The sequence below is a fragment of the Meriones unguiculatus genome, chromosome 10, assembly GCF_030254825.1.
Source record: "Meriones unguiculatus strain TT.TT164.6M chromosome 10, Bangor_MerUng_6.1, whole genome shotgun sequence".
Taxonomy (NCBI): Eukaryota; Metazoa; Chordata; class Mammalia; order Rodentia; family Muridae; genus Meriones; species Meriones unguiculatus.
Window position 1 is genome coordinate 63,791,986 of NC_083358.1, and position 71,835 is coordinate 63,863,820.

Sequence of the window (71,835 nt, forward strand, 5' to 3'; positions counted from 1 at the left end):
ATTCTGTAATGACAGAGTGCCCTTTTCTGATGCCACCTGAGAGATGCTACCAATGACATCAGGAACAGAGTTTACGAGGGGACAAAGTTAGCAAGGAACCATGTTCTGGAAGATAAGAGGCTTTCCCCTGCAGCCTCCTTGCCTTGTCTAGAGCCAAGAGGGTTTTGGAGTATCTTTCATATGGCATTCTATCTCAGATGCAGGCGAGAGGTGCCAAGGTACATCTCTAGTCTTGAGGACTGCCAGATCTAGAGCAGGGGATGTGACAATTGTATCTGTGTTGGGAGGTCATTGATCCTCCTTAATCTGTAAATCTTAGAAAACTCCCACGAGGCTCACTTGAAGGTCTATGTGGTTTTCCCTTCTTACAACCAGTCTCCATTTTATATTTTCCTGCACACTTCCTTTTAATCTTGGCCACTTCCATAGCCTGGAGATAGGGAATGCACAGGGCAAAGATCAATGCATTTCAGCTATGTTACTGTGAGTCATTAAGATGGGCAGGATGTGTGGAGAAAACAGGACAAAGTGACAAAGTCACAGTCATCACTGGAAAAGAAGAGAAAGAAGAAAACTTTTAACTCAGAGTGGAACAGCAATTATGTGTTGGGAATTTGGCAGTTTTTCAGAATTTGCTGGCATGGAGCTGTCTTGAACAGTGGTTCTCAGCCTTCTTAATATTGTGCCCCTTTAATCCAGTTCATCATGCAATGTTGACCCCCAACCATAAAATTATTTTGGTGCTACTTCATAACTGTAATTTTACTACTGTTATGAATCATAATGTAAATAACGGACGTGAGACCCTATGAAAGAGTCAGTTGACCCCAGAGGGGTCACGACCCACAGGTTGAGAACTGCTAGTCTAGAGTATTCTGGGCTACTAGGTGGTGCAGAAACCTTCAGGGGCAAAGCAGAATATTACGTACCTTCTAAGAGTCCTTTGTGCTTGAGGGAAGGCCTACTTCAGCTACATACTCCTGCCGTAGCAGGCTCCTCGCTGTACTCCTCATAGTGCTATAAAAGAAATGACAAATACTGTGTTGTGACTCTTTGGGACTCTGCAGTCCTCACTTCCCCCTAAACATTCAGAAGGTCCCTTAAGTTAGAACTGTAGGAAATTGCTGAGCATTTTGCCCTGATTTGATCCTGTAATTGTCGCTTCCCTAATGGGAAGTTAGTAGGGTTCTTTATGCAGCAAGCAGGGGCCTCAACCTGAGTGCCTTAGTGTAAGTACCTGGTGCTGAGTGTTTGGACGGCTGAGGACACCCGGTTTCCCTCCCTGATCACGTCTCTAATAGTGTATCCAGTTCATCGAGTGAGGCTCTGGGTCCCAGCCTCACACTTAAACATAATGTGCTATCTCATGATCTGTGCTGCTCCAAATGGCAGGATACATTAAAAACAGATATATTGTATAGTTTATGGAAGTGATTTTTTTTTTTAAATAGAATACGGATCAAAGATCTCTTTAAACTAAATATTTGAAGGTTGCACATCGAAAGCCTTTTGTGCTGCTGTTGATTCAGTTTCAGGTTGGTTTCGGTTTCACAGCTCTTTGATCCAGTCACTGCAAAGGTTACTGGGATTTCCAATAACTTATCAGCCAGGGAAATCCAGAAAGCCTCACAGCATTGCAGGAGGGGATAACAGAGAAGCGAAGGAGCCTTTCCACCCACACTGAGCCGTCAAGAGCTGGTGAGAGACAGACTCATTTCTCTTCTCGGTGTTCTTTCCATCTCTGAAGAGCTCTGGGGTCATATGCTGGGCAGGCATCAGACAGCATTTATGAGCAGGATTAACTAATTTCTTAAAACCTACAGGGCCTGGGAAAGGCTGCTCCTGAGAATAAGTTGGAGCAAGGCAACAGATGACTCCTGTGTGACATTATCGGGGCAGCTAGTCTCTAAGGTCCACTACCAGGCTTGCTTTGAGTTAGGGACCAGCAGATGTATGTCTTAACCAGGCGTGAGAAACAGATTGGGACTCTCTGTCTTTTTCTGTGATCACCCTGTCTCTGCTGATGGCACAGTTAAGTGACCACGGGGCCGAGTGGACTCAGTTGCAACTCCTGCAGAAAGGGGCTGCCTGGGACTGACTTTCTTGACAGCAATAGAATGAGATTCAGAGTGAACAACCACCACTTCAGTGAAGGACAAAGAGGAAACTGTATTCATGTAAAAACACAGCTCCACCTTAAAAAGAGTTAAGAGTCTATTCTGGAGCTAGATACAAGTACTGATGACCCAGGAGCGTAGACTCAGGTTCTTTCAGACACTATGTTCCAACTTGGTAAGTCTCCTGAAATTTATATAGTTATAAAGCAAAGAAAACATAGGCCATGGTAGTTTAAAATGTATTGGAACATCAGGTTATAATAAGGTGTGTGTATGAGGGGGTCTTTCCTATATTCCTATATTTCTTCTTTTGCTGTGAAATGCCATGATCAAAAGCGACTTGGAGAGGGAAGAATTCATGCAGCTTATAATTCTCACATCATACTCCGTTACTGAGGAACTCAAGGCAGGAACCTAGGGACAGAAACTGATGCAGAAGCCATGGAAGAATGCCGTTACTGGTTTACTTCCCATGGCTTGATTAGACCTCTCCACCTCTCCAGGATGGCACAGTTTTTCTCAACTGAAGTTCCCTTTTTTCAAGCTTGTTTCAAATGGGTGTAAATCTAGTCAGTATACTGCCATTCAATAATGATGGAGATGGATATTTGTAATGTTCAAAGGCCTTAGCAGGCACTCAATAATTTTATAGAACAGTTAAATAAATATTTCTTGTGTTTAGAAAAACTCATTTTATTAAGGTGAGGAAACAGGAAACAATTAAAAAAACTATTAATTAAAATAATAAACCTCAAGGGTATTTGGTAAAGGCAAATAACTGTTAGTATGCAAATAACAATTCTGCCCGTCAGAAAAATCTGCTGAAGGGAAAGATTTGAGGGATTTTCTTATGACTTAAGATATAATCATGTATTTGCTACCTAATTGCATACCTATTTACTTGACAGAACCATAAAATATCCATGATGATGTAATTCATAAAACATGACAATCTAAATATTTGACTGTACCTTACATTCATTTTGTTGAAGAGCTTTGAAACAGGCACAGGACCTGTTTTTATTTTCTAATAAAGCAAACATTTTTTTAAAGTAAAATTGAAACAAAATGGTTTCATTTTTTTCATGAAATTTTATACTTTGAACTTCAGTGACTCGCATACTTTTTAAATGACTCTCTCATGGTTGTTCACATCAACGGTATGGTTGGCTCACTGGAGCATGGGTGACTTAACAGTGGCCACACCACTTAAGATCAGTTCCCCCTCCCACCAGCTATTAACTGCCAGTAGTTCCTCAGCACTGCTGGGAGCTCCAACAGCCTCTTCTCCTCCGTGGTAGACCCAAGACTGATGGAATCAATGTTCTGCAGGTCTTTGCCTCTACTGTGAGTTGAGGAGGATCAGGGCTATACCATGTCCAGAAGATGTTTCCTAGCCTCGACTTCGGGGCTCTAACATTGTTTCTGCCCTTCTCTTCCAGGATGTTCTTCAAGTCTTAGGAAGGGGTGATCCTAGATTTTTAACTGAGAATCCAACAATCAATGGTTCTCCTCAAAGTCACTTACTCTCAGTACTTTGTCCAGTTATGAATCTCTGTATTAATTACCCCAAAGGAAATTACTCTTTCCAAGGCTGAGAGCAGCACTTATCTATGGAATAAGCACAAACGTTTAGAAAGCAGCTGGACAGAGTGTCCATTTAGCAGAAGAGCAATGATAACTTCCGCCCCCCACCCCAAGCCGCAGCCCTGGACCTTTGATCAGATTTACAGTACTAGGCATTTATGGTCATTTATGGACAAGCCTCAGACCAATCATAAAGCAGTTGGCCACTCCCATGACTGCATGTCATTCTTGGACGGATGAGTATATCTTGTTTGCTCAGCTGGTATTGGATCTCACAGAGTTTATAGTGTAAAATGTTTTAATGAGAAAAACATTTCAATGCTAAACTGAATGGAATATTTGGGTGTGAGAGGAGCAGAATGTTAAATCTTTGCTTCAACATTTCAAACAAAAATTTTTTAATAGTTTTATAACTTTCTAAAATAATACAGATTTTTCACTGAGCTCACTTACTGATACATTCAAAACTGTGGATAATTTTAGTTCTTTCGCTTCTAGGTGCTAAAGATCTAATAAATCCAACCTTTCATCTTGTAGTCAGGAGATAACACTGAAAAATGGCCCCAGAGATCTGTATGCCAGACCCCATATGCTTGATTGAGAACGTGAAAGGACAGCTGAGACCGAATCAGAAGGCCCTGGAGATCCTGTCGGCCATCACACAGCCGGTGGTGGTGGTGGCAATCGTGGGCCTCTACCACACTGGCAAGTCCTACCTGATGAATCAGCTGGCTGGGAAGAAAACCGGTGAGTGATACCAAGAAATCTGTGTTGGGTTTCCCTTTGCTCACCACATCATCAGCTTCCAGCATGAGAGTGTGAAGAATTTAATATTTCAGGCACAGCTGAGTTGTTTGTTTGTTGTTTGTCTTTGAGACAGGGTCCTGCTGTGCAATTCAAGCTGTCCTTGCCCTCATGAACCTCTTGCCTCAGTCTCCCAGAGTACTAGGACTATTGACATGTGCCTTCACAAGAGGTTCATAGTTTTCCTGTAAAAAATATAAGTCATTCCTTTTCTAGATGTAAGCAGTAATACAAATTACTAATTTATGTATTGACAAACTTTAGTGCATTATTAAGATGTTTCTATAACAACAAACTGGTATCTAAACTTTAAAAAGTTGCAATGCATATTGTCTATAGTAGATTTTTTTATTATTGTAAAATATCTAACATAAAATTTACAATTATTGTCAAATATATAGTTTTGTGGCAGTAGGTACATTTATATTTTTGTGTATCCATCATCCCCATCTATCTCTAGAACTATCTCCTTTCCTCCCAGAGAGATGGAACCCATCAACTGTCCATCTCCTCCTATTATCTGACATTCTGTGCTTATAAACTTAACACTAATGGACTCATTATATGTGCCTCTTTGTAACTAGCGTCTTTCACTTAGCATGATTGTGTCAAGATTTAACATCTCTAGAACATGCATCAAGTTTTCTTCCCTTTTAGGGCTCAAAAATTGTGTGGGTATAACAATTTTGTTATCCATTTGTCCATACAAAGAAACTTTTGGCTGCTGTGACTAGTGCTAATATGAACTTGGGTTCGTGCAATTATTTTAGATTGTACTCTGCTTGTGTTGCTGTGATCACATATCCAAGTGAAACAAATATAGGAAGAAGGGTTTACTTTGACTCACAGTTAAAGTGCTCTCTTCCCTCCATTATGGCAAGGAAGACTTGATACAACATTTCCCTCCATGTTGGTGGAAGCTTATGGACTGTTCATATCACATCTTGGCAACAAGACCCAAGTTGGGATCACTATTACTCATCAAAGCTCCTCTTCTTCTAGCCTACCTAGGCCAGCCAGTCTTCACATCCCAAAGGTCCATGCCTCCAAAAACTAGCACTACCCGCTGGGACCATGTGTTAAAGCATGAATCTGAAGGGAACATTGCACACACCAACTATAGCATTCTGCCTCTGGGCCCTACTGGCTATGGCCATCTCACAATGAAGAATTCATTGAGTTCAATTTCCAAAGTCCTCACAGTCTAAACTTCTGATAGCATATAAAATTCCAACGTCTTTTTTGAGATTCAAGTGAAACTTTTAGTTGTGATCACCTGGAAAATCGAAATACCAGTTACATGCTTCCAGTACATGACAGTGCAGAAAGAATATAAGTTTCCATTCCAGAGGGCAAACAGGTCAGAAAGAGAGACCTTGCCAAAACAGAACTACAGTCCAGGCAAAGAACAGGAGCACCCGCCCCCAGCCTCCAGAGCAGGTGGAGGCTTCATAACCATGAACTTCATCTCAGGCTGCTCCCTCAGTGCCTCTGGCTTTTCTCAGTGGGTCCCCACCGCAACTGGCGTTTCCCCTTCACAGCCTTTCCCACAGCATTTTCAGGGAATCATCTGGTTTCTGCAACCTGGAGGGCAAGATGGAACAGGCACGTGCCCTGTGCATGCTGTATGGAGGGAAACTATTTCTCTGCTGAAACTTTGGTTCCAGTTACCCATGCTGGCCTTTAGGGTGCTAATTTTCTATCAGTCTCTTGAAATACCTGCTATTAACTATATTCCTCTTTTCTCTGCTCTGCAGGCTTCTCCCTGGGCTCCTCAGTGCAGTCTCACACCAAAGGAATCTGGATGTGGTGTCTGCCTCATCCCCAGAAGGCAGAGCTCACCCTGGTTCTGCTTGACACAGAGGGCCTGGGCGATGTGGAGAAAGTACGTGTTGAGGAATTGGCTTGCCATCCATCCCCTCGTCTTTTACCTTGGGCAGCTGTGATGCCATTTCATTTTTATTTACCTGCATGGGCCTAAGTTTAGCTACCAGAGTTGAGGAAAAATTTTACCTGACAGATCACTGAAGAGCAATGTGGTTAATACACAGTGTTCAGGGGACTAACAAGAAGAAATTGTCAACCTCTTGGGACATTTGTATTTGAATCGTGATGGCTTGCATAAGTCATAAATATTATATGTTTTCCTAATTCTTCAAGAAACATGCTAGATGGTCATACTTATGTTACGGTTGGCCTGGAGAGTTAGGTAAGACAAACATTTTCCCACATGTGTTCTGGCTTCCAGGGTGACAGTGAAAATGACAGCTGGATCTTCGCCCTAGCTATACTTCTCAGCAGCACCTTCATCTACAACACCATGGGGGCCATCAACCAGCAGGCCATGGACCAGCTGCAGTATCCTTTTTATGGAGGATAGAGCATAAATACACACACACACACACACACACACACACAGGGAGGGAGGAAGAGAGAGAAAGAGAGAGAGGAGAGACTGAAAGACTGACAGTCTTCTGTTAAAAGGACAGTGTCTTATGTATCCTGTAGAGTTAAATTATATATATATATATGTATATGTATTTACATGTACACATATACATATGTGTGTATGTGTATATCCAGATGCAGAGGGGCCTGATGATGGCAATGTCATACACCTATCAATCATCTGATTGTTGGTTCAGAGGAAGGCAACCCAAAGTGTGGGATTAGATGAGACTAGTGTGAAGATTTGGCCCCTATTTTCCTTAGCTTCTCAGATACGTGACAGAGCTGACACAGAGGATCTGGAGCACATCCTCACCTCAGAGCAATGGTACTGAGGATTCGGCGGAGTTTGTGAACTTTTTCCCTGACTTTGTGTGGGCTCTGAGGGATGTGACTGTGCGGCTGGATGCAGATGGACAAGTCCTCTCAGCGGATCAGTACCTAGAGAATTCCCTGAAGCTCAAGCAAGGTACCTGGATTTTTCATTGTTTTCAATTGCTTTACAGGAAGGAGAATACCAGAATTTTTTTTTCAGATGTCAATATTTATTATTTTATTTTTCACTTCCAGATTATTTCTAAGAAGTAGTTTATGCTCTCTGTCTCAATATGCCAATTCCAATTATAGGGTTTCCTGGCAATGGAAATGTTCACAAATGTTCACATGTTCACTCTCTTCTGTGAGCAGGTTGCTTTGATCTCTTTCTTAGGTCATGTAGGAATGCACACCACCAGAAACTTGGAGCAGTTTTATTTATTATTATTATTATTATTATTATTATTATTATTTTATTACGGGAAACCCATAAGCTACACATTTAACCCACTACTAACTGTGTGGCTATGTGTATATTTACACATAGGTATGTATACGTATTTGGGTTTTTGTTTTTTTTTTAAACTTTCTCCAGGTGATAACAATTACGACTTGTCCCGACTCTGTATCCGAAAGTTCTTCCCCAAGAAGAAGTGCTTTGTCTTCTGTCCACCCACGGAGTGGAGGAAGCTCTGTGAGCTGGAGAGCCTGAAGGACAATGAGTTGGATTCTGACTTTGTGCGGCAGGTGGCAGAGTTCTGTTCCTTCGTGCTCAGTTCTTCCAAGGCCAAAGCTCTCCCGGGAGGCATCCCCATCAATGGAGCCCGTGAGTCGCCTGCCAGGCTCTTCCTGATAGCTGTAGGGAATATGCTCGTCCGTGGTAAAAATAACACCCACCTGCTTCATTTTTGACAGTTTTTCCAAATTCCAGATATCCTCAAGCAACGCTTAAATTTGTGCGTAAGAAAATTCACTGCTTTTGAAAAGTTTTTCAGAGCAAAGAGACTCTGTCCAGAGCATTTCCCTATTTGTCTGGGGTTACACTGCCCAAGTTGGCATCCAAAGACTCGTATGTGACTATTTAGGTTAAATGTAAGTTGATTTCAAAGAGTACATATTCAGCGCATATGCCCACATGCTGAGAGCTAAGAAGCTACTATTCAAGGCGAGTACCTCTCCATAATGGAGCCACAGATGCAAAGCCCTCTTGTTTGCCTCAAAGTTCTGCTCGGCAATGGTGAGCTTGGTTACATTTGAAGCCTGCAGTTGCTACCAGGCTTCTGGTTAATATTTGTACTATTGAAGAGCATATTGATCGTTTGTATGCGTTCTCAGAACCACAAAACACGGAGACGACTTCATTCTAAAACAAATATCATCACCTGTTCTCTAAATGTAGGACTACAGAAACTGGTGCTCACATACCTCAGCGCCATCAATAGTGGGACTCTGCCCTGCATGGAGAATGCTGTCCTGGCCTTGTCCCAGATAGAGAACTCGGCTGCCGTGCAGAAGGCCATCACCCACTACGACCAGCAGATGAGCCAGAGGGTGCGGCTGCCCACAGAGACCCTCCAGGAGCTGCTGAACCTACACAGGGCCTGTGAGAGAGAGGCCATAGAAATCTTCCTCAGGAACGCCTTTAAAGACGAAGACCATTCATTTAAAAAAGAGCTATTGGTAAATTTATGTGATGTTTAAAGGGGTGGGGGTTGTGAAATTCAGACTATTATGAGGAAATATTGGGCATTTGTTTTGATAGGCATGTGTTACTAAATGTTGACAGTCATCTTTTGCTAAGCATTGAAAAGACCATTCTTGTTTTGAAATATACAAATTTACAGTCTCGTATAACAGAAAATCGGAGGCTCAAATTTCATAAGACACCTCCATCATCATACTGGTTTACTGTCAAACTAAAGACAAGCAAAGACACTTGACCAGGCAGATATTGTGTCACATTCATCCCTTCATGGCTATGACTGGTCTGCTTTGCCTTGGAACTGTTTCAGTTGTGTGTTGGAAAAGTAGCCGCCATTGTGCTAAACACCCTTTAGATGCAGAATGGGCTTCTCAAGAAAGTCCAGGTTGAAAGAAAAGATGAGGCGCTGCCATAAGTACCAAGGATCCTCATGGAGAATTGCCTCTGGTTCTGGGGGTGGGCTGAAGTTTTCCTGTTACTTCTTTTGCCTCCTGTTTTTGGATTAAAGGTGCAGCTGGAAAAGAGGTGGAATGGCGCCTGTAAAGAGAACGTGAGAGCATCATCAGCTCGGTGCTCAGAGTTACTGCGGAACATCTTCAGCCCTCTAGAAGAAGCAGTGACAAGGGGCGCTTATTCTCAGCCAGGAGGATATCTTCTCTTTGTTGAGAAGAGAGAGGAGCTGAAGCAAAAGTACCTCAGGGAACCCAGGAAGGGGATCCAGGTAACCAGGCTGTTAACACTGACAGGCTACTGGCATGCCTGCTTGGAACACCATTGTGACCAGATGCAATTGCACACAGATGTGGGGTTTTTGATGCATAGCACTCAGTCTCCAAACCTCTCAACAAACTACCAAGGGAGCCTATTAATGAAATCAGATGTGTACCATCAAAGGCAGTGCATTCAAATATCCTGAATTATGAGGTAACCCACTCTGGGTTACAGCGTGGCATTTGATGTTACAGAGGACAGATAGCAATGGTAGTTGCCTAATTATGATTCTTTATAAGTTTACCTTCAAGCTGGCTTTAAGGGAAACAGGAACCAAGAGTGCAAACAAGGTCATCTCTTCTTCTTGTCAGGTGTTACCTCTGCCTTCAATTCCCTCCTTTCTCCTTTCTGTCTCAGTTCCTCAAAAACTCCCGCTATGAATGGATCATTCTTGAGCCTCTTCAGTCCACAGGGAGCCATAATTCTAATGTCTCCAATAATGGAAATGGCTCTCCATTTGAAGATCAGCAGCTCTTTTTGTTTCCATGTCCCTGTCACTTCTTATGGGCTCTTTCTAGAAGGTTTCACAATTGCCTTAGTGGCAGGATGTGACAGGGAGACTTGAGCTCCAGCACCACCTCACACAAGAAGCATAGTTCCTAGACAAAAAGGTGGCAGAGACAGACAGAGATGAACACTTAGACCATTTCCTTCTGCTAACCTGTGTTCTTGGGGCTCTTAGGCTGAAGAGATTCTGCAGGCATACTTGAAGTCCAGTGAGGCTATGGCCGAGGCAATTCTACAGAGAGATCAGGCTCTGACAGTAAAACAAAAGGAGATCGAAGGTAAGGTCCAGGAAACTCTGTGCGCTATTTCTCAAATGTTCCAATATTTCCCCACTACACCTGTTCTCATTCAACCAGAGCAGGTAGAGCAAGACTGTCTTGCCTCCTGAAGCCATTGCTGAGTTTGGCAGCTACGCTCATCAATGTCACGGCTCCCTCCAAGAACAAACAGTCCTATGTGATTCCCTCTCTAAAGTCACACCTCTTCCTTTTCAGAAGTGGAGGACAAGGAAAGGGATAATAGTGAGAAGGTGCTTACTTTTCTTCCTTTTTTTTCCTCCTCAGTGGAGCGAGCAAAAGCTGACTCTGCCCAGGCTGCTGTGAAAATGTTGGAGGAAATGAAAGAGGGGCATGTGCAGATGATGATGGAGAAAGAAAGGTGTCACCAGGAACGAGTGAGGCAGTTGACTGAGAAGATGAAGAGGGAGAGAGCTCAGTTAGTGCAGGAGCAAGAGAGGGTTCTGGCCCTTAAACTGCAGGTATTGAGCTGTGTCATTTCAGCTTCCTCATCCACTGATCATTCAAAAGCACAAAAAAAATTAGTGTATTGTCAAATTTCACAGACTACCTTAATCTTCTCCTTTAATTTTCATGAACAGTTAATCCAAACGCAATCCATTTCATTAAGCATTGCAGAAACCCCTCCTATCTGAACCACTAGAACATCTAAGAGCTTGCAATTCTGCGGGGCGGTTTATCTGAGGGACTCAAGGCCTTCTTCTCTCTGCCTTGATAGCAACAATGGTGGCTTCCCTTGTCTGTTGTAGTACCAACAGCAGGTTTAAGTTGACCTTTCTAATATTAACTTTCTCCCAGGTAAAAGTAAATCCCTGAAAAGGCCAATGCAGTCTTGTCCATTGTAATACTGGGTTGTCACATTTTAGGCCACCAAATTCAAATTCTCTCTCTTGGAGCCCATAACAGGAGGATCTAGATAAAACACTTCAAGTTAACAATGAACCCAGTCTATCTCAGAAGGGCAAATGGAAATAAATTCACCCATCTTGTTACTCTTGGAGCTCTATTATTCAGTTTTCTTTTTAGGAACAGGAACAACTGATTAAGAAGGGGTGGAAAGAAGAGAGTATAAGACTGCAGAATGAAATTCAGGCTCTGGAGAAGAGAAATAGAGAAAAAGGTACCTTGCTTACATGTTATTACAATTCAAGAATCCAGAGCAGAATTTTCTCTTCCACACTCTTGCCAGGGTACAAATTCAAGAGCAACTTCAGGGCATCAGATGATTGCCACTAAATGAACTTACTTACACTCTTGGTGCTTGCTTATCTGTTTAGCCATCAAGTTTATAAAGATAACATAGGAAGAAAATGTGTTACCCACTAGCTATGTGCAGAAGCCTTTGTGGAAAGTCCATCCCACGTTGAAATGCACTTTCAATTATGTGATCAAGATGCTGTTTAAAATAGGCAGTTAGCTGCTGGAAGTCCGTTTACTTCCTTATTCCCACCATGCTTCTGGACATCTTCAATCCAGAGCGTTTGCCCAGGCTTCCTCTGCTCCTGTGGCATCCTGGAGTTTTATGCAGGGTTCACCTGTACCTTGGGGTGGCCCTGAAGTGTTATGCAGGATTTACCTGCTCCTTGGGATGCCCTGGAGCGTTATACATACAGAATGAGTCTGAAGGGGCTGAACGGTGTCTTTTGGTGCAGTTAGACTTGCACCTGCTTTGTGATCAATGGTTATGAGAAGGAGGTCATCATCTTCCAGCAGTTATGAAGAAGCCTGGCTTGGATGTGTAGACTGTATAAGTTCTCAGCAGAGTCAAGGCTGGCACAGTATGTAGCCAGTGATCCACTGCTAGAATTCTCACATCTGCAACAGTAAATGTGTTAGTAGATTAGGGTCTGCTGTCTATAAAAACCCTTTGGCTACCTACCAGCCCTTCCTGTTCTTCCACATATAATCATTAAACTGCAATGATATACAGATACATCATTATATAATGATATATCAATATGTCTTTATATTATATAGAACATATGTTATATGTATATTATATTACATATATTATATAATGGTGTTTATATAGCAAAGGCATTCTGTAGCTCATGAAAGCACTCATGAATAAGGCATAAATGCTGTCAACAGCAGTGGGATTTATTTTTTTGAGTGAAAAATTAAGGTAATAGAATTCCTTCTATGAAATAGCAACAATAGCAGAAAGGGGCAGCTGGCTCAGAAATGCCACATTAATTTTCTCATTGATTATCCTTCCCAATAGTACAGGAAGAAGCTGAATCTGCCCAGGCTGTCTTGAAAATGTTGGAGGATAAGTACAAGATGGGACATAACACAATAGCACGGGAAGGAGAGCCTCACTGGGGATACATGAAGCAACTATCAAAGGAGAAGCAAGAGTTTCTTGAATGTCAGGTATTCCATCCCATAATATTCACAGAGAATAGGTGGAGAACATATAAAAATTAACAAAGCAAGCTTACTCCATGTCTGAAAAGTGTGCTGGTCTGATGTTGAATGATCTGTGTAGTATCTCCAGTGAGACAGAAAGGTGATTATTGCTTTACGCCACTGTCTTAGGATTTCTATTGCTGTGATAAAGCACATGACCAGAGCAGCTTGGAGAAAAAGGGTTTATTTCAACTTACAACTAACTCTCGGGTCACACTCCATTTTGGAGAGAAGTTAAGGCAGGAACTTGACTTAGGAACCTGGAGGCAGGACCTGAAGCAGAGACCAGGGAAGAGTGCTGCTTACTGCTTGGTTCCATGGCTTACTCAGTCTGCCATCTTAAACACTCCAGGACCACCAGTTCAGGGGCGACCCTGCTAATTAATCACTAATCAACTGCTAGGTAAGAAAATGCTTCACAGCAAATGCCTACAGAGGCATTTGCTCAATATCTTGACTTATCTAAGAAGATAAGTCAAGAGTGTGTCAAGTTGACAACACAGACAGAAAGAGGGCAACCAATCTGAACTGGCCTTGGGTGACCCAGGAGTGGTGAGGAGATGCTCACTTGTGTTTGGAAGCTTAATTTTGACTTGTTGTTAAAAATGCCCCTCTCAGGCATCAGGGGCACTTTGTTGACTACACCACACACCCATGCGGAGGCTGGGTGCCACAAGAACACATGCGTGTGGCTTAGTGCTGTCTTAGGACACAGGGACAGACAGCTTGCTGATGGTCTCTGCCTGTTGGTGTTACTAAACATCGCCCTCAATGGGATGCCAGTAATCAACAATTTACAGCGATTCAGACACAGAGCTGTTAGATCTCAGCATAGAACTCGGTCTTTCTACTGTCAGCTCAGAAATAAAATAAACGTGTCTCTTTACTAAATTAAACTGTATGTTCTCTGAGCTCTGTGGTAGTCGGTTCTGTACTATTTGTGAGCTCCACTCATTATATTTTCCCTCTTGTGCTAGAGAACGAACACAGAGTTCTGGGATAAAAATAATCTACCATATAACCCAAAAGCAGAAAGACACACATGGTATATACTCACTTATTATATTAGTCATATAATATAGGATAAACCTACTAAAATCTATAGTCCTAAAGAAGCTAAACAACAAGGAGGACGCTAGGGAAGAGGGTGAAACCTCACTCAGAAGGGCAAACAGGATAGACATTGGAAGTAGGAAAAGACAAGGAACAGGACAGGAGTCTTCCACAGAGGACCTCCAAAAGATTGTATGCACAAGCGTATCAAAGGAGATACTGAGACTCACAGCCAAACTTTGAGCAGAGTGCAGGATATCTTATGGAAGAAGAGGGAGATAGAAAGATCTGGAGGGGACAGGAACTCCACAAGGAGACCAACAGAGCCAAAAAACCTGGGCCCTGGGACCCAGAGACCGATATTCCAACCAAGGACCTTGCATAGAGAAAACCTAGACCCCTTGCTCAGATGAAGCCTATAGACTCCTCAGTTTCCAAGTGAGTTCCCTAGTAAGGGATACAGGGCCTGTCTCTGACATGAACTCAGTGGCTGGCTCTTTGATCACCTCCTCCTGGGGGGCGCAGCCTTGCCAGGCCACTGAGGAAGATGATGCAGCCGGCGCTGATGAGACCTGATAGGCTAGGGTCAGATAGAAGGGGAAGAGGTCCTCCCCTATCAGTGGACTAGGGAAGGGGCATAGGGGAAAAGAGGGAGGGTGGGTGAGGCTGGGAGGAGACGAGGGAGGGGCTGCAGTGGGGATACAAAGTGAATAAATTGAAATAAGTAAATAAATAAATAAATAAAAATTAAAAAAAAATTAGAAGGATCTTGTAGAACAGAGCCATGGAAGCAATAAAAGAGAGACCAGTACAACTCTGAAAAAAAAATCCACCATAAAGAAATCCCCAATCTCTCCTTCATTATCTCTCATTCCCTATTTTACAGTCACTCTCCTCTGAGCCACTCTGGTTGCTGCCCCCATCTGTGCACTGTTTTGAAGTAAGCAATTGACTCATTTCCCTTTTCTCAGCAAGGCCTACTCTAGCTGGATGTCTCAGCTCTGGATACTAGGGCAAAATACCATAGACTAGGTCAAGAAAAAAAAAATGATATTCATGTACCTCAGATGATAAGGAGTCCAAGCTGAAGGTCTCATGAGAGCCATTGTCTGGTTAGCACTCCCTTCTTGGTTCTTCCCATGTCTTCACCTGGCGGACCCAGAAAGCTCTGGTCTCTTCCTTTTCTTATAAGGATGCTGATCATCGGAACTCCTCCTGTTTTTTTTTTTAAATTCTTTATTAATTATACTTTATTCTCTTTGTATCCCCCCTGTGGTTCCTTCCCTCCTCCCATCCCAATCCCTCCCTTCCTCCATCCTCTGCATGCATGTCCCTCCTGTTTAATGCCATCTAAGTCTGATTGTCGGTGAAGTGCTCCCATCCAAACTGAGTGTCAGGGCTTCGGTATATAAACTGCAGGGTATGATCATCCAGCCTATAGTGCTCTACAATATATAATTTCAATGCCAAACATTCATGTTTCCTTCTTAATGCCTGTTTTCACACATGCATCCACATGCATGTGTTTAGTAGGAAAAGACTGACAATACAAACAATACAACACAAACCAGCTCATAAATATATACTTTATTTGATAATTATGTACAATGTATATTCACACATATATTTGAAATATCACTATTGTCCCTGTGAGATCTGCTTGGCATAAGACAAAAAGTTGCCTCTGTTTTGTTCATGACTAGATTCTGAGTACCTGGAACTGTGCCCAGCATATAGCAGGTGTTTCTCTCTCTCATTCTTCTCTCTCTCTCTCTTTCCTTTCTGCATCCTCTTCTCCCCCTCCTATCCCTTCTTTACCTTTCTTTCTCAGAATGAAACAGGAAACTTTTCATGGTACTTAGAGATAAGATGAAATTAATTTGATTCTGAACAAATACTGGACATTAAACAAATCCAGTCTAAAACTGATGTGAAGCTCAAGAGTCAGCTCATACTGCAAAGGTGAGCGTGACTGTGAAAGTGGCCCATGAACTGGAGGGACTTTCTGTCGTGAGCTCCAGTGCATCGGTGTGCTTGCGTACCATCTACTGAATCACTCAGGAAAGCAACTTGTAATCGTTCTAAAGGTCTGCTCACGTTTTAATCCTGCAAGTTGTCGAATTTGGCATTTCCTATCAGTTTAACTTTTCTATCATCTTTTCTCATTTTTTTTCTATTTGTCTCTCAATATCTCTTTACACTCTTTCTTAATTCATTTGCGTGTATATATGTTGGTGTGTACATGTACAGAAACTTCTTCACCAGTCTCTGCCTTATTGCCCTGGCACAGGGTTTCTTGCTGAAATTGGAATTAGGCTGCAGGTATCCAGCGTCAGTATCCTTCTGTCTCCACTCCACATAGTTTCCAGGTCTAGCACTTTTAAAAGTGGTATCTGGGATTCTCAGGTCCTCATACTTACACAGCAAATCCTCTTACTCCCTGAGCTACCTCACCCATCTTTAACTCATTTTTACCTTCAACTTATACTTGACTACTTTCCTTTTTAATCCACCATAATCCTGTATATTCATATGTAAGTACATATCTAGTGGCATTTATTTATGCACATATCAAAATGATATATCATCTGTTTTATATATATATATATGAACAACTTGTCACTGACTGATATATATTTTCCTGTACCAATCCTTTCCTTTTTTCTCCACTGTAATAGAATGCTTAGCCCAGCATTTTAGAAGAAAGGCTATCCATGAGACCTAATCCTTGGAAATGACATATGAGTAGCTATGTATGCATGAAAATTCACTCAATATATGCCCTTAATTGGAAGAGACTTAGACTATTTTCTTTTCCCTTCATCTACTGGACAGAATGAATATGGTGGGGGCTCATTGTGGACCATGAGGAATCATGATAAAAGAGAACTAAGCAAAATTAGAATAGTGAGACCCCCTGGTATGAACCAGAAAGAAGTGATCTTCATTTCGCACCCTTGAAAAGGCAAATGAACTATCAAATGCTTAAACCACAGTGTTCTAGAGGCAGTTCTATTGACCACCAGCAAACTGGATCCTAGTTGGTAAACACCCCAAGAGATTTTAGAATTCCACAATAATCATGGCATTATGATCATCAAATATGCAATGAATAAGCAAGTCATGATATTAAATAAGAGTAGATGAGATTGAGATGGGATTATGTCTATAATCCCAGCACTCAGGGAGGCAGAGGCAGGTGTATCTCTGTGAGTTTGAGGCCAGCCTTAAGTCCAGGACAGACCAGGCTACACAGAGAAACCCTGCTTGGAAAAACAAACAACAAACAACAAATGATAAACAACAACAGCAAAAAGAGTAGATGGGGTTGGCTTATGTGTTCCTCACATGATATAGATTAAGCCAAACGTCCCCAAGACACACATGTGCTATAAACAGCTTGTACATTCTGAAAACATTTCAGGGTTTACAATATGACTGTAGGAAAACAGTTCCCATGCAGATCAGAGTACATAAACACTTGAGCAATAAATAGTAACTTCTCTATCAACAAATTCCTCATATGAAACTGTTATGAGAGAAAGGAGACTTTGACAGGCAGATAAGTGTAGTAAAAATCAGTTGCTCTTCAAATCACACTTCTCTACGGAGGGACTGGGAAGTCTCAGTAAGTCATTTAACCTACTCCTCTACTGCTTTTCCCCATCTACAATTGGCAAGTCTAAAACAGGGTCATAGGATTATGCATTCCAACACAGGCCACTCTTGAAGAGAGAAATGAATGACTACCCTTCAGTCTTCCAAATATGTGTCCACATCCTATGCCAGAACCAAGTTCCCCAGAGGGCCACCTCCAGATTTGCTTTAGAAAGAAATGACATGATTAAGTTACATGTCTTAAAATAGGACCATGTTGGTTTTCTTTCTGGTGGGCATTTTGTCTAATTGTCTAATGTACTGTAAAGAGAGAAGCAGAAGGAAATGTGGAAAAGACAGAAGTCAAAGAAAGTAGGTAGGAAACGTCAATGAAATGACAGGTATGAAGAGAAACCTGAGCAAGCCAGAACTCTGGGACAAGCATTCACCCCTGAAATCCCCACAGAACACACTGCCCTGCCCTCGTCCCAAATATTTGGGTGTTTGACCCAATACATGGAACAAGAAAATATCGCTGTTGTTTTAATGGGCAGTTTGCGTCATCGTGATTTGATAGAAGCTCAGGAAACCAGTCCAGGATCACAAACAGGAAGCTGTGATGCACATGCCTTGAAGAACTACCATTTGAGATGCAGTTTTGTACTGACAGCCTTTTGTGTTTGACAGGTTGCCATGGCACCAGGGACCATGGAGGCCCCCATGTGTCTGATAGAAAATAAAAACAAGCAGTTCCTGGTGAATCCAAGAGCCATCCATATTCTTAAAGCTATTTCTCAGCCTGTGGTGGTGGTGGCTATTGTGGGGATGTACCGCACAGGAAAATCATACCTGATGAACTGCCTGGCGGGTCAGAATCATGGTGAGTGCTTTCCTGGGCAGAGTGCAATTGTTCATCTCCTTATGCCTCAGGCAATTACTGTGCTAGAAGGCCAACCTATCTTAAGAGCAAAAGTAATTCTTAACTTGGAGCTAATTACAGTCATCCATTCCTTTTTCTTGTTTTTACTTCTGTTAACAAAATAGCTCGTGCTTCTCCTCGGGATCCCATACAACTTTCTCTTACCTGATGGCCGTAGTTGTATCTCTTCTCTTCTGAGAAGTGCTTTGTTTTCTGTGTGGAATTAATGTGCCCAGCACACTAAGGTGACTTTGTTACCTAAAATGCAAGAATCCTCCTGGATTCAACATTATACCATGAGTACCCCATACCTCATTTACCAGTTTTTAAAGTAAAATTCTCTTCTTTCAATTCCTTGTCTACACCCTCATAACCTCTATATGTTTCAAGTCACCTAACTTCTATTTCATTTGAAAATTTAGTTTTTCCATTTATTTACATATGCATTTCTTTTCTGAGTCTAGTTTTAGATATCCCAGGCTGGCCTTGAACTCACTATGTAACTGAAGATGATGCTGAATTGATCCACCTGTCTCTACTACCCCCCTCTCTCTATATATGTATGTATATATGTATCTGTATGTATACATATATACATGTATGTATCTGTATGTATACATATATACATACATGTATATATGTACACATACATATATAATGTATGTATGTATGTATGTATACTATATATGTATATGTATGTATACATATACAATGTTCTCCTCTTCCCTTCAGGCTTCCCTCTAGGATCCACAGTACAGTCTCAAACCAAGGGCATCTGGATGTGGTGTGTGCCTCACCCAACAAAGCCAAATCACACCCTGATCCTTCTAGACACTGAGGGTCTTGGAGATGTGGAAAAGGTGAGTCAACAAGGGAGGGACAGATGAGGTTACTCTTGATTTATCCTTTCATTTTAATAATCTTTTGCAGTTCAACCTATAGAATGCAGTCTTGCTGTCTAGAAACAAACCATAGAAGATGAGTTGAACTTGATGCTTTTAACCACACTTCTATGAGAAAAAATATTGTGGCCTGTTAGATAAAGCATTCATTTCTTTTCAGTATAGTGAATCCTTAGACGGCATTGAACCAATAGTCTTTTAGCAGCTCGGTCTTGGTTCTTTGGAATTGTTGCTGAGATGGTGGTGAAGAGAGGAAAGATTCTGCTCTGAACACAGGTCACATAACCATGTCTACCTGTTGGCCTTAATCTATTGCTATTGATGCATCAGTTTTTAAAGAAGTGGCCTCCCCTGAGAGCAGACCCAGGGTGGGACTTTATTGGCATGGACATCTGGAATACAGCGGGAGAAAGAAAGGTGGAGGGGAAATGGGCACATTCCCAAGCCTCATTCAGTTCCACAGAACCTATGTTTCAAAAATGATTCCTCTACCTTGAACTGGAACAATTTGTAACTGGAAGTCTGCCATAGAGACCTTTCTCAACTCCAGGCTGACACCTGCATGAGGACATTCATCAGCACGCCCAGGGCTTGAGGGTCAGTCCTCCCTAGAACGTGGTTATTCAGTGCCTTATCACAAACGATAACTGTAAAGGTGCCCTAGAGAGCAGAGGGACAACGATCCATCTGACAGTTTAAGGACAGACTCGGGAGTCACCTTCTGAGGTAGCGAGTGAACAGTGCATTTGGAAGTCAGCATTAAGTGAATGTGAATGGCATTTACTAGGGATATTTATCACCTACACACAGAACATTCACAAGGCTGGGAGGTCGTGTGTCCGGGATTTTATAAAAGGAAACATTTTTAGATGAATTTTCAGATATCTGTACTTTATAAAATAGATTTCCTAATTATTTCTTGGTTTTATTTTCTTTCTTTATCTTACTTTGAGACTGACTGATATACATTTCTATGGGTCTTTATGTCTTCCCATAGTGGGGTTATGGATTCTATTTTCCTTTTGAACCATATACCGAACAAAGTTATCTTCCCAGTATTTAAGAATTTTATTCTTTAGTACAGTTTATACTTTTGATTTTCCCAACTAGTCACTTTTAAATTTTACTACATGGACAAATACTTTTTTTTCCACCAAAAAGTGCGTGGAAAATTTCCTACCAATCAATTTTAGTTTTGCATTTGCTTAAGGGTTCAGGACTAAGTTTTATATACTATTCACAGAATATAAAATTCTAGATTGTGCTACAATTTAGACAGTGGTATAATTTACATATGCAAAATAGCCTGAATTTTAAGGTCCTTTGTAATCTTGCCCCAGAATCTGCCATCCAACCTTCTACCCCTGCACTAGCAAACAAAGTGACGTAGTGCTGACTGGGAGGATTTCAACATCATAGTTTATGACAGTGTTTCTATCTAGAAGATGCTGGCTTCTACCTTCATGACAGCATCAGTTCATTGTGTCCTTACTCCACTAAGTCCTTAGAACTTAGTGGCAGGCTCTCACAACATCTTAGCATGTACTCTGCCACTGTCTAAATTAATGCTTTTCCTTATACCTATATTCAATTTGATATGGCAAGGCCACACAACCCTCTTGTCTGTTATTAACAGAAGAGCTCACGTTTGTTGGATGAATCTTAGAAATTTGCCATTGTTATTACTTTCAATTAGTTGTCCATGGCGTATAAAGATGGTTATAAGGTATTTGACCCCGTTGTAAAACCCAAGATTGTGAACTGTAAAACTCTGTTTCTTGTTTGGCATGGTTCAGCCCTAACACATACCTTTAATCCAATAACTTTCTGTTTATTGTAAACAGGTGATTATGGGGTGGCTCAGCCCTACCACATACCTTTAATATAAGAGCTTTCTGTACACAGGATTTAATAAAGATAACACTAGGTCAAGAGGGAGAGCAAAAAACCTGCCGACAGAGTTTATGTAGAAAGGAGGGGCATTGAATTGTAGGGTATTAAAGATAGCATGGAAAGAAGAAAGAGCTCTTTAGCTACTTGGGTTTTTTGACTCTTTTGCTTTTTGCTCTTGTCTTTTTTGTCCTGGGCTATTGGGTGGGTTAGTAGACCTTTTCCTTCTGGGATATCAGCTGAGCTAGCAGGCTTTTGGCTTTTTCCATCCGGGTAATGAGCTGAGTTAAGAAAGGCTTTTCCCATCAAGATGTGTGCTAAGTAGCAAGGTCAGCTGGGTGCTTTCTCTGCCTCTCTCAGCTAGCAGGTTTTCACCCCAGCATCTGGCTCATAAGTCTTCATTGGTAAAAACAAAAGATTTGGGATTTTCATTCTTTATAACAACAGAGGACAGCATGAAATATCTAGTTGGCATGGATAACGGCTTGTTATCTTTAACTGGGTATAATTGTAGTCCTCAGTTGTGTCAAGCCTATGTATGGCATAAAGATGGTACAAGGCTCAAATACATGCTGAAAGAATAAATGCTAGCAACTACCCCTGAACATCTAATTTTACCCTAGATATCATGTTGGGTTTTTCCATACGCAGTATGTTAATCTATCTCATTGTTAAAAAAAGAAGAAAACATTGTAAAGAAAATATCATTTAAATTCTATCATCATGAAGATGTAATTACAAAAACTTCCAATGCAATAGTTAAAGCTGAAATGTGTGCTCATGTCCTTAGAACTTGTTCCTCTGCAGAACTATTAGAGTATTTGAAATAATAGGCAAAAGTCCAAGAGAACAAAGATTTGGATGAGCTTTAAATGGGAGTTAAGGAAAGAGATAACCCCAAAGACGCTTTCCCATTTGCCTTCTAGGGTGACCCTAAGAATGATGCCTGGATCTTCGCCCTGGCCGTGCTTCTCAGTAGCACTTTTGTCTACAACAGCATGAGCACCATCAACAATGATGCCCTGGAGAAGCTGCAGTATCCTTCAATGAGCCAAGGATCTATCTTCCATTGAGGAACTTTTGGGGATGAGACTTTGGCGTGGCTGAGTTGCTATCGGTGAATCGAATAGGACAGAAAAATAAAATAAAATAAAATGTTTACACTTAATTTTTTTAATTAAAGAAATTGTGATTTGGGGTTCCCTTTCCTTAGCTTAGTCCTGGTTATGTGACAAAACTCACAGAGCTCATAAGAGCAAAGTCCTCCCCAAGATCTGATGGCATAAAAGATGCTGGAGAGTTTGTGAGTTTCTTTCCAGACTTTATCTGGACTGTACGGGACTTCACCCTGGAACTGAAGTTGGATGGCCACTGCATCACAGAAGATCAGTACCTGGAGAATGCCTTAAAGCTGGTTCCAGGTATCAGAGCCTAAACTGGGTACAGGGTATCTCAGTAAGGGGGTGTGGTCCACTGAGTCCTGACTGTCATGTCTGGAGTAACTTGGGCATTTGAGGCTAAACTGAAGTCCATAGAAGTGGCAACTGGGAATTGGGTGGAAATGCATTTGGTTACTTTAGTCTCACTCAAAAAAAGCAGAGGAAATACCAAGCAAGGATACTTAAATTCAAGTTGTGCTTTATCCATGATGGACTTTAGTATCAGACAGGAAAAGTGGGAAAGTTTTGAAGACCAAGCACGGCTGTCTTCTCCCTTGCCTTCCACTTTTGTTACTGAAGACAATTAGAGTCTGATTAGTTAGACACAAAATCTCAATAAAGAGCTACCTGTTGAAATAATCTGTTTAACATACAAATTCTAATTTTTTCCAAAGTAGCAATACAACTTTCTAAAACTTGTATTAGTATATTCTTCATAAATGATTTTATTTTTTAAGTAAACATGACAAAGACTGTTTTCTCAACCTATACCTTTTGCCTTTTCACTATTTCTAAAACCTATCAAAACAGTATTCTACCATCTGCATTGCAGCTTCCACCTCAACACAGTTTTTAATTATCATTTCAAGAGATAATCGCAGTGCGTTACATCTACACAGCTATGTGACTGACAAAAATTTCAGAGAAACAGCAATTCCCCTTCATGCTTTTCTTTTCCATTCTTGAATTTAGCAAACATTTTTAAGCTATTGTTTAAGGCTAAGCAGGACCAATCACATCATTTTCTATAAAGTCTTAATCTCGGAGTTAAAAGAGAAGTGCAGCATCTTCACATTAGTCTTTAAAGTAGCAGTGACATTCTAAGTATTCTTCAGATGTTTGTATGAAATATCTTAAAATGTTAAAACTCATTTTGCTAACGTAGTGGTATTGTCATGAATACTCTTTCCAATGTTCTCTCTTTTCAAATTGTGCATGAAATCAAAATAAGATAGATTTAAATTTCGCTTTTTAATCAAAAGGCACTAATTCATTTAACCATCTTAAGAACAAAACAAAACAAAACAACAACAAAACATTTATTACCCCAAACTGCATCCAGGCTTAAAATGTTTTAAAACTAGCAACAATTTCAGTCTCAAATATCTGCATGGATATGTCTTTCGTTCAAGGCTGACTTGCAAAGAAATATGGGTCATCAATTTTTTAAAAATTCTTTATTAATTACACTTTATTTACTTTGTATTCCCCCTGTGGTTCCCTCCCTCCTCCTGTCCCAATCCCTCGCTTCCTCCACCCTCTGCATGCATGCCCCTCCCCAAGTCCACTGATAGGGGAGGTCTTCTTTTCCTTCCTTCTGATCCTAGTCAATTAGGTCTCATCAGGAGTGGCTGCAGTGTCTTCTTCTGTGGCCTGGTAATGCTGCTTCCCCCTCAGGGGAAGGTAATTAAAGAGCAGGCCAAACAGTTCATGTCAGAGACAGTCCTGTTCCTATTACAATGGAACCCACTTGGATGCTGAACTGCCATGGCTACATCTGTGCAGGGGTCTTAGGTTATCTCCATGCATAGTCCTTGGTTGGAGTATCAGTCTCAGGAAAGACCCCTGTGCTCAGATTTTTTGGTTCTGTTGCTCTCCTTGTGGAGTTCCTGTCCTCTCCAGATCTTACTGTTTCCTACTTCTTAAGATTCACTGCACTCTGCCCAAAGGTTGGCCATAAGTCTTAGCATCTGCACTGATAGTCTGCAGGGAAGAGCCTTTCAGAGGTCCTCTGTGTAAGGCTCCTGACTTATTCCATCTTTTCTCCTTCTTCTGATGTCCATCCTCTTTGCCTTTCTGGATAGGAATTGAACATTTTAGCAAGAGTCCTCCCTCTTGATTAGTTTCTTTAGGTGTACAGATTTTAGTAGGTTTATCCTATATTATATGTCTATATGAGTGAGTATATACCATGTGTGTCTTTCTGCTTCTGGGATAGCTCACTCAGGATGATCTTTTCCAGAAAACCCACCATTTACCTGCAAATTTCATGATTTCCTTGTTTTTTATTGCTGAGTAATATTCCGTTGTGTAGATATACCACAATTTGTGCAGCCATTCCTCCACTGAGGGGCATCTGGGCTGTTTCCAGCTTCTGGCTATTACAAATAAGGTTGCTACAAATATGGTTGAGCAAATGTCCTTATTGTGTACTTGAGAATCTTTTGGATATATGCCTAGGAGTGGTATAGCTGGATCTTGAGGAAGCGCTATTCCTAGTTGTCTGAGAAAGCACCAGATTGCTTTCCAGAGTGGTTGTACAAGTTTATATTCCCACCAGCAGTGGAGGAGGGTTCCCCTTTCTCCACAACCTCTCCAGCAGGGTCATCAATTTTTAAAAGGTGTGAATGCTATGCCCAACTTTGTATATGATACTTTCAAAAAGAAAGAAAAATAACCATGCCCAGCAGTACAAGGCCAACACAAAATGAACTCACTGGTATTTTTGGAGGTTTTATGGATTCACAATGCTTTGTCTGTGCATTTTTTTTAACCTTACAGATCTTTTGTTTGTATATTATGGTTTTCATTTTTTGTATGGTTTTTCTATGTGCAAAAGTGTGTGTCTCAGTGTCTGGAGGTATTTCTTGTGCTTTTTCTCTGTATCTTTTTTTCCTGTTGCTTGTTTTGTCCTGTTTTAGATTGTTTGTTATTATTATTATTATTATTATTATTATTATTATTATAGGTCTATTTGTTTTCTAATGAGAGAGGGAATGAAATGGTGTGGATTTGTGTGGGTGGGGAAATGCAGAAAGTCTAGGGGAGATGCAGGAGACTGTAGTCGGAACAATTGTATGAAAATAAATCTAGTTCAATAAATTAATAAATATAATAAAAATAATGTTAATCATTACCTGCTTGAGATGTAGCTCAGTTGATGAAGTGCTTGCCCAAGGTGTGGAAAGCCCTAGATTTCATGCCTAGTACCCCTAATCTGTGTGTGCTAGCACATATCTGTGGTCTTACACTCAGCAGGTGGAGTCAGAAGAATCAAGCGTTCAAGGTCATCTTTGATTCTATAGTTAGTCCTATGCCAGCCTAGCCTGAGAGCTTTGCATCCTTGTATCAAAACACCAGACAAACAAACAAACAAAAAGCAAAACTTTATTACTTTTTTAACCTACCAGATATGCCTATGGAACTATCTGTTTTTCCTTTTCCTCAGGGCAGAATCCACAAATACAGACGTTCAACTGGCCCAGGGAATGCATCAGACAATTCTTTCCCAGGCGGAAGTGTTTTGTCTTTGACTGGCCAGTGAGGGACCCACAACTTCTAGCCACGCTTGAGAGTGTACCGGAAAGCCAACTGAATCCCAAATTCCAGAAGCAATCAAAGGCTTTCTGCGCTCATATCTTCACCCATGCAAGTGCCAAGAAACTGAGAGATGGAATTCTGGTCACTGGGCCCCGTGAGTCACTTTTGCAAGGCTGCTTCTGTCTTCATGGGTGAAGTCAGACAGGGTGAAGTCTGGATTCGTTGCTCTGACTGTGAATAATTTTATTTGTTGTATAGGAATGTGGGAATGCAGAAATTCCTGTCATATGTGGAAATTTGCATTTCCTTATTAACATTTCTCTATTTAGGAAAGAAAGAAACTTGCATAGTGGTAAGTCATATAAGATAATGGTTTCTCAAGAGAGACATAAGTCATGTTTAAGCTGGATGTTTGGCACACAGCTATAATCTGAGCCATATATGATGCTGTGGTAGTGGCAACCGAGGCAGATTAGTAAATTGTAACAAAGTAATAAACAGACATAAGAAGGTAGAGCAGAGCTCAGAAAAGCAGCAAATGTATACTGTGGGCAAGGCCCTGGCTCAGTCCCCAGAGCCAGAAAAAAAATAACTAACAGGTCACCTGTGTAAATTAGCAAATAAATATAGAACAGGGCTGGGGTCATAGTTCAGAGGAAGGGTGCTTGCTCAGCATGCAAGTTAGGCCAGTAATTTAATGCTCAGAATCACAAAAGCATAATCATGAATAAATAGATAAAATTGATAGATACAAAATAGAGCTGTGCGTGTCATATCGGGTTGTAGGTTCAGTCCCCAGTAGCACAGTCCTGAACTCACGCAATCAAAGATTTTAGTTAATTTACGAGAATAATAGAAACAGCAAGCCGTGAGTGCTGTGCATGGTTAATGAATGAGGAGAAAGCATTTGAATGTCATCTTCTATACGGAGCTGGCTTTGTGGACATGGGACCTCTGCAGTAACCTGCGCTGGGTGGGCCCATGCTGCACTAACCTCTGTCGCACAGCCTTGAAACTCGTGACCTTCTTGGACAATGGCTCTACATTACCATTAGCAAATGGAGCTCAGAAAATAAAGAATTTATTCCGTGCAAGAGGCATTCCGCTCGTTTTGATGGGACAGTGTTCTAGGAATTCTTTGAACACACTGCTTCAAACATTGATTTAATTTTTGCCATCTGGTGAAGAACAATGAAACCAAATGACTAGGAAAAACAATTGTGATTTTTACATGAAGATGGGTTCATAAAAGCGGGATGATGATAGGGACAAGGAGGACAATAAGGGGGGGAAGGGAGAGAAGTTTGTTTTCAGTGTGATGGGGTTTTTGAGAATGTAGGCCACCACATCGTGTAAAACAGGGAGTGAAAAATTTCCAGTGTGTCCTAAACATGATGTCTGTTTAGGACTGGGGACTCTGGTGCAGATCTACGTGGACGCCATCAACAGCGGGGCAGTACCTTGCTTGGAGAATGCGGTGACAACTCTGGCTGAGCGTGAGAACTCCATAGCTGTGCAGAAGGCAGCTGACCACTACAGTGAGCAGATGGCCCAGAGAGTGAGGCTCCCCACGGACACGCTCCAGGAGCTGCTGGATGTGCACGCAGCCTGCGAGAAGGAAGCCATTGCTGTCTTCATGGAGCACTCCTTCAAGGACAACCAGTGGACCTTCCAGAAGAAGCTTGTGGTGATATACCTTATCCTAATCCTTGCTGATGCCTGCTCTTCTGCCATATGACTCTGACTGCATTTTGATTCTAAGTAGCATCCTTCTTATCGTGGAAGGTGCCCGGGTTCTTATGGGTAATGGGTTCTTGAGCACAGTTCTATCCTTTTCTCTGTTAGATGCTTTTTGTTTTCAATAATTCTTTAAAAACTGTGTGTGTTGCCTATCGTGTGTCTTTGTACCATAGGTAGGCAGTGCCCATGAAGGCTAGAAGGGTGCACTGGATCTCTTGTGTCCGGAATTAAAGCTGGTTGTGAGCTGCCATGTGTGCCATGTGTGACTGAACCTTGGTCTGCTGGAAGGGCAGTCATTGCCCCTGACTACCGAGCCATCTCTCTAGTCATATTCATTGCTCTAGGATGAGTTGGGATGTGCTTCGTGTCTTTAATAATCTATATTTGTAAGTCGCAGTTCCTCAGGTCAGGTACAGCACTGGGTGTAATGTGCCTCTGCTCAGTGCATCCCAACCTTAAATCCGCAGGTTGAGTGGACCTGGCTCTTGTCTAGAGGCCCTGACAATCTCCTCTGTCTTTAGCGTGCCATCAGGCATTCTGTCCTTTCCTTGTTTCTCATCTCCGTGGTTTTCCTTGTCTGTAATCAACTGTAGAAAAGTGACTTTGGGAGATTCCTATGGCTAAGTAACCATCTTTTTCTTTTTTTTTTTTTTTTTTTTTTTACCATCTGACAAAGTTTAAACACGAAAAACATGTAAAATGTTTACTTCTTCATCAGTTTTCCAGACAGTGATATAATATCTGTCTGTCTCAGAACTGTAAAACGTCACTATAACCTAATGCGTTCACGTATGCTTCAGGGAGTCAACACACTGAAGCTCTTTAGGTTATGACTGTCCTTCTTGGTCAGTAAGCCCCATTTCTTGAAGTCAATCTGTGCCGTAAGATGATGTTGTCACAGGATCAATATGCATCTTCTTCTAGAGTGATGCAAGATGTAGATGCTGAGTGAGGAAGCTTCTGTGGGAGCAGCATGATGACCAGAGATGCAGCACCAGAGTGATGACCAGGGATGCTGTCATAATCCATAGCAAGCGAAACAGCTAAATTGTAATTTATGTATATAAGTTGTAATAATGTATATATGGATGTGAACTTTAAAAAAGTGAGGTCACCTGACTTCACACCCACCACTCTCGCTAAAAGAATTCATGAAGCGCTCAATTCTATGCTTATCGGAAACCCATTCAGAACTGAGAGGTGGATTTAAGGCGCAGATATTTTCACACACCCCCCCCCCCAAGGCAATTCTCCGAAGAAGCTGTGTCCAGGATAATTGTATTTTGAACTCATCATGGACGCACAGAAGACTGTGCATCTTAGCGAGCAAACAGCGACAGAGTCCACGGCCAATAAACCCTCTGTGTTCTGAACCTGAGTCCAAGGAAAGAACAGGTTTCCATGCAGAGTTCTTTCTTGTTTTCTAGAACAACTCACACAGAGTTCTTCCTTGCTTTCAAAAGTTCTTCCTCACTTTCCAGAACTCAGATCTAGCATTTCTCCTTGTCTCTCATCTCTCTGGTTTACCTTATCTACAATCAGTTATAGAAAACTGATTTTAAAGGACCAGTGTAATTAAATAAGCTCCATGCCTTAAAGTCAGGAAGAGTTTACGAGACAATGACTATATGGCACTGATGTTATTTAATGGCACTGATTCTCAGCCTGTGTGGTAAGACACCTTCGGGGGATAAACAGCCCTTCCACAGGGGCTGCTTATCACATATCCGCATATCAGATATTCGTATTACTATTCATAACAGTAGCAAAATTGCAGTTATGAAGTAGCAATAAAAAATAACTCTATGGTTAAGGGCCACCACAGCATAAGAAACTGTAGTAAAGGATCACAGTAATACAAAGGATGGGAACCATTGTTTTGGGGGACGCTATGGTACAAGGACACCGAAGAAAAGAACTCTAGTGTCTTCCTCTTAATTCTAATGAGAGGTAATGTCACTGAAAGTCTGTCTTTCAGTCTTTCTATCACCATCTTATAAGTGAAAAAAAAAATGCATTATTTTATACTGAAGAGAAGTGTCCATTTGTAGCTTACAAGTATCCACTTTAATATTTCCATCCTCTAACTTCACACCCTTCACTCTCTTTGAAGGAACCCATGAGGCACTCACCACTCTATCCATGATGAAGCAACTCAGAACTGACAGGTGGATTTGTGTGCAAATATTCTCACCCATACCAAAGCACATTCCCCAAGGAAGCTGTACCCCCTCCTGGTTGACCTTTGTACTCATTATTGATCTGTGGGAACTCTTTCATCCTAGAGACTGGAAGAATTTGGATTTCATGCCCACTCTCACCTCACTTTCATAGCTATTGAGCTTGAGGCCAAGAAAGTTAGAAGTCACTCATAGTTGACCACAGCAGCGATAAAGGATGTCCCCTGAACCTCTTCCTGTCCCAGTCCACTCTGGGGCTGTCACAGGGAATCAAGCAGGATGATCACAATGGCACCTTCCTTCTAACAGCCTATTTGTCTTGTCTTCCCCTACTCACCCGGCAGGCCACCATAGAGGAAAGGAAGAAAGCTTTTATGCAACAGAACGAAGCAGCATCTCTCAGTCACTGCCAGGCTGAGCTGGAGAAGCTTTCAAAGACCCTGAGGGAGAGCATCTTTCGTGGAGCCTTCTCTGTTCCCGGGGGATACAGCCTCTACTTAGAAGCCAGGAAGAAGGTTGAGCGGGACTACCAGAGGGTGCCCAGGAAGGGAGTGAAGGTGAGGAATGAGGACAGGTATGGTCATGCAGCTAGAGCACAGCTACAGCCATAACTGCTGCTCCTGGAACCTCAGAGCACAGAGCCCTCCATGGAGAGAAATCAGAGCATCTTGTATTATGGCTGTTCTAGTCTTTAGATCCACAAAATACTGCATCATATGAAATGATTTCTAGATGTTTGTTTCCTCAATAGGTAGATAAATCCAAATGGAAGAGCAGATTGATTTATTGAATAATCTGTTAACTTTTGATCAGAGTATATATGTTATTATATTACAGGGAACTTCTATTCTCAGGAAGCTCCTGGTTTTAGAAGGCATGGGCAAATAGAGTGTGTTTGCTAAGTAGGGACTAGTTATCAGACTTCAAGAGACAGAGGTCGCAATGGAGATGGAGATAATGATGATGATAATGCTAACATTGCATACTCATTTCCTAACCTGAGTGTTATTTTTCTTCATTGAAATATCAGTTTAATACTTTGGACAGAATGAATTAGTTCTTAACAGCATCTCCACTGGACAGTTGAGGAATGAGATGAACAGATTTTGGAAAGAAGCAGGACAGCTTCATTCAGAGTAAAGCAACCATACAGATAGGAGAGAAGTGCACTAGGGTGACAGCGACCACCTAAGTGAAGATATTCAGTGGACCCAAGTACGATACTGGGTAACGCTGACTGAACCTGAGAGAAGCAGGCATAGTTCCTACCATCATGGTTTGAGTTGCTCTCTACTCTAAAGGATAGATTGAGGCATACATTGAATTTGCCAAATGCCCTTTCTCACACAGGAGTGTGTCTGATTTTAATCATATGCATGCTCAATTGTGCAAAGGCATAAAATGCCAAATTATGGGTATTCTTCATAAAAATTCACTTGAAGAACAAAGTTTGCCTGACGGCACTGTGCATGCCCTGAAATGAACTTAAGGCCAGACCATTTCTATTCTATGGGGTGCCTACGTGGGCAATAGACTTGAATAGAACCTGTCATGACTTGGTTGATCTAGGGGTGAAGATACTTATACTCTTATTCAGAGTGGAGTCTACGTATAGCCAGTGCAGGAATGCAACAGGAGGGTCTGAGGAGCTAGGTGCCTTGTGTGAAGAGGGGTGTGTGTGAATAGTGCACACAGGGAAAGGAATCAGGCTGCCTGGTGCACCATTTCTAGAGGGGGGATGTGCACCCTAACCCAAATGAGGTCCCAGACTCCTAATCTACACCTGAGGCCTGCTTGCTTCCTATGTGTTTATGGAATTGCACACAAATCTGCATGGGGCTCTTACCTGGAGTGATTAGTGGGTGACATTCCTGGGAAATGAGGCTGCAGAGCTAGCAAGAGGTTATTAAATCTCAGCAAAGGGCATAGGTTTTGCTCCAGCCACAGAATTAAAGGACTCATGTGGGAACTAAGGCAGGATTCTCTTTTGGTATCCAGGCAAGTGAGGTCTTCCAGAACTTCCTGAAGTCACAGCTCATGACAGAAGAGTCCATCCTGCAGTCAGATAAAGCCCTCACGGATGAACAGAAAGCCAGGGCAGGTACATAGGAGGGCTCAGCTCTCAAAGAGTCCCTGTAAAGCCCTCTGACTGGTGGATAGGAAGATCCCTAAACAAAGAGCTCCCTCCACCCCCCCCCCCCCCCGGCATCCTGTTCTAGATCTGAAAACCATGACTGGGGCTGGTGCTGCATGTCCAGCCAGTCAGTGCATTTCTATCATGCATGGAATCAATGCCTGCTGATGGAAAGTTGCAGACAGTTCTTATGTGGAAATCAGCTTGGTCTCTGAGATCAGAAGGGTAGCTCTCAGCTCTGACTCTCCTCTCTTTCTTCTCTAAAACCTTTGTGGGACAGAGGAGAGGGCCAAGAAGGAAGCAGCTGAGAAGGAAATGAAGCTAATGATGCAGAAACAGAAGGAGCACAAGGAGGCAATGGATGCACACATAAGAAGCCTGTCAGAAAACATTTCCCAGCTGCAGAATAAGATACAGAGGGAAAAGGTCAACCATCTGAGAGAGCAGGAGAGGGTACTGGATCACAAGATGAAGGTGAGGATGGAAGGGGGTGGCTACGTGATAGGCAGCGGCTTTTCCAACAAGAAAGAAAAGTTTGACACTGTCAAGAAAATCATGATCTTGGAGTGAACCTCAATGATCATGAAAAACCTCATCTCTACCTTGATCCTAGTGAAGCCCTTAAGTCTAAGACACGTCACCTTCTGTAGTGTTAGTAAACTAAAGGATGTCAGAGTGAAAAAATAATCCCCTGGAGCTGCTCTTGTATGCTTTAGAGCAGTCTCATTTTACTCTAACTGAAAAAGATCTCTGCCCGCTACTCCAAGGATTCCTAGCACAACAATCAAGGCTATTCAGTGATTAAATTAGTCAGGATAGGAATCCGACGCTCTGAGGCCTGCAGCATGTGTTCAGAGCCGGCTGCAGAATTAGAGGACATTGCAGTCTCTCTCCCAACACAGAGCTTAACAACTCTGCTCTCAGAGGCCACAGCTGGTAACCATCATTTGTCAGGCAAATGGGGTTGGCTTAGCGCAATGACACTGAGATTCAATGAGAGTTAGACCCCCGGGCCTCCCAGAGGACATTGTGCTTCACTCCCCAACATCAGGGCTGTGAACTCCCCTTCATCCCGGAGAGAGAATCATCAACAAATCTCAGCCATAGCGTGGCTACGCTCACTCTTGAGCTACAGCGTGAGGTTTTGGAAAAAGTTGTCAAATACTCTTTTTTATAAATGGAGGGAACGTGTGTACACAGCCTCAGCTGCTAAAGCTGTTAGGGTGAGTTACAAGTAATGCGTATTCTTAAAAAAATGGACTCTCTGTTTTTGTTAGGCCTTAACAGAACTACTTCTTGAAGGAGTTGAGGAGAAATTGGATGATTTAAGAAGAGAAATAAAGCTACTGGAGGAAGAGATTGAAGCCGAGAAATGCAGCTCAATTCAAAATTTCCTTGATATCGCTGGGAATATATTTGCTGAAGCACTTCCCATGCTTTGTAACATAGGGATGCAGATACTCAGCAATTATATAGCAGGCTGAGGCCTCCTGTGTGATTGTAACACTGTTATAGATAACTTTGTAGTGCTTATGTTATCATGGATCCATTCAATAGCAGTTTCAAATTAAAGAATGATCAAAGAACATCAGAGACCAACAGCTCCTCCACCAAAAAAGTAGAAATCAACTAAAATTTTATTATGTAAGTAGAACTTCTTCCTGAAAACGATTTAGCTAAGGCACAAAGTCAAATAGTCCACCCATTATATCACATAGTCTCACCAACATAAGCGCCTAAACACGAGCTGGACCCACACAACAAGAAACATGCTGAAGTGAATGGGAAAAAGCCTTTGAGATCTCTACTTCGCAGATAACTAAGGAATGCTGAGAGCAGGAGAAATAGTCTTCCCCAGGGAAGAGCACACCAATTGACTATCCAGTAGCACATGGTCAGCCCTGAAAACATACACACAAGTTACAGTAGTGTACAGACTGAGCACCTTATGATTAAGAATATATATATGTATTTGCATATGCATTTACGTATGCTGTAACAATTAATAAAAAAGAGCCATCAATTTGAAAGAGACCACTGTGGGGTGTATTGGGAGGGTTTGGAGGTATGAAAGGAAAGGGAGAAAAGTTGTAATTGTAATTTCGAAAATTAAAAAGGTTAAAAAAAGGTAAATGTTTGCAGTGCCTAATTCAGTTCTGTGCATTATTTATCATAAGCATTTGTGAGGAAAGACCACCAACCATATTTTTAATAGGCATAAATGTGAAAAATGTATGTTTTAATTATATAAAATCCTGCAAAGTATAATGAAGAGGCTCATATTTTATTTGTATTTTGAGCAAGAAGCAAGCATTTGGCACAACAGGAGTTGGGTAGAACTCACTGTTGTTGACAGTGTCTCGTATTTGGTGGTGAGGAGGGATGTGTTGGAACTCTTGATCAAAATTTAGCATGCATGTAGTTCTAACCTGGATCATCCATATCTAGGAATTTCTCACATCATTTCACTTATCCAAGCGAAAATGACATCTGTAGTGATAGGTGTGCCACAGGACTATTGTCTTGTCAAAAGCCTGGGACAACTTTCATACTCCTCTGTTAGCTCTTGATGAACATGAACAAAGAGGGATGGTCTACCTCAAGCCAAACCAGTGGGAACCACTCTTCGTACTGACAGGGAAATCATTTAGGATTGACCATAGCTGAAGAACGATACACACCACTGTGTAAGTGCTGCACTGACTTAAGAAACTAGTGAGGATTTGGCTGTATCATTATCAATGTCTAGTCAAATGCAAAGTAAACTTGCATCCATGGCTACCGCAGGGGTGGACATGGGTATCTTAGGTAGGCTAGAAGAGGACTACTAACTTTACGTAGCTATTCTTTGAGTCTTTCACTTCCCATGAGTTTATCATCCATTCAAATATTTTTTTTTTTTAAATGACAGACATCAAGAATGCAGACACACGGAATGAGAGCATTCATGCCAGGATGGACGTCTTTAAAATGACTAGAAACAGCTTGAGTTAGCCCATCAGGAGGCAGAAGGTTTGTGCCTTGCCTCTCATTTTATTCTCTTTCAGGCCTCTACTGAGACTTGAAATTCTAATTCCCACCTTACTGCACAATATATGGCACCCTGTGATATTGGCTACAATGACCTTTAAATCCACCCCCACAGCATTTATAAAGATGATAGAGCAAGAGACATTGTTTTCTTTCGTGTCAACTCAATACAATAAGAATTGTTTTTCAGATATATAGTGCTTAAGACTGTTATGGGAGAATGACAGTCAAATAATTTCCACTCTCGGAAGTGTTCTCTTGCCTGTGAGCTTTTGCAGGCATCAGCACACGCACACACACACACACACACACACACACACACACGCACACACACTTTTATCACACACCTTTGACTAACCCAGGTTTCCACCCCATGTCCTTTATTTGTGAGTTTGCTTTTCCATCTCCTGATTTCCAGAGATAAAATGAGGTGGTCTTCCTCTCTGCTACCATTGTGCCAGAGTGTCACAGTTAATGTCTATCTATTTCTATAACTTTGAAAACCATAACACCTGTGTCCATTTTTTTCCTGCTCTTCCTTGGTTTCAGGTGTTGGTCATAGTTATCATCACATGTTTGTGTGTGAATGTGGGGGTGCAAGGGTGTGTGTGGTGCATGTGAGGGTGTACATGTGGGTGTTGGGGAGAGTGGAGGTGTTTGAGGGGGTAGTGGTGGTATGTTTGTGTTCCTATGATACTGTATGTGTGTGTGTGTGTGCCATGGCGAACTTTTGGAGGTTATAAAGCTGTGGGTTCCAGTCTTTGCCTTTCACCTTGATTAAAACAGGATCTTGTTTGGGGGCTGCATGTACTGAGTAGCTGACCTGTGAGCTTCTATGGATCCGTGTCTGCCTTCCATCTTGCTGACGAAACATGGGACTCACAGACATGTTCTCCTGAGTCTGATTTACAGGGGTCTTGGGATCCAAGGCCCTCACGCTTGCAAATGTAAGCAAGGTGTGCTGAAACCACCGAACTAGACCATGGGTAGAAAGAAGAGCTTATTGGATAAACTGTCCAGCTGCCTCAGAAAATAGAGAACAGCTTGGTGGGAAAAGTCTTGTCTGGCCTTTTTTTTTTTTTTTTTTAATCCGCCTTACATCCCAATCCTAACCCCCTTCCTCCTCACCTCCCAGTCCCAATCTCTCTCCCTCTTCCTCAACCCCTCTCCCCTATTCCTGAGATAAGGAGAGCCCCTCTGCACACAGCCCAGATGTTTAAGTCACCTCAGGACTGAGTGTATCCTCTTCCCTGTGTCCTGGAGAGGCAGCCCCATGGGGTATGGGAGGGGGTGATCAGAAAGCAGGCAATAGAGTCCATGTCAGAGACAGGTCCCATTCCCCTTACTAGGAAACCCACATGAAGTCTCAGCCGCCCATCTGCTACATCTGTGTAAGGGGTATAACTCCAGTCTATGCATGGTCGTTGGTTGGTGCTTCAATTTCCACGAGTCCTCTGGGCCCTCATTACTTGACTCTTTTGGTCTTCTGTGGAGCTCCTGGCACCTTCAGGCCCTTCTATCCTTGTCCCACTTTTCCTCAAGACCCACTGCACTTCAACCCAATATTTGTCTGCAAGTCTGAGCATCTGTTTTGATCTGCTGCTGGGTGAAGCCTCACCTAGATATGCTAGGACAGATATGCTAGGCTCCTGTCTTGTTATCTTTCTTCAGCCACTCCACTGTCTATTTTATTTTCTCTTCTGAGTGAGATGGGCTCCTTCTTACTACTTACCTTCTTTGGGTCTGTCTATCCTGTCAGTTTTAGCAGGGCAGGTGGTTGCAGGAGGTGGTATTTGGGGTCAGAAGAACTAGGGACATTTTGCTGTTGGGGGTGGAGAAGTAGTTATTGTCCTCACAAACAGAAACTCTTGTTCTACGTGTGGGTCACAGTCCTTGTAGGGATCAACCAACCTTTCACAGGATCACCTAAGATCATTCGAATATCAAATATTTACATTATAATCCATAATAGTTGCAAAACTACGGTTTTGAAGTAGCAACAAAAATAATTTTACATTTGGGGATCACCAGAACATAAGGGACTGTATTAGAAAATCATAGCATTGGAAATGTTGAGAACCACTGTCTTAGAGAATTCTGGGGAATGCCTAGGTTAGGTCTCTCCTTATCTGATAACAACTCTTCTCTTCACCTGGTAAGAATCTGGCATGGTTTGGGCCCACGCATAGTCTCAGAACATTGTAAGCAACACTGGCAGTTTTAGAGCTTGCTTTGCTTTCCAGCCATTTGTAGATAAGAATGACAGTAGTCCTCTGGCTACACCGAACTGAGTAGGAACTAGATGGGAGGGAGAAAGAGGAGTTGTCTTCAATACTTGTCCAAAGCAGGGGCCCAAGCCTGCAGGCAATTGTAGCAAACCTGAGAAAAGTCCATCAGAAGCATCTCTTTTACTGACTATTAGGTTATTTCATTAATTTTCCCCTGAAAGAACTCGAACAGACAAGGAGCAGTCATTATACAAACAGTATGTTGTGAAGAGCCTGATCGTAAAAGATTCCAATTTGTCACTGGCCTCCACCTAATATGTGACCTAAAACTTACCCCAGCTTCAGAAAAACGTGTTTATACTTATAGAAAACCTTATCATTTCTGAGAATGGCCACAAAATGTGCCAACCCTGAAACCAGCCAGAACAGTCAAAACGACCTCTGTCCTCGTGGTTACTAAAACAATTACGCGTCATCATTATGGTAACCAAAACAGTTATTCCAGATGGTTACATATTTTCTCTAACCAATCACTATGTAACAGGCTTGCTCTTGCAAAATGTCACCCAATCATGTAACTGCCAAGTCTGGAAGTCCCTTCCCCTTGCTAAAAACCCTATAAAACCTATCTTCTTTCTAGGCTCATGGCTCCTAGCCTCTGACTGCTGTGACAGCTCATGCTAGGAGTCCAAGCTTAAGCCTGAATAAAGGCTCTTTGCTTTTGCATACAATTTCTGAATCCTAGTCTTGTTGGTGGTCTTTTGGGATCTTGTGGACTTGGCACAACAGTTGCAGCCTGCTACTTGAGACAAAAGCGGCAGCCATCTTTGTATTTAGTTTCCATTTTGTTTCTAAGGTGAAATTAAGTTCAACATCTTAAACTTTTGAACCCTGATTCCTGGAAGCAGTTGTTCATAGCAGTCTCTGTCAGAGACTCTGCTGACCTTATATTTTACTATGGTTCAATAGTGTATAACTCGTGCTTTATTATCTATTCACTTGGCTACACTCTGGTTGCACCCTTCTTTTCTACACACCTCGCTACACTTTGGATGTGCTACAGAAGACCCTGAGCCCTGCCTCACTCACCTCACTTAGGAGCAATCAGCTTAAAGGTTAGCTGATAGCACTTTGTCTAGTTAGCCAAACTGTGTTACTCCCCTGCCCCACGTCTATTGCATTTGGTTCTTTCTCTAAAAAGCCTGCTGTGAGAACCTGCAGATGTCACAGTTAGGCCCTGAGTTCCTTTCTGTTTCCCTGGTCTGACCAGTCTTTGGGTGTTGCATTCACTCTTCAGTAAACCATCCATATCTAACTGAGACATGAGTCTGAGTGGTTTGTGAAGCTATTCTTAACTAGAACAAGTATGGGTATTAGTGGGAGGAAGGACGGCATCCTCAGCGATGGGCATTAGACAGAAGAGCTTGAGTTTTAGAGGTCATGCTCACCCACAGGTGAACTTGTCAGACCAGGGGTCCAGAGCTTGCTTGAGTTGTGACAGATGCATCCATGTCTCAACTCTGTGAAGTTTAGTTACTGTTGGTGTGTAACAATAACCAAATGTGGACCCATCCAGTGTGGGCCAAGGGCCTATGAGCAAAAGCCTTTAGAATACTTAAACTCTTGGAAAAATGGTGTGGGTAATAGATCTGTAGAGTGTGGAGGAAGGACACGCTTTGTATGTTTTGGAAGAAGATGTCTGTCAGAGAAAATGAGGAAAGCTAAGTAGTCACAGAGTTAGGTTTGATCCAGGACAGGTAAATTTCCAAACAGAAGAGGGACACCATGCATTAACTGAAAGGAGCTAAGGAAGGAGGAGGCTCAGAGCATGGCCCGGATGCAAGTTATGGTGAGAAGTAGGAGGTAAGGGGAGGTCAGATACAGTAGCCTTAATACGTCCATTAGCCCTTTCTACATTTTCTAGGGACTGAGTGTGATAGAGAATGCATCACTGTACCCCTAAGGCCCTTAAAACTAACTTAGTGTCTTTAGATCTAGGATATCCAAATATGGGCAAAATTGTATTTATGAGGCGGGAACAGTCTTAGCCACAAGAAAGTGTCTACCCATCCTGAGAAAATGTTTACCATAGGAAGAAGATATTTGTGTTGTTTTTTCCTTAGGGGCATATGCGTGAAATACATCTGCCTACCCACACCCAATATTCCCACCAAAATTGGTATGGGCTGAAGGAAAGGAAGGATCTCAATGCCTTCTCTGAGAGGTTTTGGAGCCAGTGAAACCTCCTTGGGTGATAGCCTTCAGAAGGGCAGAACGGCTGTGGTGTAAAAAAGTAGTTTGAAGTGGTACAGAGATAATAAACCAATGTGAAAAGACTTGTGAATTGCTATCAAGAGGGGTTTTACTCAAGTGTCAGGGGAGATAGAGAATGGCTGCAACGTAATTCTGTATTGTTTTCATTGCTGACTTACGAAACAGAATCTCTCAATCCTTATGAATGAATGGCATCTGAGAGGAGAGCAGAAGAAAGTTGGGGAACTTCCAGTCAAATTTGGGCAAAAGTTCTTAATTTTGACTAAGTAGATCCTTTTCCTTTGGATTCTGAATAAAAATAATTTAAAAAAAAGGACTGAGTATGAACTAACAGACAAGAATCATTTGATAAACTTAGACAGGCATTTTAAGAAAGAATAAGGTTGCTTTCTGCTTGCATAGAACTAGAGAGAGGCTATTAACTATGTTGAAATTAAAAACATTGGCTAAGTTGAGGAATAAAAATAACTCTTAAATAAAAATGTGTAGCTAGGTTATATTGTAATTACGGAAAATGGGGAGATATATTTCATGATCCTCTTAACAGTTTGTTAAGTATCATTATTAAAAAGCTAAGAATAAATGGACGAATGTTAACAATGCATTTGAGTATGCAATGAAACAATACAAATTATGTTGAATGAAAAAATATAAAACAGCAATATCACAGCAAAAAAAATTATGGACTTTTATGGGGCGGGACAAGATGGCAGTGCTGGGAGAATACTGTGTCTGAGGAGCAGGACAACACTCTCCATACAGCGACCAAGAGACTGAACTCTGGGCCCTAAAACAACAGCGATCATGTTTCCCAGTTGAGAGGAAACCCCCACAGCGTGGGAAACAGCCGGGTCCACTCTCAGGCCACCCAACCAGAACCCGGAAGAGAGCCCGGGTCTCGCAGGCACAAGGTCACAGAACCAGAGCCACACGCCTACATGTCCTGTCCCGATCACCTTCCCAGGCTGAAGGGTGGGCACCAAAAGACCAGTGACTAGGTAGTCCCAGTTTTGAGAAAACCCCACAGGGAAGGAAGGAAACGGGACTGACTCTGGTCACCCAGTCTTTCCCTGGAAAAAGTCTCACAGATCTAAGGGTACAAGCCGCCATCACTGAACTGGGCTCCAGCAGCGGGCACAGACAGTTGCTGCACACCCAGCTTTCTGGCACAGACTGAGCTGTGCGCTCCAGGGCACCAGAGACTGGGAGCCACTGTCGGGAGAAATCCTCACAGGGAACAAGGCAAAGGGGGAGGGACTTAGGCCACCCAGTGTATCTCTGGCAAAAGGCCTGCAGACCAGCCCAACCCAGGGACCTGCTGTGTGCCAGATAGCCTGCTGTTACCAGGAGAGCTATACCTGCGCACCACAGATTACCACTTGGATACTGGGGCACAGAGCCCCAACCTCAGTCCTACAGAAGCCCGGAATCCCCGAGATCAATCCCCAGATACTGCTTCAAGGGGCAACCAGTTATCCCTAACAAAACTGACCAAACCACGGAACATACAGGTTACAGCAGCTGATCACTAAATTTACAGCAAGAAACCCAGAAGCAGGGCAGCTATCTTCAGGACTTCAAGTGAGAGGAGAGCCCTCTCCACTAGGACCACAGTTACCACTCAGGCCTTTATCCCTGAGGGGAGCAGCGGCAACTTCTGAAAAATACTAGCCATCCACTGACTATACCCAAAAAGCTGAGAAGGCTTCCTTCAGGAAAAACCATCTTCCTGCTAAAGGGATCCTCTCCACCACAGGATTCCAGAAACTAACTCCAAACACTTAAGATGGCCCAATGGGTAGAGGCCAGCGTAAAAGCTCAACCAACAAAAGACAGAGCAATATGGCATCTCCAGAACCCAGTTATCCAGGGGCAAGTAACCCTGGACACACCAGCATAATTGAAATTCAAGAAGATGACCTAACATCTATGCTCTTGAAGAGGATAACAGAGGAAACAAATAAAATTCATAAAGACCTAGAGGAAGATAAACTCAAACAGATAATGGGCATCTGTAAAGAAATACAGGAAGTTGCAGCCAAACAGTTTGTGGCCTTTAGAGAGGAAATGATTAAATCACTGAAAGAAATAAAAGAAACAGAGGATTATTCAAACAAACAGCTGAAGGAATTGAAGGAAAAACAGGAAAATACAGTCAGACAAGTGAAGGAAATCAACAAAATCTCTCAAGACCTGAAGATAGAATTGGAAAAATTAAATAAAACACAAATGGAGGAAATTTTGAGAGAAAGAACTTAGGGAAGAAAATAGGAACTACAGAGGCAAGCATAATCAATAGACTACAAGAAATGGAAGAAAGAATCTCAGGTGTGGAAGAAACAATGGAAGGAATCGATGTATCTGTCAAAGAAAATGTTGTATCTAAAAAATTCCTGACACAGACCGTCCAAGAAATCCAAGACAACATAAAAAGACAAAACCTAAGAATAATAGGAATAGAGGAAAAAGAAGATTCCCTCCTCCAAGGCCCAGAAAATATTTTCAACAAAGTTATTGAAGAAAATTTCCCCAACTTAATGGGGAGGACTATAAGAATACAAGAGGCCTACAGAACACCTAATATATTAGACTAGAAAAGAAAATCCCTCCATCACATAATAATCAAAACAGAAAGTATACAGAACAAAGGAAAAATACTAAAAGCTGCAAGAGAAAAAGGCCATCTAACATATAATGGCAAATCCATTAGAATCACACCTGACTTTTCAACAAAGACTATGAAAGCAAGAAGGGCCTGGATGGATATCATGCAGACCCTAAGAGAACACAGATGTCAGCCTAGGCTACTATACCCAGCAAAACTCTTGTCCTCATAGACGGAGAAAACAAGATATTAAATAACAAAAACAAATTTCAACAATACCTACACACAAATCCAGCATTACAGAAGACACCAGAAGGGAAAATACAACCCAAGAAAACTAGCTACTTTCAAGAAAACATAGGAAATAATTAATCTCACTACAGTAAAACAAAAAGCAACCAAGCACACAACCTTATGACCACAGCCAACATCAAGATCAAAGGATCTAACAGCCACTGGTCATTAATCTCTCTCAACATCAATGGACTCAATTCTACAATAAAAAGATACAGACTAACAGAATGGATGTGTAAACAAAACCCAGCAATCTGTTGCATACAAGAAACACACCTAAGTCACAAAGATAGACATTACCTGAGGATAAAGGGTTGGAAGATGGCTTTCCAAGCAAATGGACCCAAGAAACAAGCAAGAGTAGCCATTCTAATATCTGATAAAATAGACTTTCAACCAAAATTAATCAAAAGAGACGGGGAAGAACACTTCATACTCATCAAGGGAAAATTCCACCAGGAAGACATCACAATCCTGAACATCTATCCCCCAAATACAAGGGCACCCACATTTGTAAAAGAAACATTGATAAAACTTAAACCACACATAGATCCCCACACATTAATAGTGGGAGACTTCAACACCCCACTCTCAACCCACTCTCAACAAAGGACAGGTTAACAAAACAGAAATCAAACAAAGAAACAATGTCTCTAACAGAGGTCATGAATCAAATGGACCTAACAGACATTTACAGAACCTTACACCCAAACACAAAAGAATTTACCTTCTTCTCAGCACCTCATGGAACCTTCTCCAAAATAGACCATATAGTTGGTCACAAAGCGAGCCTCAACAGATACAAGAAGATTGAAATAATCCCTTGTATCCTGTCTGATAACCATGGAATAAAGCTGGACCTCAACCACAACAGAAATAGCAAAAAGCCTACACACACACATGGGAACTGAACAACTTGCTACTAAATGACAGCTGGGTCAGGGAAGAAGTAAAGAAAGAAATTAAAGTCTTCCTAGAACTCAATGAAAATGAAGACACAACATATCCAAACTTGTGGGACACAATGAAAGCAGTGCTAATAGCAAAGTTCATAGCACTAAGTGCCTTCAAGAAGAAATTCGAGACAGCTCATTCAAGCAACTTAATGGCTCACTTAAAAACCCTAAAAAAGAAGAAGCAGACACACCAAAGAGGAGTAGACCGTTGGAAATAATCAAACTCAGGGCTGAAATCAATCAATTAGAAACAAATAAAACAATTCAAAGAATCAATGAAACCAAGAGCTGCTTCTTTGAGAAAATCAACAAGATAGACAAACCCTTAGCCAAACTAACTAAAAGGCAGAGAAACACCATCCAAATCAACAAAATTAGAAATGAAAAGGGGGACATAACTACAGACACTGAGGAAATCCAAACAAGCATTGGGACTTACTTCAAAAGTCTATGTGCCCCAAAAATTGAAAATCTAAATGAAATGGACAATTTTCTTGATCGATTCCACTTACCAAAGCTGAATCAGGACCAGGTAAATCAATTAAATAGTCCTATATCCCCTAAGGAAATAGAAGTGCTCATCAAAAGTCTCCCATCCAAAAAAAAAAAAAAGCCCAGGGCCAGATGGTTTCAGTGCAGAATTCTACCAGACCTTCAAAGAAGAGCTAACTCCAGTTCTCTTCAAACTATTCCACAAAATAGAAACAGAAGGAACATTACCAAACTCATTCTATGAAGCCACAGTCACCTTGGTACCTAAACCTCACAAAGACCAAACAAAGAAAGAGAATTTCAGGCCAATCTCCCTTATGAACATTGATGCAACAATACTCAACAAAATACTTGCAAACTGAATACAAGAACACATCAAAGATATCATCCACTATGACCAAGTAGGCTTCATCCCAGGTATGCAGGGGTGCTTCAATATACGGAAATCCATCAATGTGATCCACCATATTAACAAAGTGAATGAAAAAAAAAAAACACATGATAATCTCCCTAAATGCTGAAAAAGCATTTGACAAAATCCAACATCCATTCATGTTTAAAGTATTGGAGAAATCAAGGATACAAGGCACATATCTAAACATAGTAAAGGCGATGCACAGCAAGCCTATAGCCAACATCAAACTGAATGAAGAGAAACTTAAAGCAATCCCACTGAAATCAGGGACAAGACAAGGCTGCCCACTCTCTCCATATCTCTTCAACATAGTTCTGGAAGTCCTTGCTAGAGCAATAAGACAGTTGAAGGAGATCAAGGGGATACAAATTGTAAAGGAAGAAGTCAAATTATCACTATTTGTAGATGATATGATAGTATACCTGAGTGACCCCAAAAACTCTACCAGGGAACTCCTACAGCTGATAAACACCTTCAGCAAAGTGGCTGGATACAAAATTAACTCAAAAAAATGAGTAGCCCTCATATATACTCACTCATATAGCCCTCACTCATATAGGGCTGAGGAAGAAATTAGGGAAACAACACCCTTCACAATAGCCACATGACATAAAGTACCTTGGTGTGAACCTAACCAAGCAAGTCAAAGACTTGAATGAAAAAAATTTCAAATCTTTGAGGAAAGAATTAGAAGAAGATATCAGAAGATGGAAAGATCTCCCATGCTTACAGCTTGGCAGTATTAACATAGTAAAAATCGCCATCTTACCAAAATCTATAGACTCAATGCAATGCCCATCAAATTACCAACACAATTCTTTATAGACCTGGAAAGAAAAATTCTCAACTTCATATGGGATAACAAGAAACCCAGAATTGCTAAAACAGTCCTCTACAATAAAAGATCTTCTGGAGGTATCTCCATCCCTGATCTTAAGCTGTACTATAGAGCAACAGTTATAAAAACTGCATGGTACTGGCATAGAAACAGAATGGTGGATCAATGGAACCAAACAGAATTCCCAGAAATAAACCCACACACCTATGAATACTCCATTTTTTACAAAGAAGCCAAAACCATTCAATGGAAAAAAGACAGCATCTTCAACAAATGGTGCTGGTCTAACTGGATGTCTACATGTAAAAAAATGCAAATCGATTCATACTTATCACGCTGCACAAAACTAAAGTCCAAGTGGATCAAAGACCTCAACATAAAAGCAGACACATTAAATCGGTTAGAAGAAAAAGTGGGGGAAACCCTAGAACTCATAGGTACAGGAGACTACTTCTTCAACAGAAAACCAACAGCACAGGCTCTAAGAGCAACAATCCAAAAATGGGACCTAATGAAACTGAAAAGCTTCTGTAAAGCAAAGGACACCATCATCAAAACAAAACAACAGCTTACAGATTTGGAACGAATCTTCACCAACCCTTTATCTGACAGAGAGCTAATATCCAGTATATATAAAGGACTAAAGAAGCTGAAAAGCAGCAAACCAAGTAATCCAATTAAAAAATGGGGAAGAGAGCTAAACAGAGAACTCTTTGTAGAAGAATATTGAATGGCAGAGAAACACTTAAAGAAATGCTCAAAGTCATTAGCCATTATGGAAATGCAAATCAAAACGACCCTGAGATTTCACCTTACACCCATTTGAATGGCTGAGATGAAAAACTCAAGTGACAACACATGCTGGAGAAGTTGTGGAAAAAGGGGAACCCTCCTCCACTGCTGGTGGGAATGTAAACTTGTACAACCACTCTGGAAATCAATCTGGTGCTTTCTCAGACAACTAGGAATAGTGCTTCCTCAAAATCCAGCCCTACCACTTCTAGGCATATATCCAAAAAAGGCTAAAGTACAAAATAAGGACATTTGCTCAAACATGATTGTAGGAGCCTCATTTGTAATAGCCAGAAGCTGGCTATTACATGCCCCTCAACTGAAGAATGGATGCAGAAATTGTGGTACATCTACACAATGGAGTATTACTCAGCAATGAAAAATAAGGAAATCATGAAATTTGCAGGTAAATAGTGGGACCTGGAAAGGATCATCCTGAGTGAGCTGTCCCAGAAGCAGAAAGACACGCACGGTATATACTCACTCATATAGACATATAACATAGGATAAACCTACTAAAATCTGTACATCTAAAGAAACTAATCAAGAGAGAGGACCCTGACTAAAATGATCAATCCACATCCCGAAAGGCAAAGAGGATGGACATCAGAAGAAGAAGAAAACAGGAAACAACCTAGGAACCTGCCACAGAGGGCCTCTGAAAAGCTCTGCCCTGCAGACTATCAATGCAGATGCTGAGACTTATGGCCAACTGTTAGGCAGAGTTCATGGAATCTTATGTAAGAAATGGGAAATAGTAAGATCTGAAGAGGATAGGAACTCCATAAGGAGAGCAACAGAACCATAAAATTTGAACACAGGGGTCTTCCCAGAGACTCATACTCCAACCAAGTACCAGGCATGGAAATAACCTAGAACCCCTGCACAGATGTAACCCATGGCAGTTTAGTGTCCAAGTGGGTTCCATAGTAATGGGAAGAGGGACTGCCTCTGACATGAACTGATTGGCCTGCTCTTTGATCACCTCCCCCTGAGGGGGGAGCAGCTTTTCCAGGCCACAGAAGATGACAATGCAGCCACTCCTGATGAGATCTGATAGACCAAGATCAGAAGGAAGGAGAGGAGGACCTCCCTTATCAGTGGACTTGGGGAGGGGCATTCGGGAAGAAGGAGGTGTGGGGAGGGGAGGGTGGGACTGAGTGGGGAGGAGGGAAGGGTTTATGGGGGGATACAAAGTGAATAAAGTATAATTAATAAAATAAAATTAAATTAAAATTTAAAAAATTAATTAATTAATTAAAAATATGTTGAATGATGACATGAGGAATATCAGTGCACTGTCTCTGATCCAGGAAAAAGAGGATGAGACTATTAGAGGATGCCAGGGCATATTTCCTAAGGATCCCCCATAGAGGACTTCGCTGACTGTAATGTGAATCAGTTATAATTCACAAAGAGTCACCACTTCTTTTGTTTTTCCTGCATCATCGTTCTTTTTTAATTATTATCGTTTACATCCCAATCATAGCCCCTTCCCTCCTCTTTTCCTGGTCTCACTCTCCCTCTTCCTCCTATGCCCCCTTCCCTCCTCCTCAGAAAAGGGGAATCCCCTCCCCCACCCGCCCACTGCAGCACATTAAGTCCCATCAGGACTGAATGCATCCTCCTCCCTTGTGGTATGGTGAGGCAGCCCTGCCAAGAGGACATGGTGGAAAAGCAGGCAACAGAATCCATGTCACAGACAGCCCGTGCTCCCCTTACTAGTGCACCCACAGGCAGACTAAGCTGCCCTTCAGCTACTCTCTAAAGTGGAAGGCGGACCACCGTCATCCCAGAGTAGCCCAGGCAGAGATTTTGACTCTAGTTCTGATATGTAAATGTGGGTGAGTGGGGTTTATCTAGAGATTAGAATAATCTAAAGATTCAGCTTTTTGTGGGGAGAGGAAGAAGGAGGCTTTTTATGTTCACCAATAATATGAACATGGAATGGAAGTAGCATCCACTCCAGACTGGCATTGAAAGGCGCCTCAATTTCACCTACAGGTTGGCTACAAAACCCTACAAGCTGAGGTTATGTTGTAATTATGGGATGGGAAGAGGTATTTCATTATATATACATTATATTATAGACACACATTCATTACACAGTGAAGGCTTGTCAAAAGAAAGCTCTCCAGCATGTGTGTGTACATATGCTTTATTTTATAAATAAGAAGTTAATATGTATATATGCTTTATTTTACTACCTTAGCAACAAGGCAAACTAGGACTCTATTCCTCAGTGTTTGCAAAATGGATCAGGGAACCCAAAAGAACACTGTTCCCACAAACATATGATGACGTCAGATCATTTCACCAAAGCTGCATTATTTTTCATTAAGGCAAGTCTCTAGTCCTCTCAATTGTCCCACCTTCCCCTCCCAAATGCTGAGATTAGAGGCTTGTGTCACCTCACCGGGTTTAAGCAACACTTGAACCCAGGACCTTGTGCATTCTGATTAACTCTACCTAATGAGCTGCATCACCAGCCATACAATACACACTTTGAATAAAAGAAAACTTTGGTGTGAGAGTCATCTCAGGAACGCTTATTAACTCAGGTTTCTATTTCCCAGATGGGTTTTCCATGCTGAGTAGTCAGCTCTCCTGTTGCGCTACTTACTGATTAGCATCTGATGCCCACATCTGATCTAACAGAGAGACAGACAGGATTTCTGATTCCTCAGCTGTCGATGCTGAGCCTTTTCAATGAGCACACACAGTGCTGATACCTTGCGTTCAAACCTATATAATTAAACATTTATACCTACAGTTGTTATCAGGTGAGTTAATGCTTAATCAAAGTGCCTTGTCACAGTCCTGCGTTTGATATGAGCAAAATGTACATATGAAAGTGCTTCTTGCTTCTGTAGTTCATGGGAGTGATCAGACCCATGACTTCAACATTATATTTAGTTGGTGGCATTATTCTTAATGAAATAGATAGACAGAGCAGGTATCCTAGCATCCCAGATGGCCTGGATGCTAATGTTATAATTAAATAACTTTTTAGCTTATTAGAAGATTCTGTTATTTCTTCAATGAACTACAAATAATAATATACATTCTGAAACATTTTCAGTGGGCTATTAATTTTTATTCAGAAATATTGTGTTCCTGTAAGCTTATACCAAGACATTTATCCTGAGAGATTTCAAGACATAAAGTCACAGCAGGGAGTTAAAAGGGAAAATGGAGATAGGGTTTAGGTTTTGAAGAACTGTAGTAAAACGTCAGAGTCTTCAGAGAGATGAAAAGGAAATCATTTTGCAAGTTGGTTAAAAAGCTGCCTGCTCTGGATTGCCAAAGCTATACTGTAGGAAAGAGGAAAACTTAAGATTATAAAGGAGAAACATTTGTGGTCTGGGTATGACACAGGCCAGGAGGAGGTATAAAACATAGATGACCTCCACTTCTACAGCGATCACAGACTGGAGTTACATGGAATTTTGAGTTGAGTTTAGTAATAGTTGTGTCAAAGCCTGAAGGTGCTCAGTCGGTGTATTATGTGATGTAGAAGCTGGGAAGAGATGTTTGGGTCTCGAACCTTCAGAGTATGGTACATTTTCCACCTCCTTGCTTATGCTTGATGCTGTTAATCTCTTGCTGAAGTTTCCTGCTCTCGTTCTGGAATCCTTCCTTGAGAAATCGTTCTTGTTCCTAAAAGAAAAATGAAGGCTGAACTCACACAGTGTCCCACAGACTCTCCCTCAGTAGTTACACTAAAACCGGGTGGGGGCGGGGAGGTTGGTGTTTGAGAAATATTGTTAGACAGTTCCTAAAACACCAGTGGCCTATAACACTCAGGTCCAATTCTACAATCCTTTGGCTCACATAAAACAACATTTTCTATAAAATCAGCACCAGTTTGCCTTTGGTTTCTTGCCTCATCTCTGAGCTGTGTGGTGTGGACTCTCAAGCACATGTATGAAAGTGATAAAGATGGGCTCAAAGAAAATGGAAGGCCACTACTTGATCTACAATCAGGACCAGGGTTCAATCAAGGAATTAGAAACATGCCCAAAATTTTGACAGAAATATATTGAAGCAGCTGGGGTCTGAGGTCCTCACAGGATAGTCTGGCCCACCATGGAGAACTCAGCACCATTGCAGAGGAATGAAGAGTACTGCAATTCAGGTATTTAATCCATGTGCTTGAGTATGTCGACGACGAGGGACTTTCATTATTCATTAGGAATCCTCTAGAGACAAGGTCACATTGGGTGTCAGAAGTGAAATCCTCATGGGCTCCATTCAGTAGAGAAAATAAGGTGTTATTGTATCAATAACACCTCATGAAACATCAGTTACATCTCATGAAACTTCAGTGTCCCTATCTACAACGTACACACAAAATAACAGTCTAGATTTATTAAATGGAAATAAGTAGGAGATACTTAAGCAGCACCAAGCAGCACCGAGCAATTCCTGGCCTAATAAAAGGTTTCACCCAGCCATAAACAGCTTTTTCCCATTAGACAGGGCTAGAGATAAGCAGTGAGGGAATGAAAATGCATCAGAGTGTCTGAACTATTTACTGCATCACAGAGGTCTTCATTGTGAAGGTCTTACTTCATAACCCAGGCTGACTCTGAACTAGTCATCCTCCTGCCTCAGCCTGCTGCTAAACTCACATTTTGGTTTTCTTGCTTGATTTTTAGATTCAGTCATATTATTTCAAGTGCATGAGTATTTTGCTTGTGGTGTGTGTAAATGTGCCATCTATGTGCCGTGCCTGGGCCTGCAGAGGCTAGAAGAGAGGGTCCAATATCTGGAGCTGGAGTTGTGGACTGTTGTATGTCACTGTGTGGGTGCTGGGAACCAGTTCTCCGTCCACTGCAAGGGCAATAAATGCCTGTAATGTTTCCAGTCCCATGACACACTTTTTTTGATTGGGGCACAGGAACATACTAAGATAATCTGGTCAATTACCTGAAGTTTAAGAGCTATGATTCTTTCCTGTTCTGCTATTAACTGTTCCTGGTCCTGCTGCATCTTCTCCATCAGCTGTCTCACATGCTCCTGGTAACTCTTTTCCTTCTGCTCCATCATCAGCTCATATTCCTTTTGCTTTTCTGCTAACTCTCTGTTTGTAGCTTCAGCAGCTTCAGCCTTTATCCGCTCCGCTGAGGAGGAAAAGTGAAAGAATACGAAGATTAAATTTTATGAGTTGCTTTTGTTTCTTGACTCCTCTAAACTTTTTTCCTGTCTGTGATAAAATCTCTTGTGGAAAGTTTTGTACAGAATAACAAGTTAATAAGGAAACAGATAACTGTATGTACCAGATTTAAAGCACACCATGAATGATGCTTGTGGTTCCTTCCCCACAATGGTCCATATGGACCAATACTGCTAAATGTGTCAAGAGCTCACGACATCTGGAGTCTCTTCAGCAGCTCTCACCTTCAACCGCCTTTGCTGCTTCCGTGAGTGACTGATCTGCCTGTAGAAGAGTTTCAGCCACATTGTCCTTGGACTGTAAGTACTTTTTCAGCATCTCTTCTGCCTAGTTGTATAGAATAAGTTGAAGACAAACCAACGAGTCCGTTAAGTGACATTGATGTTACCAGCTATGCAGCAATTCAAATAGCTTCTTAAGTTTAATCAACCTAAAACTGACTTAGTGACCATTCCACCACAAATCCTATTCTCTCATAGTCACATCTTTTAACATCTCACGACTCTTAAACTAGTGGTATCTTTGATCTCTTATCTGCTTTGCACATCTCATATATAACTATGAGCTGATCATGTTTGGTTTAGCCTAAAAAAAAAAAAAAAAAAGAAATGTTGCCTCAGCCTTTTGCTTGTCATCTGTTGCATCCAGATCTCACAACCCCAGACTTGCCTCTGCTTCAACTACTGCTCTGAACCATTTATCTCAGAGTATCCGGAGTATCCAGTATTCTGGGATGGTCATATTATTCCAGTGTTCAAAGATGACTATATAGCTCATCCAAATGAGCATAAACATTTTTTTTAGTGTCCTCCAGGATGTTCCTTGTCTAGATCATGATTTTCTTTATCTCTCACTAATCTCTACTTTGCCCACCATCTCCCAGAACATCAGGTCTCTAGCTACACCTGAAATACACATTTTACTCTTAAGGACTATTGCTCTTGCTTGAAATTTCTGTTTTCTACATGGCCACACGTCATTCCTTCTAATGTCTTTGAATAATTTGCTATGCCTCTGCCGTATGATATATCAAAACAGGAAATTATAGTGTCTGGGATATCCAAAGGATTAAATTCTTGTGAAAGACATATAATCAGAAAAGTGTCATGGTGTGTCTTAGAAATCTTAAGAGGAGTTGATGCACCATTCTTTTGTCTTTTTGTTCCTCCTTTTTGTTTCAAGGTATAAAGCTGAAGTAGAGCCTGACTTTCAAGAAGCTACCATAGAGCATGGATGCAGCCTGGAGATGTAGTCACTGGAGAACAGAGGAAGAGGCCTAGGAACAAATAGGTTGTAGAGCCACCACGCGGAACTGGGTTCTTCGTGACTCATTGTTGTTTGTAAGTAATACAAAGTCAAAACAATTGCAAACTCTATTATCAGTGTAGAGTAGTCGAGACCTAATGGACATAGATGATGCTTTCTGGAGTTGCATTCAAGTTTTGCTGCTCATTGACTGTGTGGTCTTAAGTGAGCCTTGTATTTCACTCTGCCTTGTTTTCTGTTTCTCTTTGTAGGCACATTAATAATGCATGGCTTACAGAAGCAAAATATCTGGGCCCAGGAGTCTTTTCTGAGACTGTTACTCCAAACAAGGACCATTCATGGATAGAACCTAGGATCCCTGCTCATATGTAGCCCATGGCAGCTCAGTATCCAACTGGGTTCCCTAGTAAGGGAACAGTGACTGTCTTTGACATGAACTCAGTGGGTGGCTCTTTGACCACCCCCACCCCTTAGGGGTAGCAGCCTTGCCAGGACACAGAGGAGGACAATGTAACCAGTTCTAATGATACCTGATAGGCTAGGGTCAGATGGAAGGGGAGGAGACTTTCCCTATCAGTGGACTTGGAGAGGGGCAGGGGAGGAGATGAGGGAGGGGACTACAGCTGGGATACAAAGTGAATAAAAAAATAAAAATTTAATTAAATAATGCATAGCCTATGTGGTGATGTGAGAGTTAGAGAATAAATTTCTGAAGCACAGGGAGACCATCTAAGTGCTAACTGCTGCTATCGCTGTTATTACTTTTAATTGTTTGCTGCTAACAATCCGAGAAGTGCTCAACACACATGACCAAATAGATCATTTTAGACAATTAGATGAGCAACTAGGCTGAGAGAATGGATGAATTCCACAAACACGTCTAAGAGGTCCAGTTGTGCTTCCAAGGAGAGATCTGCTGTCTGTCTCAGGGTCAGCGCCCTGCCCAGCTGTGTAAGACAAGGGCACTCTCCACCAGCACATCCTTGTTCTCTCTGCCATTGGGAGAGGCTCCTACCAAGCCCTCCAAGTGGTACCAGCTACTCAGCTTACCTGGAGCCCCTTTCCAGGAGCCTGGTTATACTTCTTCTCCAGCTCTTGTTTCTTTTGAAGGAAGAGGTAGTAACCACCTGGTCTAGAAAATGTCCCCTGTTTTACTTCTTCTTCCAGAGGTCCAAAAATATCCTCCAGCAAATCTGAGCAACGAGCGGATGACACGTCTATGTTCTTCTGAACAAAGGCATCTCGCTTTGCTACTATCAGGTTCTGGGGAAGGACAAACCCACACACATGGCAGAGATGAGAAAGATAACACAACAGACTGCTGGACAATGTCTAAACGGGGCCACACTCTTCAGCGTCGTGTGAGACTCTCCCTGAAGAAGGTGCTGGCTACAGAAACTGACACTTCAAATCTGATTTCCTAAAGGTCTGTCTCCCTGTTTTCCTGCTTCAGAGATATTCTTAGAGCACAGGTATTGCTTCTCAAAAGAGAAGCCTTTATCTACTCAAGTTTCTAATTGAGGGAATATTTTAGATTATAAAAATTAGAGCTAGGCAGGCCTGTGTGGACTTCCTGCACTCACTTCTTTGTGACTTCGTGGCCTCGTCGTCATTAGTGGACTAAGGTTTCCTTGTCTATAAGGATGGAGTAACAATACCAGTCTCAGAGGTCTTTTGTCAGACTGTGTGAGTGGACACAGAGAACTAAGTCCAGGGCTCTGCAGAATTACTCAGGAAAGGGTAACTGACTGTGCAAGGCTCTGTGATAAAGGACTATTTCTCACCACACAACCACCAATGAAAGTCCTGAAGATGAAAGGATGAGCACTTTAGGGTTTGGAAAGCAAAATAGGACAGCTACCTCTCCTTTTGACATCAAGCAAGTAACTAATCAATCAACTATTTTATCTCCTTTAGGTTGGAGAGTAATCAATTTCCTGTTGACATTGACTCTCCTGTTTCACCAGAGCCTCTGAATGAAGCCTTGGTAAAATCCCGCCTTGGAAATCCAAAGAAGCATTGCCCCTCATTAAATGGCAAAACATTTGTAAAAATTCTTATGATTGATTTCTCATTACCAATGGGAAACACAAAAACAATGTATTTCTGAGCAATAAAAACTACATTAGGATCAAAATGACAAAAATACATTATATTCAAAATTCTCAAAGAATAAAAAATATATTATAAAAAGTAAATGTAATGATCCTTTGTAAATGCAATTGTGAAATTCCCTCAATGGCTGAGAACATAGTTTCCAACAGAATGTAAACTTTCAATAATCACTGCAAATTTGTCTGTGTCACTGACTGTTACTACCTTGGAGACTAAGGACAACACTCATCCCAAAAAGGGTCCTTCCTTTTCTCTGTTTTATGATTTTGTGTAGCACACCTACCCCTAATTCCCTCTGGAACTTTTGGTCTACATCCTTGAAAGAATTCTGCATGAAGACCTCAATGGCCTCACTCTCAATGGGCCTGTGCAGTTCTAGCAGCTCCTGGAGGGTTTCCGTGGGCAGCTGGACCTTCTGAGTCATCTTTTCTTCATAGTAGGCAATGGCCTTTTGCACAGCAGCTGAGTTCTCTATCTGGGCCAAAGTCAGGACAGCATTCTCCATGCAGGGTAGTTCTCCACTGCTGATGGCATTGACATAGGTCAGCACCAGGCTCTGTAGACCTACAAAAAACCCAAAAAAGTTAAGAAAATGGCTGTTGGTTGGTAGAGAGAGCACTCTATAGTTTTAAGATTCTCTGAGAAAGAATAGCAAAATAATAATTTATTAACCTTAGATCCAGAGGATACTAAATCATTTTGTTGTCGTTGCTCTCCTTCATTTGTTCCAAAGACTATTGGAGGTTAGTCTGATGCTTATATTTTGATGCTAATTACTAGCCCTCAAGATCTGCTATTTAACAGGTGTATATGTCTTATTAATTGTGATAGCAGGTTAAATAATAATGCCGTGATCATTACAGGGTAAATAATAAACAATATATAGCCCAACACCCATTTTCATTTACTGCAACAAAAGACAGATGCTGCACTAAGTGGGTTTCCAGCATTGGTGGAGGATATTAAGTCTGGTTCCTTTACTCCCCTTATTCCTTCTCTCCCACTACTAGTCTTTCCTTTCATTCTTAATTAATTTTTTAAAGCCAAAGTGATAGCTTTGCTATTTCTTCTGGTTTTGTTGTGGTGGTTTCTTAAATGCTGCGTCCTTCTAATCCTGCCTCTAACCTGTATATAGGATCCACCGAGACACTCTCTTACAAAGCTGTAAGCAGGTGAGCAGATCATCTAGGTTTGCTCCAAATTTTGCTGATTGATTAAAAGCATCACAGTCCAGGAATCTGTCCTGCCCCTTTGTACCACCACAATGTGCTGTATGCAGCACACTCAAGAGAGTTATGCATGTAAACAAGAAAACTTTACATTGTTCCCCAGAATCCCTGCCTGGCGAATCCCCCATAGAGCTTAGCACCAACTATACTCTCCTTCCATTGTGTTCCTGCCCTTTCAGGACATCATCACTCCACACTTCTTCAACGGGGGAAGGGGGGGGAGAGGAATCTTTCTTCCACCCTATTCTCTCAGTCGCCTGACTCTCACTTTCTTAAAGTTGGAAAGTTGCACCCTGCTTTTGGCCTTCTTTGGTTACATTAGTACATCAGGTATTACCTTCTGGCATTCTGGGTAACTCCTACCCATTTCCAACTTCTCACCTTACTCATCAGCTTTAAAAACAAACAAACAAAACAACAACAAAAAACAGTGTTCTCTGTGTCCCCAAGAGCTTATGTTCCACTTACCTAGACCTCTGACTCCCCTGTTGCAGCTCCTTACTTCTCATTAATTATGTCAATTATTATTTATCACTATGAATTTTACGTTTTTGTTTCCATTTAAAGTGTCTTTTGGTTTTGTTATACTGGAAGGAGGATGGAAAACACATCTGTTTTTAAAAATAATTTATTTTTATTTTATGTGCATTAGTATTTTGTCTGTCTATGTGTCAGATCTTGGAGTTATAGATAGTTGTGAGCTGCCACGTGGGTGCTAGGGAATTGAACCCAGATCCTCTGGAAGAACAGTCAGTGCTCTTAACCACTGAGCCATCTCAGCTCCCAAAAACACATCTCTTAACCCTTTACTATACTCAATAATTGGCTCTTTAAAGTCATTATTAAATATTTTGTTTGTACATGAACATTGTAGCCCATAGTAACAATCTCCATAAGTGTCATATTTCATTTTTCCTGACTTTTAAGTAATCCTTTATATAAGTGGTAACCACGAGTGAGGGGAAAATGCTCTCAGGGTTGAATTAGATTCTAGTTATTTTCCCTTTTGCTATTACCGATATGAGATGATGAGAAACGGCTTTAGTTCCCAAGTAAATTCCACCTGTGTTGCATGCACTACATTTTCAATGACATCAGCTAATGGTGTTTGGTCTGGTTGGATGTGGCTGCCTTAGTATCTCCTATATTGGAAAGAAGAGAAGCCAAGGTAAGAAGTAAAAAGAAGGACTTACGTGGCCCATTGACTATGACGCCACCAGACAGACTCTTGACATTGGAATAGCTGAAGATGTATGAAGTGAATTCTGCAATTTGTTCTACAAATTCGCCACTCAGGTCCTCCTCCCTCATCGTCTCGAGTTTGGAAAGGTATTTCCTCGGAGCGGGCCTGTCAAAGACAAAGCACTTCCTCTTTGGGAAGAACTTCCTGATGCACAGTCGAGGCTCATTAAAGCTTTTAGTTTTCTTATCATCTCCTGCAAGAATGAAAATTAGATGCAATAAAGTTCATATGAATAATTTCCATATATGACACTTCCAACCCCATAACTATACAAGTTGAAATGCACCTAATACAGAACCAGTGACACTAAAATTAAAAGAAAACACCCTTTCTCTAAGCAGATGTAGCTTATAAAATTTCAGTGGAATTCAAGAGATTCAGCTAAGCTGTGCTTTCATTTCCTATAACAGCAGTCAGGGTCACACAGATACAAAATCAACTGGGTAGAAATGACATTTATGAAATTATTTTCCCTTTGTATCAGAACAGTCCACCAAGCCCAGGTACCTTTTTTCAGGGTCAGCGAATTCTCCAGGTACTCATCAGCAGTGATAGGTCTTCCATTAGCTTCCAGCTCCAGGGAGAAATCTCTTAGAGCCCACACAAAGACTGGAAAGAAGCCCACAAAGTCAGCAGAGTCATCTACGCCACCCTGCTCAGGTGATGACTTTGATTTGATTAGATCAGTCAGCTCTGTCACGTAGCTGAGACGTTAAATTAAGAAAACTCTAAAAACAAAATTATTGTCTTATGATAAATATCCCGCCAGTGCCTGCCCCAAATTAATGCATGCTTGTTCGTTTAGCTGTGTTGGTTAGTTTTTGTCAGTTTTCCATAACTGGAGACACCTCAGAAGAGTAATCACCTCAGCTGATTAAATTTATCAACTGAGAAATTAGCTCTATCAGCCAGGCCTGGGGACATTTCCACGGGACGTTTTTCTCAATTGCTAATTGATGTGGGAAGGCTTGGCCCACAGTGTGCAGTGCCAACCCTGGGCAGGTGGCCCCTGGCTGTATAAGAAAAGTAGCTGAGCAAGCCTATGAAGCAAGCCAAAAGGGCAACGTTCTCTGAGGTTTCTCTAGATTCTGTGTCTTGGCTTCCTTGATGACAGATTGTAACCTGTAAACCGAGCAAACCCTTTCATCTCCAAGTTGCTTTGGGTCATAATGTTCATCCCAGCAACAGAGAGAAAACCAAGACATTGCTCATTCACAGAATTCAATCATTCACCAATCTATTGAGCCTCTACTATGAATGAGTCAGTTCCAAGGAAAAAATATTGAGCTTTCATTGTGACACTTGGAGACAAAAACAATAAGTGAATTATTTTAACATCTCAGATATTTGCTACCATTTGATGAAGAAAAAGGCTTTAGCCTAAAGGCTAGAGAATAACTATGTATGTCTAGTTTCTCAGAGACTATCATATGCTTTGTGAAGTCCTTGGTCAGCAGAAATCTAAAAAAGTTAGAAGAGCCATCCATGAAAGCCCCAGTAGCGAAGCTGGAGATATGGTTCCGGGGCTAGAAGAAGCTGATGTTTCTGCAGAGGACCCAGGTTCAGTTCTCAGCACCCAGATCCAGTGGCTTACAATCTGGTGAAATTCAAGCTTCAGGAAATATGACACCTCTGGTCTCAGCAAGCAGCTCGTTTGCACCAACACATACACACACAATATTAATCAAATGAAACCTTGGAAAGGTGTATTTGGAGAACATTCCAGATAGTTGTCAGAAAACCCCTGAAAAACATGACTGCATCTGACATGGGTGTGGACAAGTGCTAAAGAAGCCAGTACCAGGGAATGTCAGTCCTGAAGGCCAAAGCAGGAAGTTTCCAGTTTGTTTTCTGCTAAGTGGAAAGCCAGAAGTGGACTTCGATTGTAGAGATGGTAGAAGATATGTTAAGTAATTTTTTAAGTGATCACATTTCTGGGGTTCCAAGTGTCAAGACTTTCATGGAAGAGTGTTTGGTCATTGAGCCAGAACAAAGAAAGCTTAGACTAGACACAATAGGGAGGTTGGTCTAGGAAAATAGCTTTGCAGATGGAGTTTAAAACATTTGTGAGCTAATACTTTCTAGGATGGGAGAGAAAGGATCAAAATGATTGCTAAGGTTTTGATCAGAGCAACTTTGTGGAACATGTGGGATTTAGTATCATAGGAAAGGTGAGAAAACTGTTTTGTAAATTTTGAGATCAAATCATCTCTTAAAGATCTATATGAAGATGGAAAAAATTGAATCCTCTCACAGTTTTAAACAGAAAATTGGTCATGACTGAAATACAGGTGCATAGAAGCCCTTTGCCTGATGATACTGCATGAGAGTAGAGAATGAAGGAAAGTGGGTAACCAATGAGCTGTGATGTTCAGAGTCCACAGAAACCAAACAGTTAGCCAGAGAGGAGAATGGAATATTAGGAAATGACGAAGTTCTAGATGCAAGAACCAAGTCGTTCAGAAGAGAAAGGACTTGAAATGCTGCCGGCAGAACAGATGATGTGACTTCTTACTGAGCACAGTGATGTCAAAGAGAGCACAGGGTGACACCTCAAGTTAAGTTTATGGATAGGCTGGTGGCATTGACAGCAACTCGGGCGGGTAAATAGGAAGGCAGAGGAAAATGATACCAAGAGGAAAAACTAGGAGAGAATAGTGGAAAACAGTGTCTGTTTGCTACCAGTCTCCTAAGAGCAGCAGTTAAGATCTTCAGCAAACCAAGGCTGTGTGGCCTATAGGCTTGCAGAGAAAGGTGGTTATGGTCTGAGGGCACTACATCTTTCCAATGGCAGAAGGATGAAAAAGTGACTGGGAGCTGCAGATTGGAGAAATATCGCATACTGACACTGGGGGTACAGGCTGAAAAGCAGTGGCCATCTCAGATCCCTTGGTGATATTGCACGATAAATATTACCTACAGCATGCAGTGAGGAGTCGGGCTATAACTAATAGGTAAGGATAACGATCTCCATGATCTTTGAGAACATGGGTTCTACAGCATGTTGAGGATTTGGACAAATGCAGGCTAGTGAGACAGATAGGGAGGTTCCCAGCAGCGTGTCACTGCGTGTATGGCGGTGTGTGATGTAGGAAGTTCTAGAGCAAAGTGAGGCGAAGTCACATGAATTGTGTCGGGGGATTTGTTAACGAGAGACTTAAAAATGCTGAGGTCCTTGCCCTCCTGTCTACCTGACAATACAATGAAGGTATTCTTTCTAGGTTTAGGACAGTTCTAGATAACGCCAAAAGGATACTGCAGCTGGTCCATGGCCTGCTGGTTGATGGTTCCTATGCTGTTGTAGATGAAGGTGCTGCTGAGGAGGACTGCCAACGCAAAGATCCAGCAGTCATTCTGGTTGTCTCCCTACAGGTGAGTGAAAAAGAGTGACTAAGAGACTGTCCATCAACTCAGGTAGGTGAAGATGAGCCTTTGTCTGTCTCCCATTAGCTATGACAAGGGTAAGTCATTTCTACTACATAATAATTTTCTGCCTGTACAATGATTCTATGAATGTTCAATCCATGCTCTATAATTCAAATAAGACAGTGTACACCCATGTGTATGACAGCATGAAGGACATTCACACTTAAAAGTCATAATGTTGACTAAATATTATACACTAAAAGTCTAAACTGGCATGTTATGGTATGGGACAGTTTAGCTCTAGTTAAAGTGAGGTCCTTTAATAAGCGTTTTGTTTGGGCAGAGAAGTAACACATGATTCTCCGTGAACAAAGACAAAGATGTTGTGGCAGATCTTGCATTGCCATCCTTACTAAGAGTCCTTTGTGCAATTGACCATTCTTTTCAAACATACTTTGGTAATTCTCTGAGAATTTGAAACATTGTATTTTCATCATGGTCCCGCATTGAAGAGTCAGACATGTTTCTCATAGGTATAGGCACCTTCAGGTTGTCATTAGCAGTTTCAAACAAAATATTCTATTTTGATGTGAAAGAAAAAATGACCAAAATATTGTTAGCTATTATTTAAAGGCTGATCCACTAGTCTTTGACTCCTCTTAGACAAACTTGAAGAGCAGCACATTCCCCTAATTATTCAGAATCATAAATCCAGGAGTGAGATGGATATTGCAAGTTGAACTGTTGACAAGCCTCAAATAAAATCTGAAAGGCTTTTTGTTTTTTTACCTTCTCAACATCTTCAAGGCCCTCAGTGTCCAGCAGAACTAAGGTTTGCCCTGCCTTCTTAGGATGAGGCACACACCACATCCAGATCCCCTTGGTATGAGATTGCACTGTGGAACCCAGAGAAAAGCCTGCAAAATAGAATGGGCATTGGATGGGAAGGAAGCAAATAATGGTGCTTCTTGATATTGAGTTGAAAATTAACATAGTTACGATTCTGGGAGAAGAGCAGGGAGGGGGTGACAATCAGGATGTAAAGTGAATAAATTACAAAATAAAAAAATAAACATCTGCAAAAACAAAAGAAAGTAGAACAACTTCAAGTATCAATTTTAATTACTAGCCTAGAAATAGGGCACTTGTAATATCTAATGCTGATCTTAGAGCTAGACACTTGCTCCTCCTATGTGGACAGTCTAGTAAATGTTTTATAATTCATCATTAAGGAAGTTAGCCAGACAGTAGTGGCATGTGCCTTTAATCCCAGCACTCAGGAACAGAGGCAGGAAGATCTCTGAGTTAGAGACCAGCCTGGTCTACAGAGCAAGTTCTAGGACAGCCAGGACTACACAGAGAAACCCTGTCTATAACAACAACAACAACCCCCCAAACAAAACCGGAGGAAGTTAGCTTTCTCAGTGAATGTATTAGTTCTTTCTCTAAAACACACCTACACCTGCAAATTGGAAAATAAAGGCACTGTTTAAAAAGCCAGGGAGTAGAGGATGATTCAACAAGGAGAAACTCTGCTGGTGGGTAGACGTTATCCTTTCATATTTCCTCCCCTCTCTGGCATTCTTTCCTCACATTTGCTTTCAGGATGCTGGCTACACGAGTGATCAGAAGAGCCTGAGCAGTTTTGTTGGTGTCACTCACCTGTTTTCTTCCCAGCCAGCTTGTTCATCAAGTATGATTTTCCTGTGCGGTAGAGGCCCACGATCGCCACCACCACCACAGGCTGCTTGATGGCTTTCAGGATCTTCAGAGCCTCCTGGTTGACCACTAGCTGAGCCTCAGTGTTCTCAATGAGGCACATGGGTTCCACCATGTGGATCTCTGAGGCCATCTTCAGGCCTTCTTTTGTCTCTAAGGAGAAGATAAGTCAGACCACACTTTCTAGTCAGTCAGAAGACATAAATATTATACACTAAAATTTTCCTTCTCTGAAATGTGTTCCTTGTATACTTCTAAGAATTCTGAGGCCTTGTATGGCTGTCCTGTAGGTTGGTCTACTACTTCTATTTGAATACAACTAGTTTGAAGTTCATAGATAACCAGGAAAGTTATGTACTGGCTTTAAAAGGCTGCATGTACCATTTCCCCAGCTTTGTCCAACCCTGGTACCCACATACTGTGAGTGTAGTGGCTGACTGGGCTTGCAACATTTCTACAACACCCCTAATGAGGCTGCATGGCTTGCACCTCCTTTTTTTCTTATATCAGATTTTTGCTAATGTCCCTTTTTGCTTCAAGATCTAATCTGGGATCCCTCACTGATCTTCATGTCTCTGCAGCTTCCTCTCATCTTCATTAGATCTTTATTCTTTCTTTATCCTTCATTAGTTTATATCTTAGATGAGTATGTAGCAGTTATTTTGTAGCGTAGACTTCAGTTAGATTTTTTTTTAGTTGTTATCTTAATATTAGTTTGAAATTCTATTGATATGTACTGGGCAAAAGGCCACAGAACTGTTATTCTGTAATCTTCACTGATCAAAGCAAAGGATTGATAATTCGGGCATTACTTCCTCTGATAATACTCTTTTGAATGTGGCCTGTTGATTAAGGGGTTACCTGCCAAGAACTGTTTACTGCTTTATAATTATAATCACCACTTGAACAGCAAACAAATATTTGGAAAAAAATGTCTAGGATTTTAGTCAACAGGGACATACAAGGGAAAAATGCACTGAGGTTGCATCTCACTCCACTGAGAGTGGCTAGCACTAAGATAACAAGGAAAAAGTCCTCCAAGGACGTGGGAGAGAGAACCTTATGCATTGCTGGTGGGAATGCAAACTGGTGCAGCCATGGTGGAAAGCAATGTGGAGGACTACAGAACTACCAAATGACCAGATACCACACTCCTGGATACACACACACACACACAGAGAGAGAGAGAGAGAGAGAGAGAGAGAGAGAGAGAGAGAGAGAGGAGGGAGAGAGAGAGAGAGAGAGGAGAAACTTTTTGGGGTGAGGAAAAGGACCAGGGAAAATTGGGGTAAGGACAAATAGGGTATACTGAGTAGGCAAATATGGACGAGACACAATAACATACATGGGTAAAAATGCCCTAATGCTGCCCATTACATTGTACACTAGTTAAAATATTTTTATTTTAAAGGTCGAAACAAAAACAAGGAGAAAATTTTAAAGTTGCCATTTGGAGAGATACTTTTAAAACCCAACACATGTAACTTTCTCAAACCTCCCCCCCCCCCCCCGTGGGCTTTGGCCACAGCTTTCAGCATCTATGAATCTACGAATAATTCAAGGTTAAAAACTAACCACTCCAACATTTCCCTACAGATGACTGTCTGCTCTTATCAGGCCATGTACGTATTAACTGGAGTCTTCAGCAAGCAGGGGTATTGCTCCTACTTTCACTCACTCAGTTGGTTGCCTCAGTGAAACCTGCTAAGTATTTTTTTCATTCTGTGTGCCGTCTTTCCTCTGTGATCACTGCTTGTGTTATGGCCTGACTTGTTTACTGAGGCTCCTTTGGCTGGACCCGTGTTTGGCTGGCAGATTCTTCCAGAACCATGCTTGTCCTGTGTTGCTCCGGAGTTGAGTACTCCTCCCAAAGCTTTGGTTCAGTTTGGTGCACTGTAGGATTTATGCCAGAAATATCACCCGCAGCACAGTCATTGTGTCGAAGTGAAACATTATCTTCTGGAACGTGAGAGGGTCTTTGAACTCACGAAGTCAGAGCTGCTGTGGCTCCTATAGAAAACCTGCCTAAAGCTGGGTGCTTGGTGGTGCACACCTTTAATACCAGCATTTGGGAGGCAGGGGCAGGAGGCTCTCTGAGTTCAGGGTCATCCAGGTCTATAGGGTGAGTTCCAACGTGGCCAAGGCTACACAGAGAAACTGACACCAAACAAAACAAAAAGAAGGAAAAAAGAAAACCTGCATAAACTCCAGCTTCAAAATTCGGCTATAGAGGGGAGAGGATCAGGAAGCCCCACGCACAGCTCTGGAGCTATTGGCAATTAATGGCTGCTAGGGGTGGGATGGGGCGGGGGGGGGAGGCTGGTTTTATTCAGTTATATGTCTCATGGTAAACTACCCAGCCTCCAGTAGGTGGCCCTTATGCCCATGCTCAAATGAGCTGCAATAACCTGATTCAATGAGGACATGAAATTAGCAATAGGATAGAGTTGGGGATGGTGAGGGTGACGGAAATGTGTATTCAAAATAGTATACACAAAGATTTTATGGCTCCCTAAATTATCAGTGGGAGAATTGTCCCCTTTTACAGATTCCAAGCAGCCTAACTTAGCAATAAGAAGACACCGGCAACAAGTAGAGGGATTTTGTCTGAGTTTCATTAGCCAATAAAGATGATTTAAACTAATGCCAAGAAAGCAATACCAACCTTAAAACCTCATGCCCTCTCTGTGAACTCTCCTTTATGCCGAACCAGGGACAGGGTCACTAAGGGCCAATGCTGCCTCTGTAAACCAGCGCTGGATTTCATGTAACCTGCTGTCCCACCCATGGCTGTCTCAGTTTCAGCTATCCTTGACCAAGTCTTTTTTAGGATAAACCAGCAGTCTGGCAAAACCCTTCTGCACCCCTGTAGTCTTACCTGAAGCAAAAGCCTTTAGTGTGGTGAGGAGAGCTCCTGTGTGAAACGCTGAATGCCTGTGAGCTTTGCAGCAGTCTGGGTGCTGAGAGCTCTGTCCCCTCTCTCAGGCGCTGTGGTAAGTACCAGCAGGAACCTAGACGTTGAGAGTTTCCTGAGAATTTAGGAGGAGTTTGCTCAACAAAAGAGCAATGTTTAGGAAGGTGAAAGTGAAAGTAAAGCAGCACCAGGGAAATTACTCAGAGTGAAGGGTGTGCTAATGGGAAGGCCTGGGAGATTTCTCAAGCAGAGATTGATAAATGATGCAGTTTTACTCCACAGTTTTTTGTGTTTAAAATTCGAACGTAATGCACTGACTGAAGAGGGCATGGTTTTGAAATCGCTCCCTGTTACGTTTCTGTCCTTTTTTTGTCCATTAGTGTTTGTTTTGCGAAGTTGCCAGCTCCACTGATTGCACAATGATACCAAAAGATTGGGCAATTCAGAGACAGACACGAATTCATTTAAAAACCATTTCTCTATACTGTTAAAGAATAAAGATGGAAAGAAAAAATGTTAGGGTTAGAAGAAACAGAGAGAGAGGAGGGATGGAGAGGGGGAAGACACACAGAGAGGGAGAGAGAGAGAGAGAGAGAGAGAGAGCGAGAGAATCACTGAAAGTGAAAGTGAATCTGAGTTTCTTTAAATATATCAAATGTTGGGAAATCAGCTGATTGGCTTGTGTGTTTGCCTTCCACACTAGAAGAATCTGTGGACATTATACATAATCTCCAAACAATTTTGGCACCACTTGAATATTTGTCAGTCATGTGGAACATAAGGGTAAACGAAAAGGATTTTTTTTTTTGTCTCTAAGTTTAAAGGGGCCAGTTTCCCGGTCTTTGTATTATGTTTCCTTAGAAACAAGTGAGTCAGAGCCCTGTCCATAAACTACTGAGTGTAAATAACATCTCTCAGACACTGAGCAGAGCCACTGTTGGCCATAAACCTCTGAGTCTCTGGACTGTGCCCCAGCAGGCTGGCGATGGCCTTGGCATTGACAAGCCACTGGCACTGTGGCTGTGAACAGTGTTCACAACTGTGCTTTGTAGTTCTGAAGACATCTAATTAACCTTCATACCCATCTACCCACTGACTGGCGCTTAAAGCCTTCCATCAGACCTAACACAAATCAGACAATAGGCCAGATTCTTAATTTCCTGGGTGCAAGTGTTGAAGCATTTCTATGAGCACACATGATACAGCATGCACTCAGAAGTATATTGCGGAAAAGCTCTACCATCTGCTGTTATCCTATAAGCTAATGTATCATCAGAAGTTCTCTTCCAAAGCCCTGGGTTTGGGGCCACCATGAACACCATAATTATACAGAAAGTATCTTTGTGTTTCTGTATTCCATGGGAGTGATGAGACAAATAACTGTGACATTTTTCTTTGTAGTGCTTTTATTCTGAATGGCTAGATGCAGAGCCAATGTCCTCATCACTGGGAGTGTTATTTTTAAAATGATGCACACAACAGATATTATATGAAAGAGTTTATTGGAGGGAAGGGAAGCAGAAGAGAGTTAGGTCCTGAGTGAGCCATGAGGGTGGGGTGGAGAATAGAGACAGAGAGACAGAGATGGGAGGAGGAGTACCCCAACAGACAAAGAGGAGAGAGCAGTAGAGGAGCAGGAGAACAAGCGAGGAAAAGAGAGAGAGGGGGAGTGGCAGACCAGCCACTAACTTCCTGTTCCAGATGATGTCATAGGATACAAGTACTGACACAGGACATTGTCAAGACCCTAAAGGCAGGCCAGTGGATTGCCTGCACAACATAACATTCCTCCGTTTTTTTAAATTAAAACTTTATATTTTTATATGAGTTACAGTTTATTTACTTTGTATCCCAACCAGAACCCCCTCCCTCATTCCCTCCCAATCTCACCTGCCCTCTCTCACCTCCTCCCTGCCCCTCCCTAAGTCCACTGATAGGGGAAGTCCTCCTCCTCTTCCATCTGACCCTAGCTTATCAGGTCTCTTCAGGATTGGCAGCAATGTCCTCCTTTGTGGCCTAGTAAGGCTCCTCCTTCTTTGGGGGGGGGTGTCAAAGAGCCAGCTATTGAGTTCATGTCAGAGACAGTCCCTGTTCCCCTAACTACAGAACCCACTTGATACTGAGCTGCCATGGGCTACATCTGAGCAGGGGTTCTAGGTTATACCCATGCATGGTCCTTGGTTAGAGATACAGTCTCAGAAAAGACCCCTGTGCCCAGATATGTTTGGTCCTTGTGGAGCTCCTGTCCTCTCCAGGTCATACTAACTCCCTCTTCTTTCATATGATTCCCTGCACTCTGCCTAAAGTTTGGTTGTGAGTCTCAGCATCTGCTTTAATGCACTGCTATGTAGAGTCTTTCAGAGGCCCTCTGTGGTAGGCTCCTGTCCTGTTACTTTTTTTCTCCTACTTCCAATGTCCATCCCATTTGTCTTTCTAAGTGAGGATTGATCATCTTACCCAGGGACCTCCTCCTTGTTTATTTTCTTTACGTGTACAGGTTTTAGTATGTTTATCCTATCTTATAGGTCTGATATCCACTTATAACTGAGTATATACCATGTGTGTCTTTCTGCTTCTGGGATACTTCACTCAGGATGATCTTTTCTAGATCCCACCATTTGCCTGCAAATTTCATGATTTCCTTGTTTTTAATTGCTGAGTAGTATTCCATTGTGTAAAAGTACCACAACTTCTGTATCCGTTCCTCCGTTGATGGACATCTGGGTTGTTTCCAGGTTCTGGCTATTATGAATAAAGCTGCTAATTTATAAAAAAACTAAAGAAGTTAAAAAGCAACAAATCAAGCAATCCAATTAAAAAATGGGGTACAGAACTAAACAGAGAATTCTCTGTAGATGAATATATAATGGCAGGGAAATACTTAAAGAAATGCTCAACGTCCTTAACCATCAGGGAGATGCAAATCAAAACGACCCTGAGATTTCACCTTACACCCATCAGAATGGCTAAGATCAAAAACTCGAGTGCGAACACATGCTGGAGAAGCTGTGGAGAAAGGGGGACCCTCCTCCATTGCTGGTGGGAATGTAAACTTGTACAACCACTATGAAAATCAATCTGGTGTTTTCTCAGACAATTAGGAATAGTGCTTCCCCAAGATCCAGCTACACTACTCCTAGGCATATACCCCAAAGATGCTCAAGTATATTCCTCCCTTTTTAATTAAAAAAAAAAAAATGAGGATCTAGGGAGGGGTGGCAAGGCAGGAATGAGGACAATGGAGTGCTTCTCATGTAAGGCAAGTTAAAGTACATAAATGTAGGTTCACTGGAAGCAGCTCTTGGTCACCACATAAGAGGGTGTGAGAGAGAAAAAAAAGTAAGAGCACTAAAATATCCAGATTACAAGGTGAGGAGAAGAGGAAGTCCCTGCCCTGGAAAGTTCAGGGTAGAGGATGGAGTTTGCCAGTAGTTAGGGACTGAGTAATGTTGGGAGAGCCTGGAGCTGTTTGTCCTGGGCCTGAAGCACACAATTCCAGCTTTTGTTGATAATCAGTGGATAAGGGGCAAAGAAAGCAATTATCTTTAGCTACTTCCTGCTGACACTAGGGCGGCTGTAGGGAGGTCAAAGGGCTCAAATGTTGGCCAAGTCCAGGAAGAACAGGGTCTTTTGATGCTGTCCAGGGTCTGTGAGAACATCTGTGGCTGACAGGAAAAAGTGCAGGTGCAGCTTGACGCAGTCTGAGAGGGTAGATTAGAGAGCAACAGCTGCTTCGGCGCTGTCGTGGGGTAGGAAACACCTGGCTCTGGCAGAAGACAGAGTTAAGTAGGTCAACGCACTCGTCAAATCCTGTCCTGTCTTCACTAGCTCTTTCATCCTAAGAGCCAATCCATGCCTAACTTTATTAAGATCTACCTGCAGCCCACATGCCAACAGTCAGACATGTCCGGTACCTCCTGGTATTGGTGGAGGTAGTCTCCGGTAGGTGGAGGCATTCCCAGCTGCTCAGTTTCCGATTTCCTCCTCCGTGAAATCATCCCACATTTTGGAATCCCTGCCTCTAGTCAGACAATGGTCCTGAGAATTTACTTCCCAGGTTTCCCAGACCTTATCTTAATCCCTCAACATCCCTTGGCATTTTCATGTCCCATATTACTCCCAGTCCCCAGGAAACACACAGCAAACTAACTGCTCCTTAAAAAAACACCCTTGTCAAACTGTCACAGGAACTTCACCTAGATTGGACAAAACTCCTCTCCCTGGCCCTCTTCAGGCTAAGAGCTCTCCCCAAAAAGCTGCTTTCCATGTCACCCTTTGAGCTCATGTATGGACGACCAGTTCTGTGCCCCAGTCTTTCAGCTAAATCCTCGCCTCTCCCTGACCACCTACTTACTCCCTTACTCTGTCATCTCTTTTCTCTCCTGTCGAACTTTACTGACCACTGTTTACCATGGCCACAGGCTAACTCCTGTCCATCTCCTATTACTATTGGAGACCAGACTCTTCTCTCCTCCCCTCCCCCCCACCAACCAACACCCCTCACCTCTTTTCCTAAATGGCAGGGCCTCTTTAAGGTAATTCTTGTGACCCTCAAGCTGTCAAGCTTCAGGGCCTCCCTCACTGGATTCACCTATCTCAACTCAAGCCCTTTATTCCCCCCTCTTCAAGATAATTCCTCTTCCTACATATCCACTTCAACAGGACCTTGCTCCCTTACACTCCAGACCAATAACCGTATCTCCAGTTCCTGGAGAAAGAGGCCTCACTTTAGCAGCCGTGTTCGACCCTGCTGGACTGGATACATATTTTTCCTCCTCTCCCTCTGGTGTGTTTCTGTCCAGGATATTCCTTACATATGGAGATTTGAGGTTCAAGAGACCCTCATTGACAACAAACAGTCTCTCCAAATAGGGTCAGGAAACTGCTCTATGGGAGGCTGTCAGGAGCCAATTGAAATCGCCATAACCCCCACATCCATTCCTCCTCTCTTATTTGATAGAATTTTTTTTGCTTCTTCTTTGACCAAACAAAAGAATATTACAAGAGATGGCTGAACATATATGGATGCTGCCCATACTGGTCTTGCCAGATGCACGCACCAGCACAAAAAGGCTTCTTCACCTACATAAAAAGATTCTCATGGAACCTGATGCTGATGACCATTACGCTGATGGCCATCCCATATACTCTGATGATGGGAACCAGCTGTATCTTGAGAGTGACAACGTCCCCAATCAGGAGGAAGCAGTCTGAAGAGTCGACCAAGTCCCCATACCCACCCATCATCAATCCATTTTTCAGTTCTTCCTCTTTTTATAATAACAAGAAGGGAGGAATATTAGTTATCACGCAGCTCTGCCGTCAGCCCCCGGAACCTGTCAACAGCAAAACACGTCATCACTAGCGCAACACCTCTTCTGACTGCCAGGAAACGCAAGTTCATGCTCGAACTCGCGCTGAGTCGTGACAGCTTTATGACAGCCGCAAAGCACACGCCTACCTCCTGCACATGCGCAGTCACTTTATAAACGAACCCATCGTCTTTCCCTGGCTCTTTCTTTTTCTGTCACTTCGCCCCAGGAGCTGCTTCTGTGCTCCCCTCCCCCAGCCCTTGTGGTGTGACTTCTTAGATTACATCATTCAAATCAGTTGCCTAAATCCCAAGAGGGAGAGTGTGTGGCAGCTACCAGTCTTCAAATTAACTCCCTTTGTACAGAAACTTAGGAGAGGTTCCCATTACTTCATGAGCAATGACTAGCATTTGAAATGAGTACGGTCGGCTGATCATTCTTTTTATTAACAGCTTTCACTTAACCCTTGCTTCTGCTATATTTTAGAAGGCGTTTGTCCTGAGATTTGTAAATTATGTCACAGTAGTGAGACACAGATAAAAATAGAGTTGAGTTTCAGAACAGGCAAGACTGTGGTGATGATCCTTGGAAGAATGGAGAGGAATTTCTTTTGAGCTCTCCATTCTGTGATTGTAGAGGTCATTCTAAAACTGTAAGGAAAAGAAAAACCTTTTTAAAAATTCGAAAGAGAGCGATCAGACAGGAAAAATAGTTGGCTGGAGCATCGTTCAGGTCAAGAAGGCCTCTAAAGAGGGAGGGGAAACTCCCGCTGGCTCAAGCCTTCTGCACGGAGCCGAATTTTCTCTGCCACCGAGCAGAGGTCCTTCTCTACTCGTCCAGCAGCCTTGCAGCCTGCCCACACTGAAGTGCTCACTGTCTGTCTGCACTGGAACCAGTACCAAGGCCCGCACTTCCCTTGTCTGCAGACAGCACGAGATCCAAGGAGCCACCACAGTCACGGATCTCTGCTGTGTCCTGTAAATGCATTCAGATCGTTATCACGTTTGCAACATGCCAATCTCGGTTTAAAGCAAAGCCAAATCTGTGAATTACTTATGAACACGTGGCTAAAAATATCCAGAAGGGTGTGTATGTGATACAAAAAGGTCTACCCAAAGACAACTGCCATTTCACTGCATTGTAAAATTAAAAAAAAAAAAATCCCAATGATGCAATTTACTATCTCTACAGAGTCCAATATTACAAGTTCAAATGTAAGATCCAAGTAAAGATACCGTTAGTCTTTAGTTCTAACATAGTCTGAACTGAATCACTTCATAAACAAAACACTATTTTTATACAAGAACTCCTTTTTATTAGTTTTATTTCTACCAATAAGGTATCATGTTTTTCAAGTCTAGTTCAGTGTCAAGCTGCTTCATGGTCCAAAGTTGTCTCCACTGCATATTGCATGATGAGTGAAACCTGGGCACAGAGGTTTAGTCTGTTGGGATTTTAGAGTATGGTGCATAATGGTTTGTCTTTTCTTGATAT

At 42.0% G+C, this 71,835-nt stretch overlaps 2 protein-coding genes across 7 annotated transcripts; one reads left to right on the top strand and one right to left on the bottom strand.

Annotated features, from left to right (window-relative positions):
* Positions 1–1,564: 1,564 nt before the first annotated feature.
* On the top strand, positions 1,565–34,207 carry LOC110564147 (guanylate-binding protein 1-like). 5 transcript variants are annotated; one of them, XM_060392600.1, is made up of 23 exons: positions 1,566–1,698; positions 4,242–4,451; positions 6,266–6,393; positions 6,757–6,866; positions 7,229–7,425; positions 7,867–8,097; positions 8,671–8,951; positions 9,482–9,694; positions 10,427–10,529; positions 10,815–11,008; positions 11,574–11,667; positions 12,772–12,923; positions 14,899–14,952; positions 18,297–18,489; positions 19,261–19,388; positions 22,247–22,356; positions 22,545–22,741; positions 25,929–26,174; positions 27,427–27,707; positions 30,285–30,497; positions 31,939–32,041; positions 32,355–32,548; positions 33,352–34,207. In XM_060392600.1, exons 2-23 carry the CDS (start codon positions 4,262–4,264, stop codon positions 33,556–33,558), a joined length of 3,819 nt encoding a protein of 1,272 aa, XP_060248583.1. In that variant the 5' UTR covers positions 1,566–1,698; positions 4,242–4,261; the 3' UTR covers positions 33,559–34,207. The 5 variants fall into 5 exon arrangements, with proteins under 5 accessions (XP_060248585.1, XP_060248584.1, XP_060248586.1 ...); XM_060392602.1 differs by lacking the exon at positions 32,355–32,548 and having other exon boundaries at positions 1,565–1,698; XM_021661450.2 differs by lacking the exon at positions 14,899–14,952.
* A 14,866-nt stretch (positions 34,208–49,073) lies between these two features.
* Positions 49,074–65,186, bottom strand: LOC110564148 (guanylate-binding protein 2). 2 transcript variants are annotated; one of them, XM_021661453.2, is made up of 12 exons: positions 64,994–65,186; positions 63,691–64,272; positions 62,059–62,268; positions 61,186–61,313; positions 60,287–60,396; positions 57,538–57,734; positions 56,981–57,223; positions 54,842–55,122; positions 53,494–53,706; positions 51,402–51,504; positions 50,931–51,124; positions 49,074–49,658 (listed from the first exon to the last, which is right to left on the bottom strand). In XM_021661453.2, exons 3-12 carry the CDS (start codon positions 62,246–62,248, stop codon positions 49,548–49,550), a joined length of 1,770 nt encoding a protein of 589 aa, XP_021517128.1. In that variant the 5' UTR covers positions 62,249–62,268; positions 63,691–64,272; positions 64,994–65,186; the 3' UTR covers positions 49,074–49,547. The 2 variants fall into 2 exon arrangements, with proteins under 2 accessions (XP_021517128.1, XP_060248587.1); XM_060392604.1 differs by lacking the exon at positions 63,691–64,272 and having other exon boundaries at positions 62,059–62,266.
* Between the last annotated feature and the right edge of the window lie 6,649 nt (positions 65,187–71,835).

Bases quoted from the DNA above. Each gene is read 5' to 3' on its own strand.
- LOC110564147 (XM_060392600.1), top strand. From the start codon at position 4,262: ATGGCCCCAGAGATCTGTATGCCAGACCCCATATGCTTGATTGAGAAC. The intron at 8,952-9,481 runs GTAAATTTATGT...TTTGGATTAAAG, and splicing joins CATTTAAAAAAGAGCTATTG to GTGCAGCTGGAAAAGAGGTG. The intron at 32,042-32,354 runs GTACATAGGAGG...TTTGTGGGACAG, and splicing joins TGAACAGAAAGCCAGGGCAG to AGGAGAGGGCCAAGAAGGAA.
- LOC110564148 (XM_060392604.1), bottom strand. From the start codon at position 62,248: ATGGCCTCAGAGATCCACATGGTGGAACCCATGTGCCTCATTGAGAAC. The intron at 53,707-54,841 runs GTAGGTGTGCTA...GTCCTTCCCCAG, and splicing joins AGTTCCAGAGGGAATTAGGG to AACCTGATAGTAGCAAAGCG. The intron at 51,505-53,493 runs GTAAGCTGAGTA...CTATACAACTAG, and splicing joins CTCCTGGAAAGGGGCTCCAG to GCAGAAGAGATGCTGAAAAA.